The 72,089-nt window shown below is 38.8% G+C and overlaps 1 pseudogene; it reads right to left on the bottom strand.

The window, feature by feature from the left end:
- Positions 1–25,384: 25,384 nt before the first annotated feature.
- LOC118759125 (small ribosomal subunit protein uS2-like) lies at positions 25,385–35,407 on the bottom strand (annotated as a pseudogene).
- Between the last annotated feature and the right edge of the window lie 36,682 nt (positions 35,408–72,089).

Genomic DNA, 72,089 nt, shown 5'->3' with positions numbered 1-72,089 from the left:
GGGTTATATACCAAATGTTGCCTCTGATTTCCATAGGTTACTGTTCAGCTTGTCAGAAATAAAGATTTTGGATTTTCTGTATTCTCTCTGTAGAGGTTTAACACAAGACATGGAAATACCATAAGAGCTTCCTAAAACATGATGTTTAATCGTAAGTATCGGCGTAACTGGATTAAGAGATGCTGGATTGGGCTTGGCAGCGTGGCCTAGTGGCTAAGGTCCTCGCCTTGATCCCATATGGCTGCTGGTTCTAATCCCGGCAGCTCCACTTCCTCTCTCTCTCTCCTCCTCTCAGTATATCTGACTTTGTAATAAAAATAAAATAAATCTTTAAAAAAAAAAAGAGATGCTGGATTCTTCCTAAAGGTATTTCTGGCTATATCTAAGTAACAAAGTAAATTGGAGAACACACAAAAACAGAGATATTCCATGTTTATAGATTAGAGGAATAAATATCGAAATATCTGTACTATTGGAAATGATTTACAGATTCAATACAATTCCTATTAAAATATCAATGACAGAACTAGAGAAAACAATCTTAAAATTCAGACAGAAAAACAGAAGACACCAAAAGTTAGAGCAATCTTGAACAACAAAACAGAGTCAGAGAAAATAGAATACCAGTTTTCAAGGCATTCTACAGAACTATTATAACCCAAACAACATTACTCTGGCATTAAAAAAATAGATAAAAAGAGCAATGGAACAGAATAGAAACCCTAGAAATAGTTTCACACATTTAAAACCAAATTACTTTTTAATTAAAACTGCTCTCTGTAGAAAGGACAATCTTTTCAATAAATGGTGCTGTAATAGTTGGATCTCTACACACAGAAATTGAAGATCCTTGTTTTACACCTTATATAAAAATCAGCCAGAAATTCAACAGAGATCTCTGACACTGTAACTTGAAACCATGAAACTACTACAGGTAAGCACAAGTAAAATTCTACATTATCATAAGCAATGATGTTTCATTTAGTACTCCAAGAGCTTAGGCAATAACGGCAAACATAAATAGATAAGCTTATTACAAAAAACAAGGAACTTCTTCACATCACAATGACAACAAAATTTAAAAAAAGACCAATCGACAGAATTCAGAAAAAAATATATACACTGATTAAAGACTATCCAGAATATGTCTGGAATTCAAGAAATTCAACAACAATGAAGCACTTCAGTCTAGAAATGAGCAAGTTATATCAAACACATTTTAAGACAATAAATGTAAATGGCCAAAAAGCACATGAATAAAATGCTCAGTTTCACCAACCGTGGAGAAAATGAAAATAAAAACAACAATGAAGTATTAACTTGCTCTGATTAGACTGACCAAAAAATAACAGATGATAGTGAACATGTGGAAAATGGGCAGCTGAAAAGAGTCTCTGTGGGAAAACTACTACAGCCATTGGAAAATGGTATGGAGATTGCTCAAAGCACTAAAAATAGATCTACCATATGACTCAACTGTCACACTTGTGGGAGTATGAGTATATCCAAGGAAATGAAGTCAGCATATGAAGAATACCTGTACTGCCATATTTATTGCAGTACTGTTCACAATAACAAAACTAAGAAGTTAATCCAGATGTCCACAATAGGTGAATGGATAAATAAAATGTGGAATATATCCATAATGAAATATAACTCAATCATTAAAATATGAAATCTGATTTTTAATGATATGGATAGAATTTGAGATCTTATGCCAAATGGAAAAAAGACTAAGACAAGTATCATGTTTTACCTCTTATATGGAAACTTAAACATGTGGGTTTTGTATTGCCTATTTATAAATGTGCCTTCAATGAATTATGTCCGTAACAAAAGAATGTACCTTTGTTTTCTCAATTTATAATCTTTATCATGAATGTCACATTATGTGATATTAACATATCAGCACTGTTTTAAAAAGAACCCAGTACTTATGTATGTGTGTATGTACTATTTACATAAGAATCAAATACGGACAAAGCTGAAAATTACAAAACTGTGTGCTGATCAAACTTCCATATAATTTTCTGTATGACTAAATATCTTTTAATATGAAAAGACAAAAATAATGAGTAAGTATTACGCCAAAGTTGCTGAAATTATCCAAACCAGTGGATTATAAGCTGTCTCTTTGCTGTGCTCAGTCTTTCCCATAATGCCCTTGCTTGCGTCTTGCTTTTGTTCTTGCTCTAATCTCATGGTTCTTGAAGCAGTCTTGCACCATGTAGCATGGCTGCTTTCTTTAAGAGTAATAAATTCTTCTTTCACTGCTGTTATTCTCTCCACTCATCATTAAGTCACCTTTATAAATTAAGATCTGGGCATATACAAATGGAGGCCTGGGCACAGATCAAGTAGCTCCTTCACTTACCAGTCTAAAATGAAAAATAGAACCATGACTCTGGGAGAGTAACAGCTGCTCCCTCCTGGGCTCTTTCCAACCCTTTGCTTCCTCCCAAACTGGAATACACTACTAATGACAAAAGTCATGAGGAAGTTGGTGATTTCTGCACCAAACTTCTAGACCTCCCATGTACTCCTCATTACTCCCATCTTTCTAACCCAAGTGCATCAAGTTCATCAAAGAAAAGGGGCTGAGGTTGGAAGATAAAAGAGAAATATAACACTCATGTCAGTGCTTGGGGCCTGAGCTCAAAAGGCAGCTAATCTTTGCACAATTGATCCATTATCTGCCCCTGCTCCATTTTCAGATGTTGCCCAGCAAAGATCCTTCCAACACCCATGGAACATTAGTTAGGTAAAAATACTTTATAAACTAGTGTTATTTACTCCTATGCCACCATAGATACTCCTGCAGTCATATTTTTATAGATTGTGACAATAATTTATGAAGACAATGTGAATGATGAGGTAAGGGGATAGATAGTGGGAGAATTTATATCCAAACCTAAGTTCATCCCATTACTGAGTAATGCTAGTACAATAAACTGCTAATCTGCATAAGGTTGGTTAATTTTGAACAAATTGTATAAAACATAAAAGATACAGAGCTACATTTTGAAGTTCTGGGTCAATGGACTTCAAGCTACTCTCATTTCTCTTGAGGAAATTGGGCAAAGAGCCATGCAGGAAGTGGAAGCTGCAAGGAATGTTCTTGGCCTGTCTTTGAAAGATGGAACAAGGTGATAGTTGGGGATTGTCTGTGCTGTGGCATAAAGAATACCTCCATCCTTACATCTGCACCAGTACTGATTCTTCCTAGGGTAGCAAAGCTCATTTGCAGAGCTATTATGTAGAGAAAGGAGAACACATTGCATGTGGTGTTCTACACCCCATATTCTTCAGCAGGTGCTTCTATTCCCTCATGTGCTTAAGTCCTGACATACAGGCAAGTTTCCTTTCATTTGAGAGTGTACCTATGCCCCTAGAAATTGAAAGGATCAGTTTTTATAATCTTGGTTTTCAAGTTTGCCTAATACCTTGATTGAAACACACTGCCTTGAAAGACAAACACCTTGCCATTTCAAGCTTCCTTAGAGAAATAGTTTGGCGGTTAGGAGAAAACTAAATATTTTTTTTAGAAGTTAAAAGAAAGAAAAAATATCTGACTTGCAGCATGTTGATAAACACTACTTTTCACAGAGGTTAGAAATGACCTGTCATGTTAATGCTTCGTGGTAGATACTATTAATTTGTTTGTTGGAAATACTTCCTTTTTGTACACATGTAACACATTTGTTCTTGTATTCTTTTTAATTTTTATTAATGTAAAGAGAATATATTTCACTTACTTCACAGGGACAATTCTAAGAAGATAACCGTACTTCTCCCTCTCCCTCAATTTTTCTTTTTCCTTCATTTCTCTCTTTTCTTTGATTTATGCAAAAGCATAATTTAACCCACTGTATAATCATAGGCTCAATGCAGCATGAACCATATCATTCAACAAGCAAAACATAGAAAGACTACAGTTTCACAAGAGTGTAGGCATTCAAGCCCTAAGATGTCCATTTCACTTCTATATACCTTTTGATATTCTTTATTAACTACCATGTATCAGAGAAACATACATCTGATTTTTAAGAACTGGCTTATTTCATTAAGTGCATTGGTTTACAATTGCATTAACTTTCTTGCAAAAGACAGGAACCCTCTCTTTTTTTAAATTATGGAACAATTTTTAAAATTATTTTTTGAAACAGTTCCATAGGCTCTGGCATTTCCCTTCCCACTCCTCAAATTGCCTCCTCCCTACTGACCCCCCCCCACCCCCATGTAGTCCTTCATAAACATTCCTAAGTCCATCACTCTGGTTTTTAAGTTCATCCTAGCACTGTTGGTGTGAGCAGTGGTAGAGAGTGCATTATCCTATTGTCAAGATATATTTAACAGTTTCATTGGGAGTCCATCTGTGATTTGCAAGTAGAGATGCATACTGCATTGTATCTTCTCTTCTTGTTAGTCTCTATCACATAGTTACTATGCATCCTACTACATGAAAAACAACAAAAATAAAAAATAGGAAAAAATAGGAAATTACAACAACATGAAGTTAAATAACATGCTACTGAATGACCCAATGAGATGAAAATCAGAAACTTTCTTGAAGCAAACAACACTACTATATGAAAATTCTCTAGAAAAAGACTCGACAAACCAAGAATTGTTGTTCTGAAACCTGTGTATATAGAGTGGTATGAACATTGGAAACAGGGTAAATTAAAACAGTCCTCCTGGCTAGTAAGGGGAAAATGACTCAGGTTAGGTGTAACCATAGACTACTGCCACCAGGAATAGAATGTTTTCTTCCATTTTAACACCATGCACCTGCCAGTGAATGAAGGGCTGCTGCTATTAGATGCTAAATCATATTCTGAGACTTAGCCTCACCCATGACCTATATTAAAGATTTACAAAACTTAATAAAGTGCTTTGCCCTTATGACTGAAGAAAAACTGCAAACAGCATGTCAATGATCACATTAGAAGCAATTCCCAGTGCTCAAGAATCATTCAAGGGTCCATCAAAGATGCAGTTGCTCCTCCTTCCTTCACTCTACTGCTTTTTTCCCTCATGTGTCAGTTCACAAGAGAGTGTAGCACAATAACCTTAGCTCTTCGTGGAAATAAATAAACATAACTGTTGAAAATGTACCAATTCAGCTGCCAGGAATAGACCAAAGCAAGCTAAGAGCTATGAATATCATTCAAATCTCCCATATAGATGACTGGATCCTACCACTTAGAGGCATGATCTACAACCTCCCTGGGAGCATATTTTCAGGAAGTTGGCATTCAGAGCAGAACCAGTACTCAAAACTTGGAATTCTGACCAGAGATGCAGGCTTAAATGCTGTATCAAACACTAATTATTGTATCTACCAGAGTTGGGGAGAAAGGGATATTAAAAAATGTTCTTTGTGGTCTCAATAATCTTCTCTACTGATTTCATTAATCAAAGAAAGCTCTTATCTGCAGTGTCTGTTGGGCTCTCAGTCCCTTTTTATGCACTTGACCTGGCTGTTCTATAAATTTGGGAAAACACGAGAGCAATGAGCTGAAGATAATAGACTTGTCAAAAAATACTCAAATTACTCCTCAAGTTCCACATTCCAGTTCACACATACAAAAAAACTCGTGCCAACCACTCTTAGAGCAGCCATCTTGGGGAATATGATGAAGTACAAAAAAATGAATGATCCATAACCTTGACCCAACAATCAACAAATGTATATTGAGTAGCTATTCTGTAGTGGGTTTTTAATATATGTCAAGAAACACCAAATCTCCCCTGCCCTTAACAATGCCCACACTACCAACAAAAGTATAGAAAATACAAATGATTTATGTAGTCTCTTAGAAGGTAAAACAGTTTGATAATAGAAAATAAATAAAAATTAGGTAAGTAGGAGAAGGAATTATTAAGGAAGATATTTCAATAATTAAAAATATTATTTACTTATTTTGAAAGCTATAGAGACAGACAGACACATACACATGGACACACACTCAGACAGAGGTCCTCCATCAGCTGGTTCATTCTTCAACTGCCCACAACACCAGGTCTGGGCCAGGCTACAGCCAGGAACCCAGAACTCAATCTGGGGGTCTCATATGAGTGGCAGGAAACAAAGTACTTGAGTCACCTGCTATCTCTCAGGGTGACATAAACAGGAAGCTTGAATCAGAAGCAGAGCCAGGACTTGATCCCAGGTAATTCCATATGAAATACAGATTTCTCAAATGGTATGCTAACTGGTGTGCCAAATACTTGCCCGTTAACAATTTGCGATTTTATTTTACTTTAAAGATTTATTTATTTTTATTGGAAAGATATATTTAGAGAGAAGGAAAGACAGAAGGAAAGTTCTTCCATTTGCTAGTTCGTTCTCCAAATGGATGCAATGACTGAAACTGAGCCCATTCAAAGCCAGGAGCTTCTTCCAGGTCTCCTACATGAGTGCAAAGTCCCAAACCATGTTCTACTGTTTTCCCAGGCCACAGCAGGGAGCAGGATGGGAAGTGGAGCATCCCAAATATGAGCCATATGAGATGGTGCTTGGAGGAAGAGAATTAGCTAGTTGCCAGCCTACAATGTGCAATTTTAAAGAGGGTATATGTGGTGATCCTCATTAGCAGTATGACATTGGAGCAAACTCATCAAGGAGATGAGGGAGTTAACAACATGGCTATCATAAGACAGAGCTTTGCAGACTGAAGCAGCCACTAAGCAACCATCTAGAACAAAGGCCTGAGGGATGCAAAAAAGAAAGAAGTGAGTGAGAAGGAAAGCTCAGTGTACAGTATGTCAAAGACCAAATGATGATGGTCAGATACGAAAGGGCATTTTTGAAAAATGTAAGCATTTAACTTTTACTCAGAGTGAAATGGGAGCCAGAATGTTTTGAACAGAGGAGTGACATAATCCCATTTAAGATTATGGTTAATTGGAGACATTTAATTGCAGAGGGACAAGGAAATCAGAAAGTAAGCGATTGCTGTAATCAGTAGAGAGATGCTGTTGATTTAAATTTGGATATTGAGAGTGGAGGGAGTAAGAAATGATTGGATTCTTGCTATATTTTGAATGTACAACCTTAGGAATTCTTGACGATTAGGAAAAGGATGTAAAAAAAAAAGACATGTAAAGAATAAAAATAATTTTATTTTAAGACACCAGGAAATGAAGGCTGCAGGAGAAGCAAGTTTAGAGGAAAGATGTGGAATTCATTGTTGGCCATCTTGAGTTTGAGATGTCAATTAGACTTTCCAGTGCAGTTTTCCAAAGGTAATTCGCTATTCTAATCTCTAGTAAAGGAATGAAGACTGGACTTGGGATATAAATTTAGGAGTCATCAGTGCATGTGTAGTTTTTATTTTCATTTAAGATTTATTTATTTTTATTGGAAAATCAGATATGCAGGAGAAGGAGATACAGAAAGATCTTCTATACTGGTTCATTCCCCAAGTGTTTGCAACGGTTAGTGCTAAGCTGATCTGAAGCCAGGAGTCAGGAGCTTCTCCAGGTCTCCTATTTGGGGGCAAGGTCCCAAAGCTTTGGGCCATCCTCAACTGCTTTCCCAGGCCACAAGAAGGGAGCTGGATGGAAAGCTGGGACATGAACCGGCACCCATATTGGATCCCGGCAGAATTTAGCCACTAGGTGTTCATCCCACGCCCCCATGCATAGTGTTAAATATGAGTTTGTATGAATTCACCAAAGGAGTAAAAGATGATTAAAAAGAAAAGGAGCTCTAACAAGTGTCCCAGAAGTACTCCAACATGAAAAGGTAAAGGAAATGATGAGAATTCATGTAAGGATTGTACGAACTGTTCAAAACATAGGAGTCCAAGAATGTAGCACTTGCTGGTACACAAAGTCTTTTAGAATATTTATGTAACTGACCTCCTCCTGTGCTACCAGTTTAGATATGATTAGTGATACTTGTCCACTGAATTTGACAATAAGGAGTTTATTGGTACATCACATACGAAATTTCCAAGGAAAGGTAGAGGTGAACATTGAATTTTGTAGAGTAGGAGAAAATGCAACAGCCAGTATAGAAAACAAATCTGGAGTGGGTTTTGTTGTCTTTGGGAGTTGGCTGAACCAAGACAGGTTGTATAAAGATGAAAACCATAGAGAAAACAGAGGAGAGCACATATTACTGGGGCAAAGATGTTGAGGCAGCTTAAACTGCCTCCATAAGCAAATACAAATTGAATGGTTTTTCTTAAGCCTTAAAACTCTTTAGGAATCATTCCATTAAGGTCAACAACAATACATTCGCTTAGCTAGAAGGGAGTGCCAGGCTCTCCTCAAACAGCTTCTAGTCCCACAGTGGAGTTGGAAGATCTCCTTTTGATTGAGACATTAGTCAAGGAGCTCAGTGCCACAGGTGGTTAAGCAGGAAAAGGAAATATGAGGACTGCTTAGTGGCATTTTTTAAGATATGTTTATTTTTATTGGAAAATCAGATTTACAGAGAAGAGAGACAGAAAAAGCCTCCATCAGCTGGCTCACTCCCCAAGTGACCATAACAGCTAGGGCTAAGTCAATTGGAAATCAGGTGCCAGGAGCTTCCTCTGGGTCTCCCATGCAGGTTCAGGATGCCAAGGATTTGGGCCATCCTTGACTGCCTTCTCAGGCCACAAGCAGGGAGCTGGATGGGAAGTGGGGTCGTCAGGGTTAACACCAGTATCCCTATGGGTTCCTGGTACATGCAAGGCGAGGACTTTAGCCACTATGCTATTGCACCAGGCCCCTCCATGTGCTTTTTGAAAACACTTCCCTCTACATACACAAGGGATGATGTTGTGTTTATAGTGTAGTTAGAAGGAATGAAGAAAGGTAGAAGTGATGACATTTCTGTAGAAATAATGGTGATCATTATTTTCTCTAATAGAAAAAAATCTTCAAAATGCAATTATAAAAATAAAATTTGAGTTTTACCCATGTCAAATGTTTGGCCTTGACTTATAGAGTAAGTGTTTAAAGTGAAGTAAAAGGGCATTTATTATACAACTACTGGTTTAGCTGCCACTTTCCATGCCAGTGATGGATGATGATCCAATTATTTGGTACTCAGACTCACACAGAAAGACCTGGATGTAGTCCCTGGCTCTGTTTTGGCCAGGCCAGGATGGACGATTCATATTGCTGTCACACATACTTTCATTCTCTATCTCCAAATCTGATACTCTGCCTTTCAGATAAATCCTTCTTAAAAAAATAAAGTTGATATAGATAAAAACCCTTCATCAAGTTATGTTTCAAGTTTATTATCTCATCAGTTACTGTACATTGGATGGGAAGGTGTAGAAAAGAGAAGATGGTGAAAAAATTCTTGAAATGATTGATGCCAGGAACTTTATTAGATAATATGAAAGCATTGCATTTCAAAACCACTTTTTTGTCAGAATCATAAACTAGAAATCAGCTGCCAAAGAGGAGAGAATTCTCTGTGGTCAAGGCTGACTCATTTAGTTTGTTACCAGCATTGATTGTGAATAGCAACTGTTGAGTTTTAAATAGGCAGTTATCATTAACTGAGAGTTGACTATGCACAGGACACTGTTATGAGCACCTTTCAATATTTATAATATACTGAATCAGTGGCACAAACATAAAGTAGGAACTAATTTTACATCATGTTACCCCAAAACTAAGTCATAGTGAATTCACATAATCTGTGGGAAGTTACTAGGCTTATAAAAGGTGACTAGTCCCAACCGCTGTGACCACTGACTGCACAAGACCCTAAATGTTTCTGACAACTTAACCTCCTGAAGCACGGATCGAACAACAAGAACCAGCAAAAACATTTGGTCATAATTATTCGTTGTTCCTCCAAAGCAAACTTGATCAAAGGTGTGTGTGTGTGTGTGTGTGTGTGATGTGTGATGTGGGAGGGTTCTGAGGAGAACAAAAATAACATAAAATTTAAAACTTGAATGAGGTGGAATAAAATAAAATCACTTGTTGAGGGTTGATGAGTAGGAAGGCACGTGTCCATCCTATCTGTCAGTGGAGTTTCAGAAAGAGGTTGGTGATGACAAAGTCAAAGAATTCACAGAATTTGTCATGCACATACGTATACACTCCCACCTCCACACACAGTTTTGAAGGTTGTTAAGTTACTTTATGTTTCTTGCAACTAACAAACTGGGGCTGCCTGATAGTCAATTGAATTCCCACCTCTCAGCAGGCAGCCTCGCTAAGAGGGAAATGTGCTGTCCCCAATCTTAAATAATCTGTTTTTCCAGAAAGCATGTTTCCTAATGGGTCAGGCCTGGTTCCCATGGCTGTTGCAGTAGGGAAGTAGAATCGGCCACTCTGAATTTATCTATGCAATGGTGTCTACAAGGTAGAAAGCAGCCCTATTTTCAAAAGAATGATACAGATTGTGTTGGGTAAAAGAAAGCTGTAAATACTACCTAGCCTTTATATGTAATAATACAGATGAGGAAAGATGAAGGTCTGAGTTAAGAAATCAAAACAGGGAAAAGACATGCTCGTTGGCATCACCAGTCACCTGAGAAATGCAAGTATTTTAATTGTAACTCATTACAAAGTTCAAATGAAAAGGGCTGACAAAAAAAAAGGCAAGTGCTGGTCAGGATTTAGAAGTACTTCAGTCTCATAGATTACTACTATTAAGAATATAAAATAGTACAACTAGTTTAGAAGCCAAAATTTTAAAAAATGAAACATATTTTCTATACAACTCAATAATCCCACCCCTATCTCTTTACCAAGAGAAGTGATAACATGCCAACACAAAACCATGCACAAAAATGTTTATGACATTATTTGTAACAGATCAAACCTGAAGGGATAACATTGTGTACAGCATGCAGAGCTGCTGTCGGTGATTGCCATATCCCATATCGGCTCTATTTCACATTTCAGCTGCTCCTTGTTTTTTTAGTAATACATTATTTAAAATTTATTTATTTATTTATTGACAATCTTGACATCATTAGGGTAAAAAGGTTCAAGCACTACAGGAAGATGGGCAAAACAATTAGTTCCATATTTTTTCCTTAATATATCTGATGCAAAAGGGGATTTTAAGGGAGAAGCCCCACCCAGTCTCCGACCCACCCCTGGTCCCAGATGTGGGGCAAGCTCCAAAGGTCTTCCTCAAGTGGCTTTGATAGTTCAACAGTTCTGAATTGCTGCCACACTCACCACTCCAAGCACGATAAGGTCGTTGGAGAATCCACTGATTGACATAGTCCATCCTAGAGTCTCCATTTGCCCAGTATTTTCATTGCCAACTTAAAGCTGAGGTGGTTGATTGACTTGTTCTGTTCTCTGTCTTTTGATGGTTAGGGTTCTGAGTCTGGAAGCCCGATGGGGGGTATCCCCAAAGAAACTTTGTGTGAGGTGTTCCCAGCCAGATTCTTGTATGTACTAGCAAGTACAGGGTCAGGCACAGTCCATTGCCCCGATCAGCTGGTGGTTGCAATTGCTGGTTTGTTTCTGTTTCCATCTCTGTCTTCCACTGGAACCAATGGGTGTTTGCAGTCCAGCCTGGTTCTGCCCAGCACATACTCGGCCCTCACATAAACCAGTGGGAGCTGCAGCCTAGTCGGCGCAACCCACAATAACCCCCACCAGGCGAGCCCCCTACCCTGGTTTGCCAGTATGTGTGGCAGACTAGTCCAGTCTGTCCCACATCCCATTCGGCTCTCATACGTGTCAATGGGTATTAAAACCTTGTTCCATCTAACCAGCTCAACTATCCAGCCTTCACGGATGTTGTTGGGTGTCTCTGTCCCAGCCCCTGTCCTAATGTTCTTGCCCTCCCGTGGGGGGTGGTACCCCAAGAGGGAGGAGCCCAGGCCACTCCCACTCCCAGATTATGCACTCTTCAGGTGCTTCTGTGGTTTAACTTGACAGAATTAGCCCCCAGTGCCAATTTCTGCCCGCTGATGCTGTGGCTAAGCCCCAACAACCCTCACCCACTCTAATTGTAGATTGCACCAGTAGGAATAATCAGTCTAGCCTGATTTTTCCCTGATCTGGTCCACATGAGGTGCACAGGTGTTGTAGCCCTGCCTAGTCTGGTCTACCCATATCCCAGCTCACACTCTCCAGAGGGAGTAGCTGTCCAGCAAAGGAATCACCCTTTATTCCCCTGCCGATTCTGCCCCCTCCCTTCCTGGTTCTGCTGTGTGCTGGTTGGGTGTTTCAGTCACATCTGGCACAGGCAACCTTACCTTGGCATTCCGTGTTGTGTACTGCTTTTGTCGCGACCGAACCTGGCTCGATCCACACTGTGTTCCAGCATTCGGATTTGCCAGTGGATGACGTGAACTGATTCAGCCTGGTCTGCCCCCGACCCATGCCAAATGTATGCCAGTGGGACACTTTCCATGACCTCTTTTAGGCTGTTTCCTTCCATGCTTCTTGCGCTTACCTGCAGGGTCTGTGGCTGCTCCAGTTTCAATCCAGCTCCCTGCTAATGGCCTGGGAAAGCAGCTGAAAGATGGCCCAAGTGTTTTGGACCTATACACCCTCAAGTGCAGAACAAACTGGGCAGCTTTTCCAGCCAAGGTTTGACAGCAAGTATCTGGACAAACTGACTCTAAGGTTGACTGTGTCAGCCAATGGACCTTAGTAGGATTTCCTCATCCTTGGCACAATAAAATCAACAGCATTGCAGAACTAGGAAAATCAGTGCAGTACCCTCAGAATATGCTCCACATTGGGGTCCTTGGGATATCATCCCAGGGTAGTGATGTACCCCCATCCCAGGGTAGTGATGTGGTTGGTCTGCTGGAAACATCCCTCTCTTGCTTCCCCAGATACATGAACAAAGGGAGACTGAAAACAGTTGTCTTACTGACTTCCTTCCATTCCTCCACCCTCCCTACCCTAATCAGTGGTTGCATCCTTAACCATGCAAACATTGCCAAAACTTATAAAAATTATAAATATATTTAAAAAATAGTTCAAACTTGAAAGCATCCAAAAATTCCATCAACAAATAAGTGAATAAATAAAATAAGGTATACGTAGGTAACTGAATACTATTCAGTGGTAAAAGAATTAAGATACTGAACTCACTGCCAATGGAAAATTTTCAAAAATATCATATTGACAGAAAGAAGATAATATAAAAGATCATATGATTTAATGTGGAGTGCCAGGTACGGTAATCAATAAAGACAATAGGTAGCTAAGCAGGTGTAAGGGGCTCAAAGATTGAGATGACTGATTTTGAGCTCAGGGGAACATGGGACGATATTGATACAGGAATGCATGATTGCACGAGACTAAGTTTTCCATCCTAAGACTTAAATTGGGTAGATTTCATAGTTTTAAAATCATATCCTGATAAATCTGCTTACAAAAGGTTGGTGAGGTAGGGGCAGATCAGGAGAAATTCAGGAAGAACATGGAATATTCCAGACTCAATGGAGAGGTATGTGAGCAGGACCAGTCTCCCTTCCCTTCACTCTCACAGAGTTCTTGTTCTTTAACAGAAGCACTTGAGAAAGTCTGGCGCAAGTAAGATGTAAGTCCTAGAGAATCCCAGGTAAGGTTGCTCTGGTGAGAGCTGCTGTTTCATTGTAGGAGCACAGAGGCTAAGATACCTTTAGAAGTTCATTAGGGTTATAGTAAATCTCTTCACTTTTTAGCCTCTTCCCTGAAGTAACGGAAGCTTTTTTCTCACAGTTACATGAGTCAAATAGCACAAAACCAGCTAATCCTAGCCATTTATGGCTGTGATTTCGTTTGGACAAAGGCTATCATTACCTAATGTTTTAAAACAAAGCAGCTCACCAAACGGATTTGCCTCTAAGTTCCAGGGGTTTTGGTCTCATTATTTAAGGAAAATCTAGGAGTCAATTGCTTTATCACAAACTTTTGCATTTAGATTTTCATTACTCTATGATAAAATTTAATCTGACCTCAAAGCTTAATTAGAAACATTGCCGTATCAACACATCGAACATAAACTTAACTGGGAACCATGTGATATAAAATTATTGAGCACTTTAAAAAAATACATGACATATAACTGCAGTTTCAAAATAGAGCAACAGTAGATTATGTAAAACATACTATGAAGTCATAAGAAACCTTATATACTGCTTCTTTTCTTACTAGCTTATATTAAATAACCAGGCATCAAATATTACTTCATTTTGAAAATTATTTTATATTATGACTAGAAACTAAGATTTAGGAGAAGATAAAATGTAATGTTTTTCTTTTTTGCTTTTTTTTTCTTAACTAGAAGATACACAGAATTCTCTTTAAGAGGCAGGCGTTGTGGCACAGTGTGTTAATCACGGTTTGGAAAGCCTGCACCTCCATACCAGAGTGTCTGGGATTGGCCCCTTTTCTTTCTCCATCTCCAATAAGTAAATATTTTTTTAAAAATCAGCTTTCTCTCGCTCTAGCTCATTTTTGAACAGAAGCTCACTGCTTAAGCAGAACCCACATTTATCCTTTTGAGATCTTGAAATATAAAAGGATTATCATTTCTATCTGTTGTCTGAGAGGGGTTGGTTCCAAAAAAGACAGAGAAGCTCACAGCTCTGCGAAGTTTCAGATCAGGCATCACTGAGTATCGAAAACAAACTGAATGCAAGGATGACTGGCCTCTGAAGTTAGACAATGTAGCAATTAGGACACTTTGGGATTAATAAAAATTGGATTTTCTGCAACTGTTTTATAAAATGGGACACATCCAAACCTTCTTCCCTTTTGTAACTGTATCTGCTTCATTGCCTGTTCCCTCTGCCCAAACAACTGTTAATAGCTCTGTCCCAGGAAAAGCAATACTACACTTCTAGCTTGTGTGGTGGACCCCGTTGCCTAGCACTGCAGTAAATTTTACACAACAGTTGGCAGAACGATCAGACTAGCTTGCCTAAATAAATTAAGCAATCGCATACTACTGCAGGGCATATTAAGAAGGAATGCCCAAATTAGAGCACTTGATACTCCCTTCTCACAGGCCCACTTCCACCAGTATAATGCTTTGGCTGAGCAGGCTGTAATTTGATATTAAACAAGGTTCTTATTAAGTAGATACAATGAAATAATGCAGAGTTTTGGTTGCATTAGTGGATTTAAATGCGTTTTATTAGTACTCATTAGGAGGAGGGAAATATTGGAGCTAAGGATTCATTAGCCACAAGTAGAACTCTTATGAGGTACAGTGATTAAACTTCTGCGGGTCCAAGAACAGGCTTGGGCCACACACAGCTCATTCATTCATTCATTCATTATGCTTGCCATTTTCTTATCAATTTGCCAACTGCTGGAAGTTAAGGATGGTATTGACATATAATTTGCTTTTATATCTGTTTTCTCATAGTGACATCTAGGTTCTCATATCTACATTTTCCAGTACGGCACAACTCAGAAAATGTTTCCTTGCCTCGTCCCTCTAACTTCACCTCCTGCTCCATGTATGTGCAGGGAGAGAGTCTAGAAAATGAAATAATTTGTGATTAATACTGTAGCACTAAATACTCAGATTCTGGTACTCATGTACACAAGTTAAGAATACATTTTCTATCAAGTTCTCTGAGCATTTCAACATAAAAATCCAAGTTTTCCTTAGAATATTATATATTTTGGTTACCATCTTGCACTTTTTAAAATAAAGAGATGGCTCTATGCAACAATTCATGTGACCATTTATCATCCCTTTTGGTCCCTTTTTGTATAGAAAGGTCAGTGTTCTGTGTGCATTAGATAAAGCTCTGAGACCTAGCCTTCCTAGGTGTCCATGACATGCCTTGCTTACAGAAACACTAAGATCATCTCAGTGAGCAGTAAGAATGTGAGGAGTTTTCCAGTTACGACCCTTGATTCTGTAAGTCTTGCTCATGTAAGCTTACTTTTATTAATTTAGCCTAAAAAGGCAATTATTTATTTGTACTTTTATTTTCTGTACTGGTGAAATTCCTGTAAAACAAAATGGAATAACATGAAAATACAACAGAGAGCATTTAAAAGTAATTCCAGTATTATTAGAAGTGGCAGAAATAGAAAAAAAAACACATTGTCACGAAGTTTCACATTTGTGTGGTTCAGTAAATGCTCTTCTGCTGGTTTTAATGAGTCTTTTAAAAACTGTACTAAGCATGCTCACTGGAAAGATAAGAAAACCGAGACTGAATGAGTTAAAATCATTTGAGAAAGAAACAAACAGTGAGATCATATGGCTTTTTGATGAAGGTAAGGCTATAATGACCTGAGTAAATGTTTACTGGATCCTGTTACACAAGAAAAGAAGAAGAAAAAGTTATAGAAAACCTGTTTATAAAGTAATTTCATGATTTAATTTATGTGTAAAATGAAAAAGGAAGAAAGCCTGAATAGATGGCATAATAAACTATCACAAGTGCTAATCTCTGAGTGATGGGACTGCAACTACTTTATCATTATTTCATCATGATTTGCCGGATTTTCTAGGTCCGTGTAAGGGATTTCCATATGCTATTTAGACAATGAACAAAAAGGAAATAAGAACCGACATTTTTGTTGTCAGTATGTGTATGCTTTTAAAGAAGCAATAGAAAGGTTGATACACAGCTTACGTCTCCTTGAGCAGTCTAAGCCAGTGCTTGGGTTATCCAGGTGAAATAACCAAAATCTGCCTCTATGCCAGAAAGGAATGTAGTCGCTAGAAGACTTTCCTGCACAGCAGTGTCCAGAAAGAGCACTGACACTCTCCCAACTTGAAGGGGCTCTCAGCTCAGAGCTGAGGTGGGGTGGTAGGCTAATCCAGCTCTGGTCAGGCAGCAAACAAGTTCTCCAACACACGGTCGGCTTCTTCAGCCTGATTCAGCTGTTGCTGTGAAGAGCAGTTTCCTGGTCTGCCTCCCTTTTTGCTAAGCAACCTTACTCCATGCTCAGTAACACCAAAGACAGTGGTAGCTCAGTGATTGAGTTCACAGCTTAGGATTCTCTTCCAACAATCAGATCTAGGGACAAGCAGAAAACGGCCAAAGCACACTGTATGTAACTTTCAGTAGACAAGTGGAAAGGGAAGTAATTGTGCCATCTTGAACAGCCTGGAGTCCTCAACGAACAAAACACTATGGTTGCAGCAGCATATGACATTTCTTTATCTATTTTGCTTTAACACTACAACTTTATGGAAAATACACCCACCAAATCCCAGAATTAAGTTTTCATAATAAACAAGAAAAGAATGAGTCATGAGAACACTGAGGAGGCAGCTTGTGAAGTTTCAAGAGCATGCATCTCTCAATGTCTACAGGAAAACTCATCTTTCTCCCTAGAAGTCTAGATTTAGCATCAGTATCATCTAAGTTCTGAGAGCTCCCTTATCTCTGTAGATAGATGAAATATGCTTCTCCTTTTCAGAGTTTAAAATCTTACATTCGGTTTATCATCCGAGGCATTTGGGGCACCGAATTCTGGCCAAAGGTAGACTTACTCATTCAGTTCTTCAACAAAATGAAGAAGCAACCAACAGAATGGGAGAAAATCTTTGCACACTATAACTGATAGGGGACTTACATCCAGTATTTGCCAAGAGCTTGAGAAACTCAAAGACAGCTAACAACAAACAAACAAACAAACAAAAAACCCACTGAAGAAAAGGGCAAAGGAAATTAACAGACATTTTTCAGAAGAAAAAATTCAAATTGTTAATATACATATGAATAGGCATGTAAAAACTGCTCAGGCTACCTAGCTATCGGGGGAAACACAACAAAAACCACATTGAGCTTCCACCTAATTCCAGTGAGACTGGCCTACATTCAGCACCTGCTGGTGTGGATTTGGGGAGAAACATGCATTTCTTCACCGTTATTGGGAGTGTAGACTAGTACAACCACTATGGAAGTCATAACAGGACTGAAAATTGACCTGCCGTATGACCCAGCCATCCCACTTCTGGGACTATATACAAAGGAAATGAAAGCTGCAAGTGAAAGGTGACCTGTAGTCCTATATTTACAGCAACACACTCTTTCCTTTGTTTTTCTATTCAATATTTCAATATGATCTAGTTGAGATTCTACAAGGTGTGAAAGGTTGTATACGTGAAATAACAGAGAAAATCAGAAATTGCTTTCTCAGAGTTTTTTTTTTAACTTTGAACAAATGTGTAGTTGCCTACTAGTTAATGATTGTCAATTACTCATTCCACACAATCCTAATATTTCACTTTCAAAAGAACTCACAGCTTGGGCCCAGCACAGTAGCTTATTGGCTAAAGTTCTCGCCTTGCACACGCTGGGATCCCATATGGGTGCCAGTTCTAATCCTGGTGGCCATACTTCCCATCCATGATTCTCATCCAGCTTCCTGTCTGCGGCCTGGGAAAGCAGTTGAGGACGGCCCAAAGCCTTGGGACTCTCCACCCACATATGAGACCTGGAAGAAACTCCTGACTCCTGGAGTTAAATTGGCGTAGACTGGCTATTGCAGCCACTTGGGGAGTGAATCATTGGATGGAAGATCTTCCTCTCTGTGTCTTCTCTCTGTGTATCTGCCTTTCCAATAAAAATAAACACATCTTAAAAAAAGAGAGAGAGAGAGAGAGAACTCATGCCCTAACCCCTCTGAATGATCAGCTTGGTACTTTCCTTGGGTTTTAAATGAATTTTGTGACCTGATTCTCTCATCTATATAGGTTGATGGCGCTTTTAACATTATTTGTTTCAAGTCTCTGGAGTTTATCTTGACCTGGCACCAAATCCTAGGAGAGTTTTATAACGTGAGCTATTTATATATTCTAGAATCATTCACTACTAATAGACAACATTATAATACTCCTGTCAATTATAAAAAAGTAAAAATTGTTCTTTAAAAATGTGAACTTAACTTCCTTTGCAGTTTTAAGTCTCACTTGAGACTTTTGAGTTCCACATAGAATAACTGCCTTGGAAGCAAATGCAGTTCTTTCCTTCCTTCCACAAGATTCTTTGTGGAAGTCGGGAATCTTATGCATTCAGTGGCGATTTATATTATATTCAGGAATTCACAGTGGGGTCACTGACTTGCTAACCACAGTGGTAGATCTTTTCTTTCTCTTTCTTTTTTTTTGGTTTCTCTTCTGAACTCAGGACCTTTATAGAGAGGAAGCAATATATAACAATTAAAATTTCTGAAAATTCCTGTTTAATATATCTGGATGAATATTATTTCGGATGATTAGAATATTTTATTTCTGAAAAATAAGTCACTCTCTGATGAGACAAATAGCCAGACAAACATACCACATGAGCACTGTCTATAACGTGCTGTGTTGAATATATTTAGAAATACTTCAGGAGCAAACATGAGCACACAATATGACACAAGAACTTGGTTGCCTTGGTAATGAAAATTAAGACATATAACCAGGGTATGCCAGGAATGGAATGAGGTGTCATTCAATCCTTGGTTCAAATGGCCATATTTAAGGTTTGGTTTGGAAAAAGTCCCTAAGTGAAAATTATGGTTTTAAGTTTAACTGAGCACTTCATTTATTTGAATTTTTGTTTTTAGCACATAGTGCATTTTTTTCTTCAGGTTATAAATCAAATACTCTTTTGTTCACTCTTCATTTCTCAAATCTTGAGTACCTTTTATGTGCCAGGTATGGACTATTCTTAGGAGTACAGATGAAAACAAGGGCAGGTTTTAGGATCAAAGTGCTTATAGCTTTAGTGATCAAACAGAAAATATGAAATCCTTCAGAAGATGAAAAAAGCATCTAAAATTTTTTGAAATTTGTCTCAGGTACTCTTCCTATTACTATAAAGCATACTAGCCTGCTAAGATGAATAGAAAGTCCCTCGCATGCTGGATGCCGAATGAGAACTTCATGTGGGCTGTTGGCCAAGGACTCTGCTACTGGACTTCCTTACAGCATGGCAGCTGATTTTCACATGGAAGGAAATGGATACTTAGAGTACTCTTAAGATTTGGACCCATAAATCCCAGAATACTGTTCTGCCACATGCTGTTAACTAAAGCAAGTCGTAACTTTTTTCCCTAACCTCATTAATTTAAAAAATCACCCTTAATATTTTCTTAATTCAGCAAATCAAAATTTTAACTATAACTTTTTAAAAAAAGATTTCAGTTTACACATAATGACAGCAATGTGAGACAGTGAAGGTTGGGACTGAATAGAAGGTGCTCAAGCTTTAGTCTAAGAAGGCGGGTCATGTTGGGCAAGTCCTCGGATGCGCATGGCCTTTGCTGGCCACGGGGAGGGCTGAAGGAATCTACAGCTCAGGGGACTCATGTCTTATCCTTAGTAACCACTGGGAAAACCACTGGAATTGTGGCCAGCATTTTATTTGGCCAAATCTTGTGTGGCTTCCTTGTTTCTTTGATCATCAATTTTCCTATTTATTTTATTTTCGTTTGAAAGGTAAAGAAACACAAATAGGGACAGAACAGGAAAGAGAGTGAGAAATAGAGACTGGGGTTGACTGATCTTATCTGCTGGCTCATTTCCCAAGTGCCTGCAACAGCCAGAGCTGAGCTAGACAAAAGCCAAGAGTCCAGAACTCCATATGGGTCTTGCACTTGTGTGGCAGGGATTTAAATATTGGATGTATCTTTTTCTGCCTCCCAGAGTGCACATTAGCAACAGGCGGGACAAGAGGTGCAGCTGGGACTTTAATCAAGGTCCTTAGGTTTATTGCATGCAGTGTGCAAACTACAGATTCCTAATGTCCCCTTTTGCTAAATTATTTGCTTGGATTAAAAAAGAGGGATACTGACCATGCCAATAGTTTAATCTGCTTTGATGTTTCCTATGCAAATAATTGACATTTTAAAGATTCTGTGTGCAAAATTACATTATTACACTTACTGAATAACTGCATTATTTTGATTTGAAAATTCTAGGCCCGGTGCAATAGCCTAGTGGCTAAAGTCCTTGCCTTGTGTCCTCTGGGAACCCATGTGAGCGCCGGTTCTAATTCTGGTGGTTCCAGTTCCAAAGCAACTCCCCGCTTGTGGCCTAGGAAAGTAGTCAAGGACAGCTCAAAGCCTTGGGACCCTGCACCTGCGTGGGAGACCCAGAAGAAACTCCTGGCTCCTGGCTTTGGATCAGCTGAGCTCTGGCCATTGCTGCTGCTTGAAAGGTAAATCAACAGACAGAAGATTTTTCTCTCTGTCTATCCTTCTCTCTGTATATCTGCCTTTCCAATAAGAATAAATAAATCTTAGAAAAAAAATTCTGAAAAGCATGCTACCTAAACCTTTTCCTCCAGTTTTTACCCTTAGATGCGAAGACTAAAACAACCAGAGCTTTTTTGCGGCTCATGATGCCAGAGCCGAAGGCTTCCTGCAAGAATGACGGCATGGGAAAGTGGGCTGCTGCTTCTTGTATGCCAGGGCTATAGACGGCAAGGGTAAATGATATAACTAAAATTCGTAAATTTAAACAGAAAGAAGAATTATAATTTGCCAACTCTAATGTGTGAACTGAAAATGAATGGTAGCTATTCAAAATTGCTTTCTTGTGTTGCTGACCATGAAAACCTACTGTTGGAGATAAGTGCCGAGATGCAAACCTCACTCAGAAGCACTCACAAAGCTTAGGCAGGCCAACCAGACACACACGGAAGAGCACCTGCAGATGGACAATACAAACAGGAAGGACGGCCCAGCAAAAGTGTCTACAATGCCAGTGTTATCTGAAGCTGTCAGTAATCCTTGGTTAGAAGCATAATTCCTTCAGTTACAAACTTTGCTAAAAACATGTAAAGTGTGTGCTTTCAGATTTTAATTATGCGCATAACTAGCATGTTTACATATGCTTAATTTTGTTAGAAAATTTCTTAATGAACTCTTCTTATCTGTTTTAGTCCATTGAATATACTATAAGCATTCTTCCATGTCATTAAATGGTCCTTAAGCAGATGAATTTAGTGACTGCACAGATTTTTAGCACAGGTGTTTATTTAACAATATCCTCCCTTTGGACATTGAAGTTACTCTTTCAAAATGTGATCACATGTCAAAATAAACAACTAAAAGACTTGGAGGCAACTTGGTTTCCAAATGATTATTTCTGTTCTTTTGCGCTCAGCTCTGTGTGACCCTGGGCATCTGGAGGGTAGGGGGCAGAGCGAGGGTTGGCTCTCTTACAGGGAAGGGGCTTCAAGAACCTGAAGTGCTGTCTGCTCCATGCTTTCTAAAAGCAGAGTTTGCTTTTTGTTAACACAGAAAACCGGACTACATGAGAGAATACCATGTTCCTTAAAGTTTCGTCACCAAACACATAGTGTTTATGTATTTCTTTAAGAGATTAGAGATGGACCAAGAATGGAAACTAGCATTAATTTGTTTATATCTTCTCTGCAATTTCCTTGATATCGATTTGAATTTTATTTAAAGCGGGATAAGAATGATCTGACTGCTGAATTCTGTCATCCCAATGAACCCTTTCCTTTCCAGTGTCTTGGCAGAAACCTCACAACAGTTTCTGGCTGTTGAATCTGAGTCTTTTCTCTCCCGGCTCCCAACTTGCTCTCCCTTGTTCTCCAACGGTCCCACCATGTTGACACTGTATTTTTCACAATCAATGGTGCTTCCCAAATCACACAACAAATAATTGCTGGGGGATTCAAGAGGCAGTAGTTGATTTTCTCAACTGCCTCGACAATCTTATTTCTTGTATTTACCTTCACATAACAGGTTATTTATTACATCTGAAATAGTATTATAACTACTAGTATCTAATATTCTGCTATGTATCAGGAAGGTTACATACAATGTCTTGAATATTAACAACAACCCTACAAAGTATAATTATTAGTTTTTAATTTAATAGATGAGGAAACTGAGATTTAGGGTGTATAAGGGAATTCAGCAGGATTTGAATCCTTGTATTTCCTTTTATACCATTTCCCCACTTTTAATTGCAATAAAATATACATGTATAGTATTTATAATCTTGCCATTTTAATTTTGAGGTACTAAAAACATTTATAATGTTATGAACCTATAAAATTGTCCAACTCTTGTCTGGTTAAATATCCATTAAGCAATAACTTCTCTCCTCCTGTAAACAAAATTTCAGTTTCTGTCTCAGTGACTTTATCACAATGTCATATAACAACGATTTTGCTTCATATGGGTGTTCATGATGGGCTCCTTTCATTGAGCACAACGTCCTCAATATTCACCCACATTTTAATATATTGCAGAATTCTCACCCTTTTCAAGGCTGGAAAGCATTCTGTGTATGTCTATAATGCATTTTGCTGATCTATTCATCCTTCTATGGACACTGGGCTGCTCCAAGGTCAGACTGAACAGTGCTAGTATGACCATGGGTGCATACACACCTCTTCCAGACCAGGCTCAGTTCCCTTAAGGGACATACCCGAAGGTTCTACTCTGCCCACTTGCTTGTGTTTCAGGGTCCTCAGATTGGTGCTTTCTCCCCCACCTTTGAGCCTCATGTTTTGGAATCAACTTGCCTCGTCCTGTACTTTGTACTCTGCTTGTTGAAATCCTGTAACTCAACAAAACTGTATTCTCTCTACGTCACTCAATGCCTTGCACACAGTAGGTGTTCAATAACAAGTGAGTCATTGGATACATTTTGCTGTATCTTTTCTAAAACATCTTGAAGTGGCAGGAGGCAGAAATGACATTCTATTGCCTGTATGGTCTTTTCACAATGGATAACTCAGAAAACATTCATGTAAAAAATGAAGTTCCCATATATCCTGGAACAAAAAGTCCACAGGGCCAATTCCCTCCTGGAGTGTCCAAGGTCCCGTGTCAGAAATAGATGTTTAGGCAGCAGGCACATACAGACGCAGGAGACGGAAAGCACACTGGAAAATTTTGCTAGTTGGGTCCGTTCCAATTTGGCACAAACAGGATAACTGCCTTTTCTCTGGAGTGCTGTCCCCTAACATCACTTATTCATGCTAATTAGTCAAGGGTGTGCTGTGATACAGAGCACTTGTGACCTGAACAGATGAGAGAGAGAGAGAGAGAGAGAGAGAGAGAGAGAGAGAGAGAGAGAGAGAAACTGTCATTTCTCAAAGGACCCCTGCAGAGCAGCAAGGGTAGAGCCAAGGAAAGGAGAGGAGGGCAGGAAGAACTTCCCTCCCAAGAATCCCACTGCAGTGAGTGCGAGCACAAATCAATCCACGGATAAAACAACTGTGCAAATGCGAGCAGTATTTTCACAGCTGGGTCTCTTTGCCTAAAATACTTAGCACTTACTTTAGAACACAAATGGTCTGACTGATCGCAGAAGCTGAACCCTGGTGGAACTCTTGACTTTGAATTTCACTTTTGACCAGATGGGAATAAACATCATGACTTCTTCAAGCAAGGAATTTAATCATTATGAATTCACACCATGCTGTGTAGGGGGATCTTTATCTTGTAGACAAGGAAATTGAGGCAGGGCTCTCCGTTTAGGGAGCTGGGCTTATAATACTCTGTATTTATATCCAGACAAGGACTCGGCATTTAGAACATGTTCCCTTGGAAAACACCAACTCTGTCTGTTTCCATGGCACTGCAAACACCCACTTGAATAATTGCCCAGTGGTTTATCAGAGCAGGATTAGTGGTCTGCTCAGAGGATCTGCATTTACATTCCTGGCATTTATTTTCTGAAGGTATTGAGAGGGCATACCATGGTCTTCAGTTTCAAAGACAACACCATAGGACGTGACTAATCACAGTGACTCACTGGAGGGACTTTCCCTTTGGGACTGCCACCCAACAGGCATGATGAGGGACTACACGCATATCAATAAAAGTACGTGTTTCCTCTTTAAATGGCTATGACTATGCTATATTAATGAACATGCTTGCTAAGTAAAAGCTATACTGGAAAAGCAGGCCTGCAATGATTAAAACACTGTGTTTGTGATGTCATATTTTATTCATCTTTTTAGTAAATATTAAATGAGTGATGGACTCCCATGCATAATAGTACTCAAGCAGTCATTGTAATATGGAAAGGAAATTAACCATGGGCCATGTTTCAATAAGCCTACAAGTCAGCAGACACTATTTTCATTATCTAATGGAATTTTTAAATTAATATTTTAAATGAAGTAAGAGTGTTCAAAGTTAACAGTGTGTGTGTGTGTGTGTGTGTGTGTGTGTGTAAGGAAAAAGAAGTAGACACCAGTGATTCCTTCTTGGGCAAGTGAACATTTTTCCTGCCTACTTCTCCTGCTCTGAGTGGCAGGGCTTCCTTCTCTGGTGTGTTTGTACCCAGAATGCCTCACACACGCATCCCGTATCCTAGTCTCACAAGCAGTGTTAGTCACAGAAAGATGACGTCAAACAAAAATGAGATTGACAACAAACTGTGAACGTAAAAGCCTAATAGGAACATAGCAGCTTTTGAAAAATAAATAACTTTCATAATTATCACGAGATAAAATTGGCTTTTCTTCGAAATACAGTTCTGTGGATTTCAACACAGATCAATCTGTGGCACCGCAGTCTTCCTGAAACAGACCCTCACACCCCCTCTCCTCCACTCATGATCGCCAACAATCTGTTCACCATCGCCATGGTTTTGGCCCTTGGGACTTGCTTCTGTGACTGAACATTCTACCTGAGATTCCTCCAAGTTGGTTTTCTGTTGTATAGTGTACTATCAAACAGCATTCTGCAATATATTTAGCCTTTCACTCATTGAAGGAAATTTGAATTGTTTCCAGTTTCCAGTTTGGAATTACTACAAATAATGCTCCTTGGAACGTTTTTGTATCAGTTTTCATATGAATGAACACTTTCATTTCCTAGAGTAAATACCCCGGGGGTGGTGGCCCAGGTCATATACTAGGTGTTATGTTGAGCTTTATAAAGACATTGCCAAACCGTTTCTCAAAGAGGCTGCACCATTTCCCAGTCACGGAAGCAATATATGTGAGTTCCTCTGTATCCTTGGCAGCATAGAGTGTTGTCAGTGTTTGCTTTTAATCTTAGGCACTATAATAGACAGGTGGTTGTACCTCTCTAGGGTTTAAATCTAATATCCAGAATGGCTGATGGTGGCATACTGTGACGCAGCTGTAGAAGTCCTTTGCATAGTTCCCGTAGTCGTCAAACATTCTCATCTCTGTGATACAGGATCGAAGGAGGGAGCCCCACATCCACCGCTTCACTCCAGCTGGAAGAACGTGTTTTTCATGAACTAGACAGAAGTATCTTCATATATTTTTTCTATTCTTCTTCCAGGTGAGAAAGAAAAAATACTGACCGTAGAAGACCTTCATTATCACATTCTGAGACGGATCTGTGGACACAGGTATGAGAAGCAGGATGGGGAACCTAGGCGGGCCTCTAGCGAGCGCAGACTGCCGGGGGGCTCCACTTGTCAGAAATGGTGTTTGCGCATCATCAGGACGAGCTGGGAACAGGAGCAGAAGGACAGAATATGTTTGACATGACCTGGGGAGTGCGAGCACATTCCCTGGCACCTAGGAAAGGTCCAGAAAAAGTGACGAGTGCACATTTCAGGCGTGGCGATGCCGCTATCTGTGCTGCGAGTGGATTCAGCACAGTGGGTTAAGCCATGCCTTCCTGTTCTGGGACTCTCCAGTGCCAATCAGACACTGGATCCGATCAGAAGACACACCTTGCCCTTCTGATATGTTTTCCTCCCTCTCTGAAGCCAAGTGCACCCTGAAAATGTTCAGGAACAACTCTCCCAAAAGCATATATCAAGACTTAAAAAGTAAGCAGAACAAAAGCTTGAGCCAGATACAATGACCAAAAAGGAAGAAAAAAGAAAAAAAAAAAAAGGTTTTCTATTTCCATTCTTTTTCCATTCTTTTTTTTTTTTTTTGGTCTTGTGAAGTTTCACAGGGAGAAAATCATTTAGACATGAGGCAGAGTCGGCGCACGGATAGGGCCATATTTAGAAGCTTGAAATGCTTGGCTTTGTGGTGCCAAAGGAATCGACACATCTTTTTCTTCCCAAAAGAAAACAGAAGCTTATTATCCTGCCAGAGGAAGTGCAAAAGTTTTTAGGTGAAGATTAAGCCTCATATCCAAACACTGAGGCTCCTGCTCAGCTTCTCAGCTAAGAGATTTTAATAACTTTTACAAATTGTTAACAGGCTCCATTGGTTGACTTCCTAAATAATTTAGAGAACTTGTGACCTAGAGCTTTCATGGAGTTGATGTAACTGTTCTGGAAATCTCTTGACTTGAACTTGCGAATCATTCTCACACAGCTGCATTTTGTCCGCCATCAACAGCAGTCTATACCCTGAAAGCAAGGAAATGAGGCCGGGCGGGGATGAGGGTGTGGAACTGGGACAAAAAAACAAACCAAACCAGAGATAAACTCAAAGAAATTGAAGCCTTTCCTGGCATGCAGTTGCACACATTGACCACCAGGTGTCGGTCTTCACACGAGCAGTCTTGCCGGGCAGATGGTTTATTACTTGACTCTGGGATTAGCCTTTTTTTTTTTTTTTTCAGTTTTAATTTATTTTTATTTTGAATTTTGAATTATGTGGTATAATTTCATATAGGCTGGAATTCTCCAAACTCCCTCCCCCATCAGATTATTCCCATTTTGTTACAATAGTGGAATTAGTCTTAAAAACGACAGACACTGTTTTCTGGATGTAGTAAGAATGGGTAAACATATGAAAATGTAAAATGAGGTCTCACAACCAAATAAATAAGTAAATTCCTCACTGAAGTAGGAGCAATCAGTTGAAAATTATGTTGATCATCTAAAGTTGTTTGAGAAAACCAGCTGGGGCAGCAGGTAGCCGGTGGAGTCAAGAAATGAGGAGGAAAAAACCAAAAGTCTCTTCCTAAATCTCATCATATTATCTTTGCAAAATCCAGGCTTCTTAGGATTCAAGCAGGTTTCTATTCCCCAAGACATTTCTTTTGATTAAAACAGATAATATAGTCTAAGAAGACTTCTGTACTCTGCAGTTGGATGCAATGATTAAACGTAGCGATTCATTTTCTGCCTGAGTTTGTTTTTCAGTCTCAGTTTTTAGCCCTGATACAGTTGAAAAACATCTCTACCAGGTAGTGTAAGAATGAGAGCTGATTTATTTTTTCACTGAATCAGGCAAACAATATAATATAATTAGATAGCTCTATTAATGTTTGAAATGCTCAGTTCATACTTTGGATTTGATGCCAGGGGAAATATGCTGTTTTCATAGTCTGCCAAAAAATCACAGCAAATCAGGAGTCTCCGTCATATTTCTTCATATCGTTCCTCTTCGTTTTGTCTTTTATTCCGTTTTTATTTTTATTTATTTATTTTTAACATTTATTTTATTTTTGTTCTTAAAAAATGCACAAAAGAGAGCTCCTACCCATTTAGGAACATTCTCTTCTCATTCCCCTATTTGCCAAACCATGGAAGTTCCCAAGAGCCCTCGGTGCTATTCTTTATATGTTTAATGAAATGATAGATAGGCATGACTTTCTCAAAAGTCAGCTAGTTTAGCTGATGTACTTTTGGAGAGAGGACTGTGCTAGCCCATAAAATCAACTTAATGGAACCCGGAGAGAAACAGAAGACACACACAAAGGACATCAAAGACAGGGTTGAGCCTGAAGGTTTGCCTTGCCGTGGTTATTTTTAATTTGCATTTCGGCTTGTAGATTGTCTCTGATGCCTTTAGCACGTTAAGATCAGTCTTTCCAGCGACCACATTCGTCAAGCCACTATGGTAGGAAAAAAACTATCACTCAGTAAGATGCTTTCCTAAACGCCAACTGGCTTTTGTTTCCACTAAGATATTTGGAGATACAGCTATTAAAGCTGATTTCTCTCTCATAGTTGGTGTTACTTGCACTCTTCATTAGGATATATTCATTTGCACTCCGTTGGCCAAATTTTAAAACTACTCATTTTGAATTTTATCTTGTGGATTAAATAAAAATGACGGGGAGCCAGTTTATTCTCTCATAAAACTATTAAACCAGTGAAAAAAATTCCGCAGTGTAGTTTCTAAATCAATTCTCTCCATATATATATATATATAACGTGAATTTATTTTTATCTGTTGGGCCAGAGACACAGAAACAGAGATTGGGATTTTTCCATGCATTGGTTCACTCTGCAAGCACCCACTACAGCTTGGGCTGGACCAAGCTGAAGTTGGGACCCTGACACTGAGTCAGACTCTCAGATGCATCTCCGCGCGTGGAGCAAGTGCCCAAACACTGGACCTATAACCTGTTGCCTCCCAGGTCTGCATGAGCAGGAAACTTGAAACAGCAGCAGAGGCAGAACTCCAACCCAGGTAGTCTAACATGAGACACGGGGGCTCTAAGTGACAATCACAACTGCTGAGTTAAATGGTTGCCCCTACATTCTGGATCTTATCGAAAACCGGAAGCATTTTATGTTGCTGGTATAGGTGGCAGCAAATCAATTCCTGTTTTTGTCAATCATGTAATACATTTTCAACACGTAAACACACATTTACAAAGTATTGTCACTGAATTACACAAAATAATAAGTCACGGAGGAGGTAAAACACAGTGGTCCACAAATTTATCTTTTTATTTTTATTTTTAATGACTTTTTTATTGGAAAGTCAGATTTACAGAGAGATGGAGAGGCAGAGAGAAAGATCTTCCAGCCACTGGCTCACTCCCAAGTGGCTGAAATGGCCAGAACTGAGTTGATCTGAAACCAGGAGCCAGGAGCTTCTTCATGGTCTCCCACGCAGGTGCAGAGTTCCAAGGCTTTGAGTCATGCTCAACTACTTTTCCCAGGCCACAAGCTGAGAGCTGGAAGGGAAGTGGAGCAACCAAGACACGAACTGGCGCCCACATGCAATCACAGTGCATGCAAGGTGAGGACTTTAGCCAGCAGGCTGTTGTGCCGGGCCTGGTCCACCTGTTTATACAGAATGACTGTTCAAATTATCTCTTGCACATTTTATTAAATTAACTAAAGTAAAAATGGAAGCAAGAACTGTTATACCTGTTCTATAAAAAGGAAAGCCAAAGTTCACTTTGCAAAATTCTTTTTACTAGGATTGAATTTTCTGGATATAATTATTTTACTTTTAATATTATATTCATATTTAAATCATTGCATCTGTTTTAAAAATATGCTAGAGTGCAAGAATTAGCAGGGAGCAAATTTTTCAACTGAAACCCCTTTCTCTCCAAATGCAGAAACCAAGGTGATGAATGAACTTGGAGGAATAAATCAAAGCAGCTCAAAACTGGTTGGAAAGCCACTGATGCTTAAGTTAACCTTGGCTAGAATAAAATGGAGAGGTGCCATGTCCCTGTTTCCTCTGAAAACCATTCTTAAAAATCCCACAGAGCATGTTACAGGCCAAATAAACAGGTTTTTCGCAAGGCAAAATCAAATGGTAGAAAGAAATTTCCATTTTCCAAGAATGCTAATTCTAGTCCAATTACTATACTTTGAAAAGGAATCAAGTAGGGTCATGCTGCTTTACAAAACTGTGAAAATAAAAAGTCTGCTTAAGCAAAAAAAGTACTTGTAAAGTCGGTACAATATAAACTTAAGGATAAGCTCTCTATGGTCTCTTGCATTTCCAAGTTGTAACTGATTTTTCTGACTCTTAACCTTTGCAGTTATCTTTCAAATTTCCACTCAACAAAATTGTTAATGTACTCATTCACTTGAATCTTATTAACTATTAGTAGTGTACAATCATTATTGAACATGAGTTTTACCAGGGTGGGGCCCCTCAGCTAATGGGACAGCAAATGGCTGCCTCAATGGCAAGACAAGATGGAAAAAATTTGAATTATAATGAGGTGATCACACTTGCAGCAACTTACAGAGTCGATTCTTTCTCATTCAGGAGCATGTAGACTTGTCCTTAGTGTTTAACTGGCTTTTGGATAGTCATGAGGTATTGGAAAGTATTTGTGACCAAAAAATTTGGAAGCTACCAAAAAATATGTACTTCTATGATTGGGGATTGAACATAGGCAATGGGTCAGAGTATAACCTTATTAGACAGAAGTAACAAGAGATGAGAGTATAAATGCTGTGTTGAAGCTGCTTTGTAGTTTGAAACCTATGACAAATTACAAAAACTTATATAAAAGCTACATTTAGAGAATTCTTTGCAGTTAAGAAAAGCTGCATCATGATTTATTCATAGTTTATTATACAGGATTCTTTAAGTTATAAGCATTAGAGAATCCCATTCAAATAGTTTAAGTAATTTTTTGAAAAAGAGCATTATTGGTTTGAATAAATGTGGAAATCCCTGGGTAGGCTTTAGGTACAGTTTGAATTTAATGACTAAATGGCATCGGTGAGCTTCATCTCTCCAACATCTGACATCTCTGTGTTACATTCTTGGGATCCTGGAAATGTCTTTTCTCATCCTGTTGCTGTGATCTCAAAAGCGCAGAATTAAGTGTGACATTTGCAAGATGACAATATGGAGTTTTAGATTCTTTTTCCTTCAATGAGAACATTGACCAAGAATAATACATGAGCCAATTCCCCTGGTGAGAAATTAAAAAATCAGGTAATATTCTCTTTGATCCCAAGGGGACATGAAATCAGCCACTTAAAACCCAGCAGGAGAGTTCATACCACCTTATGCCCACATCTTCTTCTTCTGGCACAGCATTACATGATTGGAAACTAAGTGCCAGCTTCTACATTCTCCCTGAGCAGAGAAAGTCAAGATCGAACACCACATTCAATATTCTGATTTTATGGGTGTCTTCCTGTGTCAGAGTGCTGAAGGGACATAGCATATTTAGAATTCAAAGCAAGAGAGTGGGCAGCACACTGCTACTCCAAGATGCCTACGTAGGTACAGTGGATAGAGGCTGATCCAGCACAGTGGCTTCTCTTTTTAGGAAAGAGTAGGATTCAGAGAGCATCTGACATTTGGCTCTTCAGTTTTTCAAAGAACTGGTTTCTGTCAGGCTGAAATCTGAATTTGTAGAAGGCCCAGCATACCTTCTATGGAGACATTGAGAACCAAAACAGTTGGGTTGCATAGTACAGGAAAGAGACACCAGAGGGAGCAAGAGATTTGAATTTTGGAAAGAGAGAGAGAGAGAGAGAGAGAGAGAGAGAGAGAGAGAGAGAGATGCAAAGAGAGAAGAGAGGAGAGGAGAGGAGAGGAGAGGAGAGGAGAGCCCCCCAAATTTGTGTAACGAAGAATGTATACACAAAGGTTTAGAGAAGACATAAAAAGGCCTGGACAAGTCTCAGAGTCCCCAGCCAGATCACAATATGAATGCTATTCCCTGTATGAATCCAGTCTATAAACATTGAAGGAAGAAGTGGTTGTTGTTTCTCAAATGCACAAATACTACTGCAAAGTTCCAAGTGGCATGAAGAAATAAAGGAAAATGACTCCAGAAAGGAAAAAGAAAATAATTTTCTAAAAACCAATCTTAAGGAAATGGAATTATTTGAATTACTTGAAAAAGAATTCAAAATAACCTTTATAAAGATGATAAATGAGCTCCTACAAATGAGACAAAAAAGCAGAATTTCAACAAAGAAATACAAGGTATAGAAACAGACAAAATTTGGAGTCAAACAATGCAATAAGCAAACCCAAAAATTCACTAATGATTTTTGACTGTTCAACAGTAGACTTGTTCAAACAGAAGAAAAAGTCAGTTCAATGACAGGCCATTTAAAATAATCCATCAGAAGAGCCAAAAGAATATGATTAATAGTGAAGAAACTGAAGGGCTTATGGAATATTAAAAATAATATGCCCTTAAACAAATCTTAGGAAGAGAAGAGAGAAAGGAACAGAAAGCTTATTTAAAAGAATGAATAGCCAACACTTGGCAAATATGGGAGAGAAAATAGACACTCAGATTTAAGAAGTACAACAGAATCCAAACAGGATGAATCTGAAGTACACCGAGACAATTTACAACCAAGTTTTCAAAAGTAAAACATAGGCATTCCGAAGACAACAATGTATTTCATACGAGAAAGTGGAATTTTTAGCAGAAAGCATGAAGAAAGAAATTGTAACATATAAAATTTGTGAAAAACGGGGGGAGAGGAGAAGACATTTGTCATACCAATGAAAATGTGCCTAAGGATGCCTGCATTATATTAAAATGCCTTGATTGGTTCCTTGCGCCTCCATTTCCAACCTGGCTTCCTGCTAATGGGTGCTCCGTGATGTAGCAGGTGATGGCGAACATACTTGGATGCCTGAGTCAGACAGGAGATCTACAAGGAGTTCCTCGTCTCCTGACTTTAGCCTTACTCAGCCTTGACTTTTGTGAGCATTTGGGGAGTGAAGCAGCTTAAGGAAGATCCCTCACCATCTTCTCATCTTCTCCCTCTACGTGTATCCCTCTGTCAGCATGAAAGCAAATGTCCAGTTCCAACATCTCAAGCAACAGGGCGTTCAAAGACCGTCTAGCGCTAAATTATCCAATGAATCAACCATTGCCTTTGTTCCAAATGCTTCCCTCTGCCTGGTTCATATTTTCTTCCCACCACCTCTGTTCCTTGCAAGAGTTGTCCCCAGTACACCCAACGCACATACACCTTTTTTTCAGAGTGCTGGTCGAAGACCGTGGGCAGAGCATATTAAATGTGAGTGGCCTTCGGGAAGTCTACAAACTACGTTGGAAGTGGAGCCGATTTTGTAGCACAGGATGCGGGCTTGTGAGGCACTAACAAAGAGGTTGGAATTAGATCCACTCAAACGAAGGAAGAACGTGTTAAAAATTAGGCCAGGAAGGACTCTCTCCACTGATTGACATGTAACTGCAGTCCTTTGTAATGCTATGGTCTTGAGTGTACATGAGATAATAATAAAAGATTTTTTATCCTGGTGAAAACTATTGGCTTCAGTAGGAATGTTTTCAAATTTAAGATTATTATAATTATGTCATACATGCAGAATAATACGTATATACTTAGTAATAATGACATTACGTGAGCTCTCTTCTCAGTTTGGGGGATAAAATGTGACCAAGAGCTCTGAATGTCCCCTGTGTGCCTATTTCTGAAGCTCTCTCCTTCCCTTCTTTTCACAGTTGCTTTCTGAGTTAACGTTCAGTGAGTTCACACCGAGATGATTACATAGGAAACCATTCTGCGTTGTTTACCAAATCATTGCCTCAAGGTGCCGCAACCAGACACCATTCCTGGAACTCTCCGGACATTTCGATTGCCAAGCATGTTAATAGATGCTGGCAGGAGGGAGAGCAACGTTATGAAGTACACTGTTGTACATCCCTTCTTGTTTGTATGGGCAAGGGCTTCTGCAGCACCAGTATCTTGAAACAGAATGCTCATTGATTGCATCGGTCCCAAGCTTTATCAAGAATATGTTCTCTTTATACACTTAAGGGCAGAATGTGAGCACTGATCATGACCTCCCAGCCAGTAACTAGCGTCAAGCTGGTGTTTGTTTTCTGTTAACTTCAATTCCGTGCAGGCTCAGGGACTGTAGATCAGCTTAAGCGCGTGTTCCTACCCGTTCAGTGCCTGAGCCTTGGGGGCTGCAGACCAGTCTTCAGAGGAGGTGCGAGCGCGCCAGTCTTCCATGGGGAGCTGCTGAATAGCACAGAGCGCACCTACACACCTTCAAGATCAGTCTGTAACCTCTGACTGAGTAGCAGTGAACTCAAAAGCTGGGATGGTCCACTAAACCTGAAATTCCTCCTTGGTCACAGCTTTTTCAGGGACAAACCGCTCTTCTTTTTCGAGCTTTTTAGGATCTCAGTAAAACTAGAGATCAGGCATGATTTCCACGGCTGCTCATGGCAGAGGGTACCACACACGCATAGAACCTCCAGGGCCAATATCGACCACATCATACCCATGGAGTGGGCTCCCTTTTTGTTGCATGGGAGACAGCTTCATGTGAGATGCCTTTGTGGGAGGTTGGGGGTCAGCTCTGCGATCGGTAAACACCAGGAGAGGTAGTTCCTGGAAGGCTCCTGGATCTGGGTAGTGAAGGTTCCAGGAGTGAATTCAGCCAGCAATAAGAAGTAGGTCCAGCAGCTGCGGCACTGTTCAGCACGGCCCTCCAGCTAGTACTTCAGGAATACATCACACTGATGTCAGCATGGATCTCAATGGCAGTGATGCCCCGCGCCAACAGGAGCTCTCCCAGGTCCTCCTGAGACTGATGGCGTGGATGCCATTGCCTTTCCTTCTGTAGACGGCCTGTTCCATCTGGAAGTCAAGGCTGCTGCTACCCACGTGGGTTTCAGCTGTCATGAACTTGAAGACATCCTTCTCCTTCCTCTTCAGGCCATCAAGGCCACCAGACGTTGCAACAGCTTCTGTTTCAGTTACCCCCGAAATCACAGACACCGTCGTATGTGCAGCTCCCTTGGGAGTACAGAACCCAGACTAAATTTTTTGTCATCTAGTGTCAAGTAAATCATATTTAGCTAGTTTCTCCTTATATGTGAATGCGTGTCCACATACTGTGTGGGATTCATGTATTCTCGTCTGTGAAATGTCCTTTGCGGTTTTGTTCATTTTCTTATGGATGTGTGTGTTTCTAATTAATTTTTGGAAGCTATTTGTTGCCTTAATAACTATGCATTGCTAATTACATATGTTACAAATATCCAGTATGTGTTTTTGGTTTCTTTATTGTCTTCTTGAGGCCTTTCAATGAACACATGCTTTTAAAGGACAGAAATAGTATTAAATCAATCATAACATTTATGGGAACTTCCCATTTATTGAGCATTATTAGTAATGCATATCATATATAAAGTGTTCTGACAGTTTTACATACAACATTTTATAGTCTGAAACAATTAGATTGATTTTTTCTTTCCTGTATATATATTTTGATTCCTTGTATTAGGCAGGACCACTAACAAACAACGGCCAGAATTGTAATAGTAGAACCAAATGTAGTGCTTCCAATCTAAAAGGCAATGCCTCAAGTGCATTACAAATTAGTATAATAATTTACATTTTGGGGACCCCTTTTTTCAGGTTTAACAAGTATCCCCCACTTTCACTTTACAGAGGAATTTTCAACTATAAAGAATTAAATGACATTTTGAAATTTGATTATTGCTTACAGACATCATCTGTACATTTGAGGAACAGTTTTTCTTTTCTACTTGCTATTTCTTAAATTATTTACCTACTGGAGGGTTGAACTTGTGATTATGAGATGAACTGGAAGTATGTCATTTAAAAAATTCTTAAAAAAGGGCCTGACGGCGTGGCCTAGCGGCTAAAGTCCTCGCCTTGAAAGCCCCGGGATTCCATATGGGTGCTGGTTCTAATCCCGGCAGCTCCACTTCCCATCCAGCTCCCTGCTTGTGGCCTGGGAAAGCAGTCGAGGACGGCCCAATGCATTGGGACACTGTACCCACGTGGGAGACCCGGAAGAGGTTCCAGGTTCCCAGCATCGGATTGTCGCGCACCGGCCCATTGCGGCTCACTTGGGGAGTGAAACATCGGATGGAAGATCTTCCTCTCTGTCTCTCCTCCTCTGTGTATATCCGGCTTTCCAATAATAATAATAAAAAAAATCTTTAAAAAAATTTAAAAAAAACAGAAGGGAAAAGGGTGGAGTGCAGACAGCAGGCAGAGTAGTGTGGGAAGTTTACTATGCTGCTAAATTCATATGTTTGAAATACACAAAATGTGTTCACTCGTGTAAACAAAACATTAAAAGTAATGAAAACAATGAATGATGAATATTATTGAATATTCTTTTTGGTGCATATTGAGGCAATTGCATGATTGGGACTCTTATTTGTTCACTTGCTGCATCACATTAATAGATTTTCTAAATCAATGTTAAGTTCCTAAAATATTATTTTTGTAATATTATTCCAATAATTATTTCATATAACACAGGGGTCTGTTGACCAGTATTTTCTTTAGTATCCTTTTTATTTGAATGTGATTGATTATTTTCTATAGAAATCCTCTTATTTTGCTTGTTATGCGGGTTAAGTGATTTTCACCCAATTATTTAGGAGTAGACCCATCTTTTCTGTTCTTTGGAAGACTCAGAATAGAATAGAAACACATGTGTCTATCAAAACCATGGAATTATTTGTTTCTTAAACACTGAATTGCTCATCTTTATAATCATTTTGTGGCGCATGATATTCTTAAAGTAGTTTTTATAATTTTTTTCATCTATAAGTTAAAGCATAATAGCATCTATGAGTTAATAATATACATGTATGAGTTAAATAACATCTATGAGTTAAAATATAATAAATTTCAATAAATTTAGATCTATAATTATTTATTCTATTATGAAATCTTTCTCCTTTTATCAGATAAAATCTTTGTGCCTATCTTTCCATGTATCATTGGTTTGTATTTTAATTGCCACTTTTACATTTATTATTTCATTTTTTTCATCTCACATTTATTATAATGACTTGGCTAGCTCCTTAATTAAATACATTTTTATACTTTTTCTTTTCTAATATGAACATTTAAGATATACTTTATCTGTTGATTACATTTTGCCAATTATGAAGGTTTTGGAGGCCAGCACTGTGGTATAGCCAGTACAACTGCTGAGTGTGGTTCCCACATCCTATAAGGACACTAATTAGAGTCCCAATTGCCCCACTTCCAAGCCAGCTCTGTTAATGAGCCTGGGAAAGTAGTGAGGACGGGCTCAGTGCTGCCCCCATGTGGGAGACTGGAAGGAAGGTGGTCCTGGCTTCAGGCAGCCCAGCTACTACCACTGGGGCCATTTGGGAGTTTTTCCCATAATTCTGCATTTCAAATAAATAAATATATCTTTTAAAAAAAGAAAGTAGCAGTTTCATCATCACCATGTCCCAAATACTAATTTCCAATAGGAATTTTGAGTTTTTACGCAAATTTAACTTTATTTTCAACCTTATAAATTATTCAAAATAAAGTTTCACATTAGAATTCTCTTAGATTAATAGAAGAATTTCATAGATATGAAACAAAATTTTCATACATAGTTCATCTGTGTTGTTATTAATATTGCATTACTCTGATACATTTGTCAAAATTGAGAATGTGGAATGTTATCCATTAAAACTTAATTTCTGTCTCCTTAGATTTTCTTTTTTTTTTTATTAAATTTATTCATTAATTACATTGTGTTGTAATTACATAGAATTTGGGATTCTCCCCCCCACCCTGCCCCCATGGTGGGTTCCTCCACCCCGCTGCATAACCATAGTTCAAGTTTAGTTGAAATTCCCTCCCTGCAAGAATTTGCCAAGCATAGAGTCCAACATCCCATAGTCCAGACAAGTCCAACTACTTATTGGGAAGACCCTCTCTGGTCTGAGGGCAGAGTCAGCAGAGTATCTTCCCGGTCAAATAAAAGCACTAATATACCAGCTGCACCAATTAACATCATTATGGATTTGATTGACATGATATTGAGCAGTCAACATGTTAAAAATAAATGCGATTTCTTAACCACTTTCTGTGACCCCCCATTCACAGTTCAATTTTAGTTTATATACTACAAATGACATAATATCCATAACATAACATGATATGCTTAACATCATATCATATTAAATTAAGGCAAACATGTGGTATCTAACCTTTTGGGATTGGTTCATTTCCCTTAGCATTACGGTTTCCAGTTTGGCCCATTTGGCCACAAAGAACTGCATTTTGTTTTTTTTTTAATAGCTGAGTAGTATTCCATGGAGTAGATGAACCATAGCTTTCTTATCCAATCCTCTGCTGATGGGCATTTTGGTTGTTTCCATGTTTTTGCAATTACTGATTGTGCTGCTATGAACATAGGAGTGCATGTTGGTTTCTCATAAAACAAGTGTTCTGGATATATTCCTAGGAGTGCTATAGCTGGGTCATACGGTATGTCGATTTTGAGTTGTTTGAATATTCTCCATACTGATTTCCATAGAGGCTGTACCAATCTGCAGCCCCACCAGCAGTGGAGTAGGGTTCCTTTTTCCCCGCAACCTCGCCAGCAAGTGTTGTTTGTGTTTTTCATGTGGGCCACCCTTACTGGCGTTAGGTGGTATCTCATTGCTGTTTTAATTTGGATTTCCCTTATTGCCAGGGAGCTTGAGCATTTTTTCATATGTTTATTTGCCATTTGGGATTGTTCCTTTGTGAAATGTCTGCCCATTTCCCGTGCCCATTTCTTGAGTGGCTTGTTTATTTTGGTGTTTTGGCTGTTTTGTAATTCTCTGTATATTCTGGAGATTAGTCCTCTATCACCTATGTTGTGGGCGAAGATCTTCTCCCATTCTGTGGGTTGCTTTTTTACTTTGTTGATTGTTTCCTTTGCTGTGCAGAAGCTTCTTAGTTTGATGAGGTCCCATTTGTTTATTTTGGTCTTGATTTCTACTGCATCTGGAGTCTTTTTTAGGAAGTGAGGGCCTACCCCTAAGTGTTCCAGTGTGTTTCCAACATTTTCTTACAAAAGTTTGAAGGTTTCTGGATGCAGGTTTAGATCTTTTATCCATTTAGATTTGATCTTAGTATATGGTGAGAGATGTGGGTCTATCTTTTTGTTTCTACAGGCTATCAACCAGTTGTCCCAACAGCATTTATTGAAGAGACCTTCCCATTTGCCTGGATTATCGTTTGTCCTTTTATCAAAGATTATTTGACTGTATCTGTGTGGGTTCCCTTCTGGTGTTTCTATTCTGCTCCATTGATCTTCCTCTCTATCTTTGTGCCAGTACCAGGCTGTTTTGATAACCACTGCCCTATAGTATGTCCAGAGGTCCGGGACTGTGATTCCCCCTGCTAACTTCCTGTTCTTCAGGATGGTTCTAGCTATTCGTGGTTTTTTGTGCTTCCAGATGAACCTTTGGATCATTGTTTCCAGTTCCATGAAGAATGTTTTTGGCAATTTGATTGGGATTGCGTTGAATGTATATATTGCTTTTGGCAATATAGACATTTTAATGATATTGATTTTACCTATCCAGGAGCATGGGATGTTACTCCATCTTTCTAGATCTTGTTCAATTTCTTTTTTCAGTAGTTTGTAGTTTTCCTCAAATAGGTCTCCTACATTTTTGGTTAGGTTTATTCCCAGATACTTCATGCTTTTTCCTGTTATTTTGAATGGTATCTTGCTGGTTAGATCTTTTTCCAACTTGGGGCTATTAGCATACACTATGGCTGTTGATTTTTGTTCATTAATTTTGTACCCTGCCACTCCACCGAACTCTCTTATAAGTTCTAGTAGTCTCTGTGTTGAGCCTTTTGTCTCTTCCATATAAAGAATCATGTCATCTGCATATAGTGAGAGCTTGACTTCTTCATTTCCCATTTGGATTCCTTTGATTTCTTTTTCTTGTCTTATGGCCTCAGCGAGTACCTCTAGAACTATGTTGAATAGCAGTGGAGAAAGCGGACATCCCTGTCTTGTTCCAGATTTCAGTGGGAAGGGTTCTAGTTTTTCTCCATTCAGTATGATGCTGGCGTTGGGTTTTTCATATATTGCTTTGATTATATTGTGAATTTTTCCATCTATGCCTACCTTGGTTAGGGTCTTTAGCAGGAAGTTGTGCTGGATTTTGTCGAAAGCTTTTTCTGCGTCTATTGATACTATCATGTGATTCTTGTTTTTCAGTTTTTGGATGTGGTTTCTGTCTCCTTAGATTTTCCTCCTTATTTCTTGTTCTGGAATATCCAGTTATTTTTATTTATTATGTGATTACATTCCCCTCAATTGTGACAGTTTATTTATCTTTCCATAGTTTTCTGATTTTGGTAGCTTAAAAAACACTAGTTTTCTTTTAATGTTCTTCAATTTGAATTTGTTATTTTTTCATGATTAGACTGGGCTTATACATTTTCAAGAAACAACAGAGTACTGTTTAGATCTCGTCATCAAAGGTCTCTGTTATTACGATGTGATGCTAACCTTGTCAAGTGTTTCTGATATTTCCTGGCATAGGCTTCCCTTGCACACTGTGCTTTTCCAGGGAAGCACTGTGAACAGCTCACACTTGCAGAACATCAAGTTGTAATCCTTTTCTTTGAAGGATGGAGAATGTGACCATCTACAGAAATTACCTGGAATTTCTCTGCCAGCTTTATTTTTCTCTTTGCCCATATCTGTTCATTAATTGGCTCATATCAGTATAAATTAGTGAATATTTATTTTTACTTTTTTTGTTATATCCCAATACAATGATATTTATCATGATGCTCCAATTATTTCAGCTTTGAAATAGTATGGAGTTTTAAAAGTCATTTTTTTAAGTTTAAAAGCCATCATTTTGTTATTTATTTCTCAATGAATTTGATATAGTTACAGAAAAGTCTGTGTGATAGATTCTTTAGTTTTATTTATATCATACTAGATGTTATGCTTTATAAGTACTTAAAATATTTTTATTTTTTAATTATTGAGAGTAGTTTCTTTCATATGTTCTGTAATAACCTCGCTAAATATTTTGGCTTATACAATATATTGAGAAATACTGTGTATGCATGTGTGTGTGCACAATCAGGAATAAATGTAAAAATTCTACCACTAAGATAGTAAAAATTTTTAATCTCTCTTTATATTTCTTTCACTTTTATTTATATCTTTGCAGGAAATTATTAGAGAATTAAGTTTAGATTCATTTTCTCTGATGAATCAAAGCTATAATTTTGTATAGCAAGCCTTTTATTCTTAAACAATACTTTTTATTAAGATCTTTCTCATAAAAATTTTTATAGATTTTATCAGGGTCTCAGTACTGAATAAATCATTTTTTTTCATTAATGTATGTCCTTTCTGTTTTCATATGTTTTTCAAGTATTGGTGCTAAATTGAAGGTATCTAGATTAAAATAATACACTCTTTGCACAATTTTTGCCTTTGAATGGCAAGACTCAATTTAATTTTATATCAAGCGACAATACAGATGGATTTGCCCTAAGACTCCTATTAGTTCTATCCTTTCTTTCTTTTTTTCATCTTTTGTTAATTATTTTGAAGTGTTATATTTTTTATCCCTATTCCTTGGAAGACATATATTCTAATAATTTTAATGATTGCCTTCTACTTAGTGTATAACATATTGGTATCTATTATTAATTGCCATTATTTTCCAAATACAGAATAGCAAAAGGTGCTTGTAAAAGTTTTAGAGCATACTCTTATTTTATGTTACTATTTGTGCTTTTAATCTATTTATTTTTACTTGATCTTAGCCTAAATACTGAGAATTAACTATTCACTATCTTCAACCTTATGAATTAGTTTCAATTACACATTTTCAAGCTTTTAAGGCACAATTTATTCTGCACTTTATTTTTTGTTTTGACCATACTCCATTAATCATTTTAAATTGAGGTCTCACCGTAGATTTTTTTTTTTTACTTTCCAGAGAACATATTAAAATAGCTCCAGGCTTGCTTTTTATATTACGCACTCACTACATGAATGTGTGTATTCACTGTCTCTTTGACAAGAGTCTTGAGGGAAGTGAGCCATCACAAAGAAGACAGATTTCAAATGTTGGCTTTGCAGCGAAACAAATGTTAGAAGTTGTCTGAAGCTGCCACTCTTTGATTGGTTCAGGACTTGTTTTTGTCTTACTCGTATTGCTAATAGTATTTCCGCCTGCCAATTCATTTTTTTCACCCAGTATTGAGTAGCTTTAGAGACCTATGTCTTGAAACCACACTTTTGAACATTCTGCCTTGTTATATGCCAATTCCACTTAGAATCTGTTTTTCGATGGAAGAAAACAGAAAGCATACCTCACCCTCTAGAAAGACAAGGAACATCTGTGTCTTATCTGTAGCAGGCACATCTGGTACCTAAGAAAGCATGAAGAACCCAAAATGCACCTGCCAGGATCACAGACCATCTGAAAGAATCTACACACTGATGGAAAAGCATCTCTGGTGTGGAAGGCACTTGGGAAATATGGAACTTATTACTGGGTTTTCATTATTGACAACTGCACTAAAAAGGTTTGTGTTGCAGCTGTGAAAGTGAAGGATTTTTTGGGTTTTTTTGTTTTGTTCTGTTTTATTTTTTGGTATGAAGTCAATCTGCAAACATACCCATTCTAGATCCAATATCAAACCCAGACCCAGCCAAATTTTTGCTGGGTCTCTAAAACTCCTGAAGTCAGACTTTTAATATCCTCATTTTAAATGAGACCTTCATTAAAAATGACAGAAGCTGAATAACTGCAAGTGAAGGGAAAAGGAATGCCCTATTGTCCTCAAGCAGGTGGCCATTGAACTTTGGTGTATCAGTGCCAAGGGAAGGCTGTGTAGTGGCTTTGATTACAAGAGTCAATGCTGAGACTCTGGGACAAGTTACACTCTCAAATGTAGGAAGCACTGATTCTGCTGCTTTTGTTGGAGATTTGGGGTATTACTATCATAAATCTCAGTGATTGCCGAGACAGCCTTCCATATTGGAACCTCACTGCTTGTGCTTTGTCCGGAGCTTGCCTTCATGCTGGAAAGTTTTCAAGTAATTTTGGCAGGTGTTTTGCCTGGTCAGCGGTAACTGGGAGGAAGAATGAGGAAAGCGAAACCAGGCTCTGACTTCCTGTTTCAGTCACCTGCACTATCCTTTGTGCTACAAACCAGATACCAAGGCTGAGGTTGGTGCCTGAACCTGGAAGTAACAAATGAGAAAGTACTTACAATATCCCCCATCAGAGCTGACCTAAAACATAACTTTCCATCACAGTTCCCTACATAGACATAATGATTATATGCTTCAGATGTTCTGAAATAATTCCAATGGAAAATACCCAATCTATTATCCCCAAGAGAATATGTGAACTTAGAAGACCCTGTGTCCTAAATTGAGGGTTTGGAAGCTGTTTACAGATTATGATCATCCTGCTACAGCCTCAAGAGATAATCTCCACTTCCATTTGTCTTCACTCAAGTTCAAGTGAGTGACAATGTGCAGTCCTAATTTGTACACATCCTGGTTTTTCCTCTTCTGATGTGATTTGCAAAGCCTTAGTTTAAGGTGGTGAGCTGATCACGTACAGGGCTCAAATCCAGTGAGGAATGGAGAGAAGGGGTCCACAGTCAGTCTGAGGCTTCACTTTTGTCTCACCTATGCTTCCTCTTATGGTGAGCACCCTTGGTTGTGTGGGGCGAGGTACCTGGCTTCCATGATGGCCTTCTGGACATGCAAATTGATACTAACTCCATCTAGTCCTTGCTGTCCATGGGAAGCTTTCCTTCAGACACCAGCTGGTGAGGATTTCAGGTTTGCCTGTAGTTATAATTCCGAAAGACTTAACAGCTCTGTCCCTTCAGTGTCAGCATTTAATCCTGATGTGTCTGGAATTCTCTTGGAAACACGGCTTAGTGGGGGGCATGTCAGACACCTCTCCCCGCCTCCGTCATTCCCCAGGAATAAACGTTGGCTTACCACTCAGCAATTCAGAGAAAACTGCTAATATCTGACTTGAGTGTTAGAATTGTCCACTGGAAGTTAACACATGGCTTTCATTGTGCTGTCGTGCTAGTATTTGCTAAATCTTCTATGAAATATTTTTGGATGGGAAAAGCAAGCTGTAAGAAATAATGCATAATATAAAACAATATCTGCAAAACAAACAAAATGTGTATACAAATATGTATGACGAATATATGGTTATATCTTAATCTACATAAACACAAAAAATACAGAAGGCCATAAATGTATAGGGTGGAAAGAAAACAGCAGGGTGCAGAGGAGAATCACCAAAAAAAGATGGCATTAAAGATAAAGTATAAAAATAATGCCCCGGGCTCGGCGGCGTGGCCTAGTAGCTAAAGTCCTCGCCTTGAACGCCCCAGGATCCCATATGGGCGCCGGTTCTAATCCCGGCAGCTCCACTTCCTATCCAGCTCCCTGCTTGTGGCCTGGAAAACCAGTCGAGGACGGCCCAAAGCCTTGGGAACCTGCACCTGCGTGGGAGACCCAGAAGAGGTTCCAGGTTCCTGGCTTCGGATTGGCGCAGAACCGGCTGTTGCAGCTCATTTGGGGAGTGAATCATTGGATGGAAGATCTTCCTCTCTGTCTCTCCTCTATGTATATCTGACTTTGTAATAAAAAATAATAAATAAATCTTTAAAAAAATAATGCCTCAAAATTCAAATTATATTTTCTTCAAAGTTTTACAACACTGAAAGATTCATCATGTGCTTATATTCACTAGATGGTGTGTTTGACAATAAAAGTGTGATAGAGCTGAAAGCAGCTTAGCTTAGCTTGGCTCCCAGCTATGCAATAACTGTGCAAATCGCTTCCCTTTGAATGCCAGGAAAGTCCTGATGATGCCAAGCTCCCACCTTTCCTCATCTGGCCTCTAACACAGGGAGGTGCAGGAGCATCACTATTGACATTGGGGACCAGTTAACACCCTGGTGAAGGAGGGCAGGTGTCCTGCTCTACAATGCAGAGTGCCCAGCCACCACATCTCTGGCCTCTGTGTTAGATAACATTAGCACCCCACCCAGTGGAGAGAACAAAAATGTCTTCAGACATTTCATATATCCCTGAAGAGAGCACAGTTACCCCCAGTGTTGAGCCATCAATCTACCCTAATCTCAATGGTTATTATATCCTTTTCCTGAAATTTGTTTTTCTGGTAACTTAAAAGGACACATCTCAATAGTTCCTTTGAAAACTGACCTCTTGTGTGTCACCTTCTCATTAGCACAAGAGGGGGATTTGAGGCTGTTGTTTTCCTCTCCATACTGCACAAACACATTCTGATGACTCACTCATTATAGGGCAAGGAACTTCAGGCTTCAGGTGTTCAGGGAATGTTCATAATAAATCATCATTATCTGAGTTGTTTTGAGCTACTATTATATGGCTAGGGAACAATGACTTCAAATTTTTTTTTAAATGAGGCAAGTTCCTTTCTATTCATTTGCTGTATTCCTACAGTAATCACACACACACACACACACACACACACACACACACACACACACAGGAATTGCTTCTATTTATTGCACTCTTTTATCTTAGAATTCCAGGCTTATATGAAAATGATAATCCAGGAATAAGTGATCATAAATGAATAAGTCAGAAGCACAAAAATTTAGGCTTTCGTAGTTTAAGGTTATCATTCTGAATCTGAATAGAGAATTCTGGAATTTTGAACACCTCAGTTGTTAAAATGTAAAGAATATTGTTCCAGAATGCCCTACAGGGATTAACAGCATTTGGTTGAGGATACTCTTGATTTGACCTCCGTTATAACTTCTTAAAAATTGTATTTATTTGAAAGGCAGAGAGAGATACAGACAAATGGGTGGGAAGGGACACAGGCAAAAGATTTTCCAACTGCTGATTCATTGCTCAAATGCTATAACAGGCAAGACTGAGCCAGTCCTAAACCAGTAGCCAGGAGCTCAATCCAGATCTGCCACGTGCATGGCAGGGGCCCAATAACTTGAGCTGCTTCCCAGGGAAAGCATTAGCAGAAAGCCAGCATCAAGAGCAAAGCTGGGATCCAAACACAGGCACTCCATTATAACACACAGGCATCATTAATAGTCTTAACTACAACTCCACATGCGTGCCCCTCAGTCCTAAATTTCAAGAAGTTTTCCCTGATAGCTGAGCAGAGGGCAATCAGAGCTAAAGGTGTGGTTTGGTGTGTATGAAACCTTCTGGCATCATTACACCCTGTGAGTGGGGTTGGTAAGAGACCACAGTCCCTCCACCTTCAGCACGCTAGTGGCCACTGGGAAGTCTTACAGGAACCTAATGATCTGGTGAAACTAAACAACGAAGACATTTTGCCACATATGTGGAAGTTTTCTATGCATATAAAAATCTAAAGCTAATCTATTCATTTATTTACCAAGAGTTTTCTAAATATTATGTACCAGGCATATTCCAGGAGTTCAGTGATGAAGAAAGTGATGTTCTCCTAGCCCTTGTTGGAGTTTCCGGTCTGGCGGAGAGCAGAGACATTAAAGCCATATTGATGTGAATAACTGTTTATATTCTGAAGCAGAATATATGGTGCTACGTGAGATCTGTGCTGCTTGCGAGATCAGGAAGGACCTCCCTGGGAGCTAATGCTTCCCCTGAGAGCTGGAGAAGCCCTGGGAATCGACCCGGTGAAAAAATGAAGAGAAAGCATTTCAAGTAGGGCCGTTGCATGAGTCTTTTCCTTGTGATGGGACTAGGCCATTGTGCCCAAAATAGAGACAGTAGATGAGCACAGTGTTAAGAGGCAAGGGTAAGAGTTGGACACCAGCCAGAAATATTTTAGGTTAATACATTTTTTCCTAAATTTTCTAAGCAATGAGAAGAACATGGAGATGCTAATGATAAGGGAATCCAAGTGTGAAGACTATGGAAACTCCATTTAAACTTAAATGCATTCTGAAATTATGTTAAATAAAAGTTACAAGTAAGGAATTAGAATAATTAGTCTGATTTCAACAAAAAATTGACACAAGCATGTTTTGAGATTACTTTGAGTTTTAAGAATGGACATGAGGGTGTTAGAGAAAGTGCTGGCAGATCAAGTAGGAGACTGTTTAAGGGACCCCAGGGGAAGATGACGCTATGAATTAAAGAAGATGTAAACATGGCCTTGGAGGTGGAGAAAAATGAGTAAAATCAAGATATAGCTATTGGATACTCCAACTAGAGTATATGGTAGGTGTTATCAGAGAATGAGTACACAAAAGGGAAAGGGAGTCTACAAAAATATCTTTGAGAAACTGAATTTTTGAGGTAAATATTTGTTTTGATTTTTAGATGAGACTCAGTTATTTTGACGGTTTTTTCCGTTTTCATAGTCAGTCTACAATTCAGTCGGAACTGAATCAAAGTGAGGTGAACAGGAGAAGTTGGGAATATATTCCTGGCTGAAACGGTCTCTGCCATGCCTCACAAAGAAGTAAGTTTGTCCCAGGAGATGAGATGTTTAGAAAAGGGAACACGAGTAGGAGAAGAGGTCAGGTGGGAAGCATCTCTAAGCCCCCTAAGTCTGTATTACAGACTGCAGGCAGACACAGCACTGTCTTGGTGATGGAGAAGCCTGACACACTTGGGGCACAGAGAAACCCAAAAGAGAGTGGTGCGAAGCAGTGTGGTTCACCAGAATTGGTTGTTGCCCTTGCAATAGTGGACTCACAGAAAGGGCCTGTGATAAGACCTAAAGAAAATGGAATGGTCAATCTCCTGTAAATTCACAAGATGGAACCTTCCCTACTACCACTATCGTCAGACCTCCTTTTGCAAAACACAAAAGAAGTTCCCTGGAGAATAAAGATTGGTTCTCAGTAGGTAACCCAATTGTAGAGGAAATGAAGATCCTGTCATAAAAGTTTTCCAAATATCAAGTAAAAATCAATGGTGGAATCACAACGTTCCTGTATATACCTTCTAAAGCATTACGTAATCTAGTCATGAAGCATCAAGGCTGTTCATAACACCAAAACAGAGCTACCCAGATATCAGACGCCTATCAATGCAAAAACACACCAAAACCTACAGTACAGAGAGACAGACGCTAGGGGTGATCAGGACTGGTTTGATTCAATCCAGTTGACAGCAAATACCAACAAAGAAATATGTTTATGTGAAACTTTCTATAAATATTTATATTTATGCATTGGGAGTAGAGAGATCTTACATTGCTAATCTACTCCCTAGATGCCTACAACAGCCAAAGCTGGACCAAGCTAAATCCAGGGTTAAGTGACTTAATCCAGCCTTCCCCTGCTAGCTTCCAAGTTACACACTAGCAGGAACCTGGAACTGGAAGTGACACTGGGATTAAGTCTCAGGTACTCTGATACAAATGTGGGCATGTCAAGTGGCATCCTAGCTGTTGTGCCAAATAGCTTGTGTTAGAGGTACCCACAACTGGGGGTAAATATTTCAGTCGAATGTTCCTAATGTTAGAATAGATGGGAATCAAGGGAATACTTAAAAGACATCAATTTTCCTTACGTGGGCAAGGCTAAGCTAAGTAAGCAAGAATGCCTCATTGAGTTATGAAAGCACAACAGAAATCAAGAAAAGGATCAACAGAGTACAGTTTAGTGGTTGAATTTGGGCCAGAAAGGCTTGGGACTGGGATGGCTTTTGAGATGGCAACCCATTTTACTTCTTTGCCTGGGCAATAGTAACAAGGTTGTGCACCTTATTAAAGCACATAGAGCCCTAAGTCTACATGGCTCTGTTCCCATCCAGAAAAGAGGAAACTCGACTTATTTGGATAGGCATAAATCTATTCCCTTTTAATGTTATTTGCTCAATTGGGAGTCATCAGTACTGCCTTCTAGAATCTGAATTGACATGAAGTTAGAATTGAGACCAGAACTGAGAGCCATATCTAGATATTTCAAGGTGGGATATGGACATTTTTTTAAAGGACATATTTATTTCTATTGGAAAGGCAGTTCAGATTTATAGAGAGAAGAGACAGAGAGAAAAATTGACCAGCTGTTGATTTTCTCCCCAAGTGGCTGCAACAGCCAGAGCTAAACCAATCTGAAGCCAGGAACCAGGAGCCAGAAACTTCCAGGTCTCCCATGTGGGTGCAGGGTCCCAAGGTTTTGGGCCATCCTCTACTGCTTTCTAAGGCCACAAGCAGGGAGCTGGACAGGAAGTGGAGCAGCCAGGACACAAACCCGCATCTATCTATATGAGATCTGAGCACTTGTAAGCCAATGATTTAGCCACTGAGCCATTGCAACAGACCCAGTCCTCAAGTAAACAGCCACCCCTTTCCATTTGTTGCCAAAAAGAAAATAAGCAGCTGGAAAGATATCTCAACTATTTTGCAAAAGCAGAGCATTCAAAGTATAACTCATATTTCCTAACTGCCCAGAAGAGCTGTTTTAAGTGGAAGTTGATGGAGAAATTTACAACTGTAATCTAGCTTTATCTGGTATACACATGGGTTAAGTTCATGTCTCAAATCTATATGAGATAGAGACGTTTCCCCAGGGCGGCCTCTTTCTGTGCACTCCAAGTGGTTGGCTGGGACGAAATAAAGGCTGCATGAGTAATTGCTAGTAGCTAAAGAAAAGCTGAGAAAGGGGAACAATCATCGGTGATGCCAGGGTCTAGAACTGTGGATGGAAAATGTTCCTGGTCCACAAGATGGTGTCCCTGAAAGAATCCCTGGAGCAAGGAATACAAGGATGGTGAATGCTTCGGATCTTCCCCCTGAGTGCCCACAAGATGTTTACTTCATTATTGTGATGTTTCCACAGCTGTCTGCTTGTAGAAGGAGCTGCAGGAAATCTGTCATCATCCTTAAAAACAAACAAGGGTCAGTAAAGCCCCATTATTGGCCCAAAGCAGGATGTACAACAAAGGCCAACATAATACAGTTCCACAGAAAGGAACCTGACTTAGGAAAGAGCGGTGAATTTTTCTTAGGCTTGCTAGTCTAAACTGTTCCCAGACCGATGATTAAAAGGCGAGCATATTTAACGATCCTCAGCTTCAGACAAACTGCAAAGGCTATCCATAGGAGAAGGAAGTCTGTGCGTCAAGATGGAATCCTTTTCTGATATGCCAGGAAGTATGAACCACTGATGGCAAAGTAAAATAAAACAAAGGTGATGTTGACATGCCACTTGTGGACACACGCCAGGACCTTGCCATCCTCTAGAGGGGTAGAACAACCGGAGAGAATCATTCAAAGCACAACTACATGGATTTTTGGGTTACTCTGCCTTCTCTACCAAACCACCTTTGTGGCCCTATAAAAACGCTGATTTGAAAAACAGATATCAGTTTTCTTACATATATATATAAAAAGATTGAGTAGCCCTTCTGGGATTCATCATTAACATTGGTAGTCAAAACAGCAGGCTGACTTTCAAAGAAAGGCAAATTGCACATACTGCATGAGACGAACCAGACCTCCAGTTGCAGCACTTTCAAAGAAAATATGCATACGATGTGCCCAGTATAAAATATTACCAGACAGTAATTGACAGCATACTCTGAGATCTTAACTTTTATTAAAAATAGACACCTAGAGTTATCTAGTGGTGTTCTTTGGAGACATTAAAGCCCCAACTTACCAATTCCTTCTCTTTCTCTGTCAAATTGGTATTAGTCATACAACTCTCAACCCAAATGTGTTCTATACTCACTCACATAAGTACCAGCACACTTGTATGAAGGTGTTGGACCCATCATAGCTGTAAGCTTCTGAAAACCATGCTTTTTGACGTATAAGAAAGTTCCACATTAGCGAATGGTGTATGAATATGGATTTAATGTCCTAAGTCCATTGTACTGATGAAACAGAGCCTTTGTGAGCATTGAACCACACTCACCAGCCCCAGTCTTTCTTCTGTATACCCATTTTGTCGGAATATTCAGCCTTGGTTTTTGCATCTTGACCTCAATGCTCTCTCTTCAGACAAGTTAGCCATATCCTTTATCCATCTGTCACTTCTTTCCTCCCTCCTTCCTTCTCTTTCCTTTCCACAAATTATCACTAAATACAGGTGATTCAAATGTGAGTCAAAAATGAAAGGAAGTGTATGTTCAGCACCAACTGTTCCCAGTTTTAGTATCCATTAGAAAGATTCTTGCTGCCTAGATAGAATGAGGTTTCTATGATTATATCCCACTTCAGTGACTGCCCTTCAGCCAGCCTTCAATCTGTGAATACTGAGCCTGTATAAAGTCTCTGATATACCTCACTTTTCAAGAGCCTCAGAAGTGAGTATAACCAGAAATAACATGTGACACTGGCCCCACACCTACAAAAATCACTAAATAATATCTTCATTCTAGAACAATATCTTAGGTAAACTTTTATTTCTAGATTCTGAAGGTATATACTGATCCATAGTCTTTTATCTTCACTCCCCAAATCCATAAATCATTTGTTGAAAAATACTTATCTCAAATTACCAATGTGGTTTGTAGTTTCTGTGTAGCACACTGAATATGAATAGTCATATGCTTTGCTGCTTATAGGTTGTGGGATACACTAGAAGATTCTATCAGAGATGCTACCTGATATTTGCAGTTATATGAGTACTTCTCAATTCAGAAACACATGACTTCAAGGATTTTAGAAAAGTAATTGTAGACCTGTATTGCCAAAAGGCACTAAAAAACCAGTAGTATTAAGGTAGATAGAGATTCTACTTTCTTAAGTTATACAAAGGTATGCTTCAGTGTGTCAGAATTTATAATGGTTAACTGAAAGTCAACCAGAAGAAATTTCCTAGTAAAGATTAATACAATGCTTGCAAAGAGGAAATCTCAACTGAATTTGAACTGTGGTTATGCAACAAGGTGGAGTGATTCACCATGGGGGGAGGGTTTGGGGAGGGGTGGGGAGAATCCCAGTACCTATGAAACTGTGTCACATAATACAATGTAATTAATGAATAAAAAAAGATTAATACAAGCATAATACATTTATCAAATGGAGAGAAAATTTTTATCCTTTCCCCCTAAATGATACTTAAGATACTTTTATCCATTGTGAATTTGAGAACTATGTAATGACACCAGCCCAGGTAACCAGATCTTTGCTGAGATGTCTCTCTTTCTCATAGCAGACAAATGTCTCCCAGGAGTGGAAAGAGAGAACTGGCCGAAAGGGAAAGTATTTGTTCATGCCTCAGTGTGAATTATGTTTGTTAATATCTCATTGTCCAAAGTGAACACTTGGCCAAACCTAAACAAATGTGGTTAATATCCAGGATATATATCAACACCAGAAAAACCTAAACAATACAGTTAAGAAGTAAGCCAGAAAATCCTAATAGCTTCCAAAAGAAGAAATAAATATCCAAAACATACATTTGGGTATTTATTTATAAACTGTAAACATTACTAGTTATTGAATAAAGGTAAATCCAAGCCACAATTAGGTTGACTTTATTCCATCTAAATGATTAAAAGCCAGGACAGGGAGCAACAAAAGCTGGTGAGAATATAGAGAAAGCGGAACTCCTATACAATGTTTATAGCAATGTAGACTAGTGCAGTCACTGTAGAAAAAGTATGGTGGTTTTTATTTAAAAATTAGAAATGGACTTTCTATATGATGCACAAGTCCATTACTGTGTATATACCCAAAAGACATGAATACTTGTGTCACAGATGCCTGTAGCACTATGTGTATAGTATCACTGCTCAAAACAGCCAAAATGTAGACTGAACCAAGGTATCATTAATTTCTAAATAAACTGAAATATATACACACATCCATACAATAGAATATAATTAAGGTATAAGAAAAAACAGTAGTCTTCCCTGACCCTAAAATGGTTACAATTGAAGGACATGATGTTAAATGAAAAATGTCAGCACAAAAAGACAAATACCAAATTTCCCTTATTTGAGAAAGCCATTTTTATTTTTAAAATTGAGTGTCTAAAATTGTGGCATGGTGGATAAAGTTGCCACCTATGCTATTAGAATCCCATTGATGTCCAGCTGCTCTACTTTCAAGCCAGCTCACGTAGCACTACTACCCTAGGAAAGCTGTGGAAGATGGCCCTGAGTGTTTGGGCTCCTTCCAAACACATGAATGACCTGGAAGAAGCTCCTGGTTCCTGATTTCAGCCTGGCCCACTCCTGGTCATTGTAGCCATGTGGGAGCAAAGCATATGACTATTCATATTCAGTGTGCTACACAGAAACTATAAACCACATTGGTAATTTGAGATAAATATTTTTCAACAAATGATTTATGGATTTGGGGAGTGAAGATAAAAGACTATGGATCAGTATATACTTTCAGAATCTAGAAATAGAAGTTTACCTAGAACGAAAGAAAGGTTTTTCTCTCTCTTGCTTCAAATAAAGAATATTCTTTTACAAAATTAAATAACAATAAAAAGAAAGAAGTGCCTGTATGAATCAGTTTTTCTGCAAAGATAGTGCATTATCTTATCAATCTCTGTTTTAAAGTGCTATGTAACTATTTTAAAATTCAATGTGATAAGAATGAATAAAGGATGAAAGAGTATATTTTAAGAGTTGTGCCTACAGGGAAGGTAACAAATCTGTGTCCATTTATTGTCACCTATAATAAATTGCCTCTGCATGGAAGGAAACTTCATTAGCAGGAAATAAGTCTTCCCCATTTCCATCCACTGTCACATAATTGGGAAGTGGTGGGGACTGCATTTCATCTAATTCTAGAAGTATAGTTGACTCCTGTTCTTTCTCTGGTACTTTCTAACTCCCATGTCCTCCCCAGATGAAATAGAGTTTATCCAGCAGGAGGGACTTGGGTAGTAATAAGGCTCAGAGAAAATAGACTGATACTTGGCTCCTGCACTGTCCAGGGCATCTCAGTGTGAGTGGCTTATAAGAACAGGGAGGAAATTAATGACCAGAAATGGCCCCTCCTCTTCTCTATCATTGTTTATTCAGGTATTTGGAAACAAATACAACAGAAGTACAAATTTCAGGTGCAAAGCAAAAAGCTTGAAGCCAAAGACTCTTAAATGCACTTTGTGACATTACTTAAGTAATTAATTTCTTGTGAATTCAAAACAATATTTGTGAGAATTGAAGGCTACCTAAGCTAAAGTAAAACCAACTGTATCCAAAAGAAACATATTTTACTCTTAAAGAAAAAGAAATGCCTTAAGCTTTTTATTGTTTGTTTTTAACATCTTCTCCATCGTATTTCTCTTTTAATCTTTACATGTAAAATGACAATTGGCCCAAAGTACCTTGAACTAGTTTAAATACTCCATTAAAATCTTTCTTTGACTACAGAAAACCATCTATAATATGATTAGCACATTAATGTTCTGTTAATTCTAAATACTCCGAAGTTCCAAATATAGAATTCAGGAAGGAAAATGCCAGGAGTTTAAGGGACAAGTTTTTTTTAAAAAAAAGAGCACAAGATGCTTCAGAAGCGGTAAGAAAAATTACCTGGTTTGATTGCCTGTTGGGATGTGGACTCAGATGGCAGGAGCAAAGGCTTAAATCATGTAGCAGCACACATAGACATCCTAATCCTATTGCAGAATGTCTATATTTCAAGAAGGTGAGGGGAAAAATGAAACAAAGTCTGTAGGAAGTATACATATAGAGTGAAAAAGCTACAGGTGTCATGAGAAGTAAAATATTAGTGGCAGATGTTATTGGCTTGTTGGCAAGCCTCTCATTCCAGACAGCATCTTCATCATCTCTCTGACACTCCCTCTTCCCCCCTCCATGTGACAAGCACCATAATGGCTTTTACAAGTGTGCTCAACAGTGGGATGCTGTGAAATTGCAGCATCCCCTTAACCCAATACTTTTGTAGGAGGCTTATAAATACCATTCCTTAATCCAGTCACCCAGCAAAACACAACTTCTTAGAAAAAAATAATTCCGAACTATAATAAGGGCTTTGAAACAGAATGCTTAAAAGAAGGTTGGACTTCAATCTTATACATGGCTGGGTCGATTGGGTTTTCAGGCTTTTATGTATCTGCCAAGCATCATTTTAATCAGCATAACCTTTATGGTATTACATTACAATTGTTCCTGTTGAGTATTCCTAGATCTAATATAGTCTCATAATATTTTCTTTAAATAATAAATTATCCTTAAAGTTATATCTGATTATGTCAAAATTACCATATATATGTCCATGTGTGCATTATGCATGTCCATGTGTGTATATATATGCATATATGTATTTATATTTATTTGGATTACATAAGGTAGAAGGAAAAATCCAGAACTTGTTATTTTATCTTAGCCAAAAGCAAACATCCACTGGAAAATGAATTTGAAGAGCTGTCTGGTAGGTGTTGGTCACCCAGGATATGGATTTCAGCTGGACATGCTCTAAAAGATATGATTTATTTTGCTTTTTTCCCCAGTGCTCCAACTTCCACAGTCTGGTTTACTCATTGCCTTACTTCAGATAGAAAAACATCTCTTTGGAACAGTCAAAGTCCTCATTGACTCAGGAATTTCTAGTACTCTCTAGAACTTAATTCAACAAGCAATGAACTAAGGATATGCATGCAGCTGTATCGTTATACCAACATTTTATATTCTCTATACTGTTACAGCCAAATAAACTCATATTTTTTATTAAATTTATTCATTAATTACATTGTGTTGTAATTACATAGAATCTGGGATTCTCCCCCCCACCCTCCCCTCTGGAATAAACTCATATTTTAAATTTTCCATTAACTTTTTAAACTATTCTATTATTTCAAAAAGATGATAAGTTAAAGATGTATATGCTAAACCATAAGACAATTGCTTAAAGCAACTATACAGATTACACCACTAAGCAAAAAGCAGATAAAATAAATTCATGAAAACAGGAGAGAAAAATAGAAAAACATAATGAATGAATAGAAAATGAATATTAAGATGGTGACTTTAAAACTAACTACTCTACATTCAGAAGTTGCTGTGTTGTTAGTTACTCTTGCCGCTGAGCTTTCTGCTTTTGATATTCTTCTTGTTCCTTAGCATTTCTTTCACTTTGAACAATGCCCTTAGCATTTTTCTCTCAAGTTCCTGTAAGCACTCTTCATTCCTCTTGATTCTTTGATCTTCTTTCTGGTTGAATTGTGTACATGGTCTGTATAAGCTGACTAATTCTTTTCTTCAGCTTGATCTATTTTGCTATTGAAGTTCTCTATCACATTTTCACTTTCATTTAGCATACTTCTGAATTCTGGGACTTATGTTCTTTCTAAAACAATAACTTTTAATTCTTTGTTAATTATTTTTGTAGTATTTTATCATTTATTTGTGTTTTCTTGAATGTGTTGAATATCTATAAAACTATATTTTGAATTCCAAAAAACAAAAACAAAAACAAAACTAACTACTCTATTAATCATGTTAAGTGTAAATAGTCTACATTTTTTCAGTTAGCAGTATAAGAAATTACACAAATCAGTAATATTCAATAATCTGCCCCGCAGACACACACACACACACACACACACACACACACACTTGGACATTATCCTCAGAAGCCTTGATTATTGTCCTACCTCTCCTACCCCCAGGAACTCAAAAACTGACATTTACAATGACAGTTCCATTCCTAAGTAGAATTCCACCAACTGTGACAATAGTCAGTTTTTACAATCTTAAAGGGAAGAAAATTGGGACAGGTGAGAAGACAGAGAAGGAAACCTTTGTTTGTGATTGTAGGGGATGGCCCACCAAAGCCCTAAAAGTGTGATAGCAGGAGCACCATGCCAGATTCAGAGGGTGTTTCAGTTTTCTACACAGAAGAGGACTGGTCCAAACAATAATGAAAACAAGAGCCATTAAATTTGCTTGCTCTTTTGTGGATCAAAATCACAGGAAAGTATAGGGAGAATGGCTCATCTTAGGGGAGCTGCTGGGACAGCTTGGCAGGAAGTATCCTGCTGATTCCGAGGTTCTGGCTGTCCTCCGTCCTTGGGGTTCTTCTCCACGCAGTCCCTTTCTGAGCTCACTGGGGAGCTGAACTCCTACACCAGGTGGATGTTTCCGAGATAAAGCATGAAAGCTTCCAGACCTTTTTTTTGAATTGGGCTTAGAATTCTCAGAACGCTCATTATGTCAAAACAAGAGGGAAAAGAGTCTCCACTCTTCTTTTTTGAGATTTTTAACATTTTTATTGGAAAGTCAGAATTACAGAAAAAGAAACAGAAGAGAGAGAACTTCCATCCGCTGATTCACTCCCAAGTGACCACAACAGCCAGAGCTGAGCCGATCCAAAGCCAAGAGCCAGGAACCTCCTCCAGGTCTCTCACATGGGTGTGGGGTCGCAAGACTTTGGACCGTCCTCCACTGCTTTCCCAAGCCACAAGCAGGGAGCGGAACTGGAAGTGGAGCAGCCAGGATTAGAACCAGCACCCTTATGGGATCCCAACCAGCACCCATATGGGTTCAAGAGCGCATGCAAGGTGAGGACTTTAGCCACTAGGGTACCGTGCTGGGCCCAACAATATCCACTTCTTACAGGTTGGGAAATTTCTAATAGTGAATATGGGGAGAGGCTTTTGTTAACCTTCAATTACAAAAGAGGAAGTACAAAAGGGAATACTTTCTTTCTAAGCTGCATTCAGGCTCCCAAAAATAAATCTTTGAACTTTACTCATTTGTGGGCTCAAGGAATATTTTGCTTTCCCTTTTTGAGTCCTGAATTACTGGTAAATATCAACTTGCAAACACTGCCATATTTTGTTCTAATCTCTAGTGTGGGATTGTATTTGGTGCTCTGGGTACCAGCATTGCGCAGGAGATCTTGAAAATTTGGTGTAGGCTTGCTGATTTATTTGCTACTCTTCCATTGAAAAGCTTCCTCAGGATGACGGCCATCACCAAGAGGCCACACAGAAAATCTACCTAGGAGGGCCCAGCGGCGTGGCCTAGCGGCTAAAGTCCTCGCCTTGAACGCCCCAGGATCCCATATGGGCTCTGGTTCTAGTCCCGGCAGCTCCACTTCCCATCCAGCTCCCTGCTTGTGACCTGGGAAAGCAGTCGAGGACAGCCCAAAGCTTTGGGACCCTGCATCCGCGTGGGAGAACCGGAGGAGGTTCCAGGTTCCTGGCTTTGGATCGGCGCGCACCGGCCGTTGTGGTCACTTGGGGAGTGAATCATTGGATGGAAGATCTTCCTCTCTGTCTCTCCTCCTGTCTGTATATCCAGCTTTCCAATAATAATAAATCTTAAAAAAGAAAGAAAGAAAGAAAGTAAGTAAGAAAGAAAGTCTACCTAGGAGTCTGCATTGTTATTTTTAAATGCCCAAGCTCTTTCTACAGGTCTGACAGCCGCCAACAAGGAGGAGGAACGCAAACTCCGTAAGTGGGGTGTTTTCCCCTGACTTGTTGTGCTTTATTGGACATAACAAAGGATTGAGCCAGCTGGTGTATGGTATAAGGTAAGATGCTCAGAAAGCCCTCTCCCGGTCTATTATGTGATTCTGAGAAAGGAAGCTAAGGAAAGATCAATACATCCTCTCTGTAGACGTCAAATGGCTGGTGACGTTGGTTCTTCGGGGCTGTTTTTAGTGAGGATATTCCAGGCTTACGAATTTGACATGAAGTTGGCTTAGTGCCCTGACAGAATGCAATGTAGGCATAATTTGATCTTCCTGTAATTGTCTATTTAACTTGGCAATCCAGACTGATTTTTTCCTGTGAAGTGAGCCCAGAACGTCACTGGGACAGTGGTTGGGTTAATTAATGAGGCATAATAATGTGCATAATAAAGGCTTATGATGTGAGTTTTCCTCCCAGTTTTCCTCTCTCCTTCCCACCGAGAACTGCTGGTCTCACTGGAATCTGCGAGTCATGTTTTGTTAAAGGAATATCTTGTAAACAACAGCAAGGGGAAAATAACTTGAGAACCATCTGTTTGATGATGTCCTTGACTTTTTTTTCCCCATTTCCAGCCATTGCATGACACAGGAAGTAAATAGGGGGAAAATCTAATTATATTGCCATTTACTGATTACAGGATAACTTTTATTGTATTGACTTTAAATACCCTTCTGATCCATACTCAAATCCTTTGTCATTTTTCTGTTCCTACTATTTTCCTTCCCCTCATCCTTTTCTCCTTTGTACATTGTTATGTGTACATTGAAGTCTGTTCTCTAGATTACCCAAATCCATGCAGCCTGGTGGCACAAGAGCTATCTATGAGGAAAGCAACTTCTTTTGATATTAACAGTCAATTAGGGAAAGCTGTTTTCACAGGTGAAAATGACACGGTCGGTAGGCACAGAACATAAGATATATTAGCAGGTCTTTGCAATTTCACATGGTATAGCTGCGTTGGAATAAATCATTAAATATGTTTCCTTACCTCAAAAAATGTTGGATTCAATAACAACTACAAGCTGTTTTTAAGTATTATGTGTATAGTAAGCTTCTAAGCTATATCTGGACACTGTAAAAATATCATCTTTGCCCATTACAAGGCATATTGAGAAAAAGTGTGCTACAGGTTACAGAACATGCCTGAATCTGAAGTATTGAATGTAAGACACCTGATAGTTGAATCAGGATTTTCATGACCTCGGGAGTGTTGGGTTGCCCTTTTCATTGGGGCTGTGAAGGAAATACCATTGTACCAGGCAAAGCTTGCTCTTTGGTGCTTCTGTGCTTCAGAAACATTACCTCCATATTACGATACTTTATTCATGTTATTTTGCCAAATTACTGTTGTTTAACTCATGATTTATTTCACTTAAAGGTTTCTCATTTCCACAACTTCAATTTTTAAAAAAACTTATAATCATTCTTCAAGTCAAAGATTATCTCAAATAACTTTTGCCTGAAAAACAACAGAGCATCAAATATTGTGATGCCTGGCACATGATGTTATATACTTGTGTTTGGCTCTCATTACTGCCAGGAACTGGAAAGTCAAAATCTTACCAGAACAAAAGGTTTGGATAGAAAGGGTGCATTCCATATGAGTCATAGTTAATGAAGTCACAGTGCAACTCCTAGCCTCAGTAACTTCTTGAAACCTAGGCATATCAGGAAATAACAACATTCATCAAAGGGAAAATTCTGTCCTGCTCATGGCCATCATCAGTTAAGTCACTTCCACCCTCACCAATAGTAACACTAACATTTTAATTATCCTCTCATTATTTGATTTCATAACTTTTTAGAGGTTGTGACAAATGTTTCTATTGCTTCCCAACAATCTCTTAGAAACACTTTTTGGCACATAATATTTTTAAATCAAGGTTAATTGAAAAGATTTTTACAATTATTCATGAAAGTATAATTAGCAGAGAAGAAAAAAGCAGAATTCCTAGCAATATCATTGGATTTTGCAAAGTTAGGTAGAAGTATCACTGTTCAAATCCAAGGGAGAGATACAAATACCCTAACAAAAATAGTACCTGTCTTCTGAGAGCTTACAGTGCTAGACATAAGCAAGCTACATAAACATGTGGGTCGCCCAAGATTAAGACAATAAATTTGGCTAAATTCAACAAGATACATGTCAGGAATAATGTGATGAAATGAAAGAAAAGGCAAAAAAAAAAAGGCAAGCAGAAAGGAAGAGATGGAGAGAAATAAAGAAGGAAGGAAGAAACTAAAGTAATTAGAATTGGAATTATAAACTTTTTAAGGGGATTTGTTTTGGGACATATTGGTAGTCAGGGACACACCAACTTCCAATTGTTAAAAATCCTTTTACAAATGACTTTGAGGTAGGATTTGCTTAGGCTTTTTCTTCCATGGTGTTGTTCTCACAAAACTAGGCAAAACCATCCTGTTGGAAGATAGCTCTGCTTACCACCCAGAATACTCAAACAAGCTAATCAAAACACAAGGCAGTGGAAGCTAAATGCCACATGCATGCCTAGCCGGAGTGTTCAAGGAATGCATTCAATGCCAGCAGTATTTGATAAAGGCCTGGGAGACATTTTTACTGGGACTGTTTCCTTCTTCTGCTCTTTCAAATTTCAAAATCTTTGATTAATTTCGATAACCGAAGTCCTATCCATGCTTACTTGCAAGAGAACTTACATACTTTTTTTTTTCTTTTTCTCTTTTAACATATTGGTTACTCAATACCATGTCAACTAATTCCATAATGTTATAAATTGTTACTGATGTTATGTCGGGGCTTTTAATTGATCGGGATGATACTCTGCCGGCTCTACCTTCAGACCAGAGATGGTCTCCACAAGAAACTGTTGAACTTATCTGGACAATAAGATGCTGAACTTTATGCTTGGTAGATGCTTGCAATGAAAGAATCTCAACTGAATATGATCTGTAATACTGCAACAAGGTGGAGGAATCCACCATGTGGGGGTTTGAGAGGGGTGGGGGGAATCCCAGTGCCTATAAAACTGTGTCACATAATGCAATGTAATCAATAAAAAAAAATAAAAAAGAGCCCTACATAGCCTGCTTCTCACACATACCATTTATTCCCACAATTTGCTCAGCTGCCTGCCTGTCTTCTGCATTTGAGCCATATCCCTGCTTCCTACACCCACGTATATTGTCTTATTGCCCATTTATGCCCTGGATTCAATTAAGTTCTGAGTTCAGCCCCAATTCCACTACTGTGGTGCTCCTCAGACTTTTTTATTTAAATCTATTCTCACCATTGCATTTTTCTTGTTTGGTGGGTCCAGTCTGCTAAGAGATTCTCCCACCACTAACATCTTCCCAATGGATCCATACTGGATTGATTAGTCTCAGGCCACATGTTTAGAATCCTGATAACCAGGTATAAAGGTTGTTTCTAATAAGATGTCTATGTGTTCATTCTGTCATAAGTCAGATACTGAAATATTCATTATGCACTGGAATTTCAGTTAACAAGATAAGCAATGATTTTTCCAAGTAAATTGGTAATAAATGAAATAAACTCATACTACAAAAATCTAATGTGAATACATAAGAGCCTACTTCACTTGAATACTTTCAATGTGCACTGTCCAAAGCACTTTGTATACATTATCTCACTTAATCTTTAGAACCTTACAACATAGGACTGATGTGTCCCTTTTATAAGTGAGGAAACTCAAGCTCAAGGATGTTAGGAAACTTCCCCTGGAGTTTCACAGCTGTCAACTGTGGCGATTAGGTGCTAAGACCCAGCATTCTGACTCCAGAGCATCTCCTCCTGGCCAACCAGGTGAATTAGCAGCCAATGTGAGATGACATGTTTGAGCTAAATCACTGGCGTCGATGGGTTGTGACAGCACACAGGCTCTGTACTTTTCCAGCCCATGGATGCCTTCCTTAGCAATTGCATCCTGAAAGTAATCCCAAAAGTTCAGAATATTGAGAACCCTTCTATCCTACAAATTTATTCAAACTCTTATTTTTTTTTCAAGTGAGGTTAATTCTAAACTGGCAGATCGCAAAATCTGATGTAGATTTTCTTCCATCCAAGCACAAGAGCCTTTAATAATAGGCCAGAAGACTAGGCTTAAATGGAAGCCCCAAGAGCTACGTCAAGAATGACTTCCTCATCCCTCCACCTTCCCAGAAGGATTCATAGATTTTACCATTGGCTCTTCCTCTAATGGTAAAACCCTAATGCTCTCTCTGAGCCAACATGTCAATGCATATGGATTCACAATATCAGCCCTCAAAATTGCAGAGCAATGAATGCTAACAACTTCAATGCAAATCACTCAATTCTTTCTTACCCATCTATCCCAGCTCTGTATTTCTGTATTTTTCTCTATACAGATTTTATTATGTGTTTGCTCATACTGTACATTTTCTTATTACCTTTTGATATGCATTTCCTATAATTGATACATAATATTTTATCATGTGGATATATAATAAATTATATGTAATACCCACTTCATTTAAATTTCAAACTAATACAATGATTACATCTTAATGATATACACAAAACTTCTGATATATTTAAATTAATTTGCTAGAAAAAATCCACAAATTTTAAAGTAGCATTTCAAAATGTTTAAATGTAATAAATCCATTGATGGGTAGTCTTAAAGTGCTTTTCAGGAAAATTATGTCAGTCCAACTAGATTGTATTATATTGTCAGCAAGACCGTATCATTGTTAACACTAGTCATTGAAAGAGGGAACTAAATAGCTCTGGAGAAAGTCTCTCTTGATTTGTAATGTTGCGTAGATCTAGTTTTGAAGCACAGGTGTTTCATCTGTAGAACCTGCAAGAATACAAGAATTTTTCTAAATTGAAAGGAGACGTGGAGAACACAAGGAGTCTACATAAGAAGGACCTAAATCCCTGCTATTTTTACTAATGGTTTATTCTCAAACAAGCCAAACAGGAGCAGGTTCTATGATGTGGGGGGGTGAAGTCACAGCTTGCAATGTCCAGATCCTACAGTTACTGAGATTAAGCCAGATCTTCATTTCCAATCCAGCCTCCTGTTGATGTATTGAGAAGGCAGCCAATAATAGCACAATTGATTGACCCAAGTCACCTATATCAGAGACCTGGGTAAAGTTACAGGCTCCTAACTTCTCAGCCTGGCCAAGGACTCTACTGTTGCAATCATTTGGGGAGTAAACCAGTGGATGGAAGATTCTCTCTCTCTTTCTCTCTCAATCAATTAAGAAATATTTCCCCAAGCTAATTTGACTCTTTCCTCCCAAATCTAATTGTTATTATTTTTTGCTTTACCTCAGGATCATGTGACTCACTCCATCGACTTGTCTTCAGCTGTTTTCCATCCTTAACTCCTTCTCTAAATGTGCTTCTCCTCCAATCCCTGGTCCAAAGGAGCAGTCATTAAGCAGCATGATGAGAATGGTCTTAGGAACAGAGGCTCTTAGTCACTGTGAAGATTTCCTTTAATGTGCTAATGTGCTACAGATCCAGGCAAGATTTAGAAGAGGCTAGAAATATAGAGCTCTTTATTGAAACAAACATCTTTTTTTTTTTTTTTTAGCTCTTGGCAGCAAAACAAGTTTATTTAATAATGACATAATTTATTATCAGTTTTAAGATTAAGGACACCTGAGAACATCTCTTTGGCTTATTCTTTGAATTAACCAAAGGCAAATCAGGGATTTTGCCAAACAAGGCAATGGAAAAAAAAAAAACAATCTACTGGGAAATAATAAGGTTTGGATGAGTCAAATTAAAACCATTCACTGTCCTCATAAATGGTTTAGAAAATGAAATAGAATAGTTACCACTGCATTGAGTCATGACAAGCTCTCAGAAAATTCAGAAGGCAAAACGCCAGAACCTTAATCAGTCACTAGAGGAAGCAGGGAGTACTGAAGAAAAAGCAAGAACAGCCAGCCTTGAAGAGAAACAGAGAACTTTAACATCTGACTCACCTCTCTGCCTGAAGAACTAACCAAGTAACAACACCCCAGCTAGAACTGGCTGGCACACACTCATCCTGGGGTGATTCACCAGGGCACGGCCAGTGAACAAGTCTCTTTTGATTGGAGGTTCCAGGCTGGTTGTGCCAGAGCATCTGTATGCATTGGACTGCGGTGGACAGAGCGCACCTGTTGAGAAAAATAATTTTCAAAAATAATTTCTAAGTGAATGCTTCTGATGAGTGATGGGAAGTACCAAACTAATGTTCAAAAATTACCAGGAAAAATTCCCTTGTCACCTCTGTGACTCTTATGGTAGAAATAGGAATTCTCTATTTAGCAGTCCCTCTAGCTGCTTTAGTGAGTCTTCTTGGATACTTAAATTCTTATTATCCTTGGTATTGCCACTGGGCTTCAATAAAGAAATCCAGATGAATATTTTTCCAATGATGAGGTTGTGTTTTGTTTAATAATGTGCTACAGAGACAGGAGGGGCTCCAGAAAACACCCCACAGACCAAGCTGGAGGCCTGGTATTTTGGTAGAACACATCTTGGAACCTAGTCCCCAAAATAGTATTAAACAGATCTAAAGAGAGGAACTACTGAAAGTCAGTGTTGATAGAGAGGTGGAAAGACGACAGAGATTTGAACAAGCCCAGAGAGCTCGCTCAGACGAGGATCAAACAAAATAAGTCCAAGAAAATAGAAGCAATTCTTGACAGCTTGGGATATTTGACAGCATGTTGTTCTGGGCTTTATCTTCTTAATTATATTAGATTTTCATCTAAGGCAATTTGCTGGATAGTGGTAATATCTCCCTAGTACTGATGCCATTGGCTCAGAATGAATAATAATTGAAGGCCGATGTAGTGGTTGAAGATAGGGCTTGGTAAACATTTGGATGACTTAAGATCAGCAATATTTTCCATATGTGTTCATGCAGAATGTTTATTGATAGTAAAATTTCATACATTTACTAATTACTATCCATTTCAGTATATAGTCATAACTCATCTCATGTCTATTAAACCGGAATAATATTCAATTTATTTCAAAACTTTATATTACATAGACATTCCGCTAAGTCACACCATACCCTCTGAACTAATACCTCAATTTCCATGTCAACCAGTTGCCTCTTTAGAACATCAAGAATTGTACTTTAAAATAGTAGCTTGTGGGCCCGGCGGCGTGGCCTAGCAGCTCAAGTTCTCGCCTTGAACGCGCCAGGATCCCATATGGGCCTTGGTTCTAATCCCAGCAGCCCCACTTCCCATCCAGCTCCCTGCTTGTGGCCTGGGAAAGCAGTCGAGGACGGCCCAGAGCTTTGGGACCCTGCACCTGCGTGGGAGACCTGGAGGAGGTTCCTGGTTCCCGGCTTCGGATCGGGGCAGCACTGGCTGTTGCGGTCACTTGGGGAGTGACTCATCGTACGGAAGGTCTTCCTCTCTGTCTCTCCTCCTTTCTGACTTTGTAATAAAAATAAATAAATCTTAAAAAAAAATAGTAGCTTGTAACATTGCTTCAACATTTGATCATGTGCTCCATCAAAATACCAGTATCATATTACAGCAACTATATATAGACTTTACTCCCAAAGAATGATATTGTCAAAGTACCCTCAAATACTTCTTCAAATAAATACAATCAGCCCTAATTAGACTTGATAACATTTACAATGGTGTGTGTGTGTGTGCGTGTGAACACACACACGCTTGTGTGTAAAAATAAATGATGCGGCTTTTAAGGGTACAGAATTGGGTGCTAGTCAAAATTCTCTCATTTCTAAGTCATGGATCTTTGTGCCTTTATTTTCACATGTAAAATATGGCAATGCTTTTCTTCCAGGCTTTTTTTTTTAAAGATTTATTATGTTTTTATTGCAAAGTCAGATATACAGAGAGGAGGAGAGACAGAGAAGATTTTCCATCTGTTGATTCATTCCCCAAGTGACAACAGCTGGTGCTAAGCCAATCTGAAGCCAGGAGCCAGGAGCCTGTTCCAGGTCTCCCATGTGAGTGCAGGGTCCCAAGGCTTTGGGCCGTCCTGGACTGCTTTCCCAGGCCACATGCAGGGAGCTGGATGGGAAGTGGAGCTGCCGGGATTAGAACTGACATGGGATCCTGATGCATTCAAGGCGAGGACTTTAGCTGCTAGGCTACCAGGCTGGGTTCTTGTAGGGCTTTTTAAAGAATCATTTTTGTTTACTTCCTCATAAATTTAAGGCTTCTCCTAGGGTTCTTATGAAGAATAAATGAAAGCCCACGTAGCTCAAAGCTGCTACATAGCCCATGGGTGACACACTATCCATCCCCACAAGGAGCTTGTAGTTGTATATTTTCTAGTTTTGTGTCCCTCATGAAGGGATCCTGCTGGTCACTTCCTTGGATTCAGCCTTTCAACCATCATGATCCCCAGAGGTTCTGGTCTCTAAATGACCTGACTGCACTGTTTTGGTCTGTTTTGGCCTCTGAGTAGATATTTTCTGGCTTCACAGGAGGACTTGTTCATAGCCCAGAAGGCACTGCTGGGGTCTGATGCAAGCCAGGTGGATTCCTGTAAAGTGTTACCTTCGCCACTCATTAACCTCCTAAGTGTCTATCCTTCCACTCTAAATCACAAATAGCAATATATTTATCTAGGTTATTAGTGAAAAAATTCATGTGAATGTACAAAATGCTAGAGAGATATAGGTGTTTACTATTATCTTCATGTAATTCCTTTAGGGGCCATAGAAGCACTTTGTTAGCTCTTTTGTATAATAAAAATATAATTATGTAATATGTGCCATATTTAGTTTATTGTATGTCTAACTCAGAAATCTGTTAGTCATATGTGCCCACAGTCAATTACTCCTCTTTGCAAAAGCAGGCCCCTTGACTCTGTTCCCACTCAGCACATGTGGACAGATTGTTAGAGTGAAAAGTTCTCTCTCCCCATACACAACGTAGTAGCTGGAACCACACCACTTCCTACTTCATTTATTCCTTCCATCAAACAGATCTTCTAGTTCTTGTTCACCACTTCCATACTCTCACAATGTTTCAAGTACTGTTTTCCATTTCTAATAATTTATTAATTCTGTTTAGAAGAGCCATATTTCTAGATTCTCATAGTTATCATATAAATGAATAACCCCACTTATCCTCTGAATCAGCTCAATCCCAACATACCAAGATTACGCCATGCCTGTACCTGTTACTCTGCATCTGATCTGTTAATTTGTATATTTAACTGCCTCTTTTCCAAGGGGTCAGAAATCCTAGAACCTCTAGCAGGCCTTCTGGGGGGCACTCTCTTTATGTTATCCTAAGTTTTATAGTCAGTTCTCTTCAAATCAGTCCTTGAATGAAAATTTGCTCAATCTCTTTTTTTGAGATTTTAGAAATTGTTATTGGTTTCTATGATACAATTTTGTAGATATAGGAATCCCCTTTCTTTCTCTTTCTCATTCCCCATTTTTTTCTCCCAACATTCCTCGCATATTATTACAGTAGTGTAGTCCTTTAGTAACAGTTACGAGTTTAGCATTCTGCTATTTAAGTGAACCATGGCATGTAGCTATAGACAAAAGTAGAAAATCTAGTATCATATTGTAAAGGTATATTTGTTTCATTGGGAATCCTTTTATTCAGGAGTAGGTGATTACTGAAACATATCTTCACTTCCTTGAATGCTAATCTCCATTATAGACTTCATCTGTGACAGTTTATTTAGATACTTGTTTACCTGTATATGTATTGTTTTGAATTTTGTGTTAAGATCACTTTACATTAGAACACATGATATTTGTCCTTTTGGGATTTGCTTATTTCATCGAGCACAAAAGTCTCCAGTTGGGACCACTGTTTTGTAAAGGTTTGCTTTTCTTTCTTGAACTTGTTTATATACACCTGTGTCTTGAAGTTTTGATCATTTAATTTCCACATTTGTCAGCCTAAAATATCAAAAACAGATGCACTTACTATTTCGTTCATATCATCTTGTTATTGGTATTTGTTTTATGTGAATTCTTTATTCCACCTAGGAAGGACCAGGGTATCTAGTTCTAAGAGAAGGAGTAAGAAAGTAAAGAAATTTTAGTGATGGGATTCCAATGAGAGTGACTGTGCAAGGAGAAAAACAGAGAAAGCTAGCCTGAAATGCTTGCCCCATGGGTTCACTGGACCTTTTTCAAATGTGGACTACTAGTGGGTACTCTTTTGTTCATCTAATTGTTTTCCTTTCTCTGCAAAACATACAACACTGAAAAGAGAAGATAACAAAATTTTCTCGCTCATTGCTATATTCTCAGCACTTAGAGGTCAGTGTTTAAATATATGAAGGGTTCAGCAAAGCTTATTACTAATTTGAGCAAAATATTAAAGCAATGAATCACAGGACATATACTAAAGGGGCAATTAACAATATGAATTTCTTGGGTAATCCCAAATGCTAACAGTAATGTTCAAATCTGAGAAGTCCTTGGTTGTACCAATTATTGGCTGTGTTACCTAAAGAAAGCCATAATTGTGAGCTCCCATGAAGATGAGGGTAGTGAGCAGGCGGACTGCTGTTGGAAGTTACATAAAGACCAGATCATGGCCCATGTTGATGGGTAAAAATCATGAATAAATGAGAAATAAATGAGGAACATAAGCCCTTTCAGTTTTGAAAGCCCAAGCATCATCCATTCTGTAAAAACCAATGTTCTAGATAGGAGTATCATGGCTGCACAATTTGCTTGATTAATAGTGATCAATGTATGTGAAGTAATAATGCAGAATTGACCTCACAACATGAAATTCTTTTCATTACAAGTGTTCACCATTTGATGCCTGTTCTTGCAGCGTCTTGAAAAGATTTCTGATGCCTAGAGTAGTGACTGAGTCCCTGGCACCAGGTTTCATTTGCCTGATCTACTAGCCTAGAATGATCCTTGCCAATTGGTATAGATGCTTTTGTTCGTGTTCATCCCAAACTCTGTCCTTGCCACAGCTTCTATCTGTCTACTAACTATTGCACATGGCCCTTCAATGCAGTAGTACACAAGGGCCTGTTGGTGAAAGGAACATTTAAGGTCACTAGCTAGTCTAGAGGGCAGGGGATCTACATGCCTACCTCAAGGTCACAGATTCTATTGACTGGATCCTGTACTACAAGGAGAATGCGAACATGAAGAAATTTGTCTTTACCCCTGGATATTATAACACCTATGAAATTATCACAATCATCTATGGTAAAAAAAAGGGGGGGGGGAGAGGAGGGTTACCAAAGTATCACAAGACAGAATTACAGAATTTGTACTGTTTCCTCCTGAGATTTCTTTGGACTTTTTTTTTCCCTACATTTCTCTCCCATAAGCTAATCAGTTACCACTCTAGGTTCTTTCTTCCTTTCTTTCTCTCTTTCTTTTTCTCTTTTTTCTCCAATTTTTTCTTTCTCCCCTTCCTTCCTTTTCGCTTTCTCTCCTTCCTTCCTTTTCGCTTTCTCTCTTCCTTCCTTTTATTTCTTTTCTTCATTTTTTTTTTAACCTGTATTTGACCATTTGGGACTTCTTTGAGTCTTAATATCTTTCTTATGAAAACATCCTTAACTTTGTGTTAGGCAAAGTTATTGTGTGACTTTTGATGACACACTTCCGTAATTTTGTCTCTTAATGAAGTCATGGTGGTGACACCTCAAAAAAAGTGAGCATTGAGTTCTACAATGCTTTTAAAGAATATTTTTTATACAAGTAACATATTTGTGTTCAACTGCTTTAACCTTTTCTTTGTGTGTGTCTGTGATGAATTCTACATAATTTTATCCCATGTGCATAGTCATGTAACCATCATTGCTAGATCCAGAGTCGTTTCATCATAGATTCTTTGTTTCTCTTTCACTGCCATGGCCATCTCCCTTCCTTACACTATTGCTTCAATCTCTAGATACTGCTGAGCTGCTCAGTTTGTTTTCATTTCAAGAATTTTCTGTGTGAAATTATATAGAATGAGATCTTTTGGTACAGATTTTTTCATTTGGTTTAATTTCCTTGAAATCCGTACACATTGTTGCATGTAAAGATACTTTGTTCATCTTTGTTATTAGGCAATATTCCAGAATTTGATACACAACATTTTAACCATTCACCCACCAAGGAATATGTGGATTATTGCCCATTGCTGTACCATATAAATGAAAATTATGTAGACTCTTGTGAAAACAAAAGATTTCTGTTGAGTACATGAGTGAGGAACTAAATTATTTTAAATATTTTTGCCTAGCATTCAATGTATTTTATGATTTCACCATAAAATTTCCTATGTAATTTCACCACTAGTTACTCTTTTTACATATTGTGTGATTTAACCAAATCAAAATCTTCACTGTACTCAAAAAGCCTTGAATTTCCTTGCAATTGTTATTTTTATTTAAGTTGTATCTTTGGCAGGAATACCTTCTCTTATATTTTAACTTAATACGGTTTATAATATCTCAACATATCCTTCAGGCCTAAAATAAGCCTTTTACAAATCTTTTTTTTAAGATTTATTTTATTTTTATTACAAAGTCAGATATACAGAGAGGAGAAGAGATAGAGAGGAAGATCTTCCATCCGATGATTCACTCCCCAAGTGAGTGCAACAGCCAGTGCTGCCCCGATCCAAAGCCAGGAACCAGGAACTTCTTCCGGGCCTCCCACGCGGGTGCAGGATCCCAAGGCTTTGGGCCGTCCTGGACTGCTTTCCCAGGCCACAGGCAGGGATCTGGATGGGAAGTGGAGCTGCCGGGATTAGAACAGGCGCCCATATGGGATCCTGGCGCGTTCAAGGCGAAGACTCTAGCTGCTAGACCACGCTGCCGGGCCTGCCTTTTTACAAATCTTTATTCATTCAGTTCCAAACATACATCATCCCTCATATTTCCATTTTCATCTGTAAATGCAAAGTAGCTTACGGTGCTTGTCTCAGTGCACCATGTACATGGTGATCCTGAATTCAGGCACAGCCTCTCCTGAATGCATCATGAAGTCTTAGAAAACAGGACTTCCTCATTCACATCTGTAGGCACTGAAACACTGAGACCCCTTTCCTACACATAGGGACTTTCAATAAAACTATCTTGAATTAATGAACAAATAATTGCACAAATGAACATATCCATACCACTTGCTGTTGCAATTATTTCCACCAGATGTTGAGGAGCAAATTTAGACCGTTACTAGAATTTTACAGATTGAAACAAACTTCAAAGTCTTTCAGAGGGAATTTATGCTCAATATCCAGGCTTACTTGTTTCTGGGAGTTTGGCCCTGTAGAGTTTCTTTAACATTTCCGCTTTTTGCTATTTTACTGCTGATAGTAAACATGCACATCTTCAAAGCCCTTGCCCAGGTTCTTCAGGAGATGTGCCTGCTGGAAGGAGTCTGCTCCTCTGATTGACCTTCACAGGCAAGGCTGCTGTGCAGGGAACGTTCCAAGTACGCCACACACTCCGGCCACGTCTACTCCATGTGTTCTACAC

Source organism: Ochotona princeps, chromosome 10 (assembly GCF_030435755.1).
Source record: "Ochotona princeps isolate mOchPri1 chromosome 10, mOchPri1.hap1, whole genome shotgun sequence".
Classification (NCBI taxonomy): Eukaryota; Metazoa; Chordata; class Mammalia; order Lagomorpha; family Ochotonidae; genus Ochotona; species Ochotona princeps.
This window is presented reverse-complemented; position numbering and strand designations above follow the sequence as displayed.